The 72,089-nt window shown below is 35.3% G+C and overlaps 1 pseudogene; it reads right to left on the bottom strand.

The window, feature by feature from the left end:
• Positions 1 to 24,530: 24,530 nt before the first annotated feature.
• On the bottom strand, positions 24,531 to 61,948 carry LOC149216272 (rac-like GTP-binding protein RAC2 pseudogene; annotated as a pseudogene).
• Positions 61,949 to 72,089: the final 10,141 nt, after the last annotated feature.

The following is a 72,089-nucleotide window of genomic DNA, read 5'->3' as shown; positions in this document are numbered from 1 at the left end:
TAATGGTAGGGGTCCAAGTGGAATAGGCAGGTGGCCACCAATATCCACCTGGATCATTCCCCCCCCCTTAGGAAGAAATGGTCCCCATTGCATTGAGTGCCTCCATGAGATGGGAAAACTTCTGTTGAACTTATTCCCTGGTGAGCCACTTGCCTTGGTGCAGGAGTTGGCCACCTTTGACAACCCGATACAATTGGATCTTTTGCTGGTGAGTTTTCTTGATCTGTGTGTCCATGATCTGATCAGTTAACACATATGTTAGCTAATTAGTTTGCACATATTAATTACCACTAGTTGAAGAAGTATAGGTGCCTTGAATCAAAGATGATATCTTAACACAAGTTATCGACACTTGAACATAGTTTCCATGGATCTCATGGACAAAATATGGAGAGACTCTTTGAATCTTAGGAAACATTTTCTCATAATCTACTTAATCTATAAGTGGTAGGGCTTCAATTTTTTCCATTTACTGGGAAATCTCACCCAAAAAGTCAACCATTGAAGAATCAATCCTATGCTAAATCACACCTACCTTCTCATTTTTAAGATCTTCGTGAGCTTTCACCTATGAACCTTAAAGTCAGTGCCCTTTAGCACCTCGAATGGTGGAATAAAAGGCATTGCAATAGGAGGTAAACTCCATTCCCCTTCACCTTTGTCAATATCTCTAGAGACACCTACAATCTATACCCCTCCCTTGACTCAACATGATTCCACTTCCTTTACAAACCCTCCCTTCAAGGGCATCCTCATAGGAAGAGCTTGTGGTTGAAATATTACGATAAAAAAATGGGGCACATCATCTCTTTACAGGGTTTCAAGGGAAGGGTATTGGAAAATAACTGTCTTATCCTCTATAGCCCTTAATACCTTCTCAACGCATAAGTGAAACAACATAGTGATAACTGGACCCAAAGATAGATCTCAACATTCAAGGCCAAACTCAAATAGAAAGAATCACACCATGGATTAAGAATTGGCATTTGGTTTTGGTAAAACCAAGGACCTCCTTTCAAGATCATGACCTTGCTTTTAGCATTCTCAAAAGGAAGGTTTAAAACCCACATTAAAAAGGGGAGATTTGCACCTTAGCCTTTGCAACCTTTTCCCAAGACAAATCTATCTAATTGACCATTCTAGATATGTTAGGTCTTGGAATTCTAGAGTACCCAATCAATGCCTTTGAGAGGCCAACTCCCTAGCTCCAACTAAAATTTAGTCCTATTGAAGAGGCAACTTGAATAATCCTGCTAAAAGGAGACATTTTTCCTTTCTTTTGATTAATTTACAACAAACTTCAATGCCTCTTCTTTCTTATCTTCCTCTTCCATTCCCAAACAAAAAAATCATTAATCTTATATCATAAACACTCTATATAGATAAGCATTGGAATCATTTTCCTCAACTCATGGGGTACCTTTACACCTCAACCCATGCAAGTGGACCTAAGTCCATGGTACAACCCATCACACTCTAAGATGGTTCTAATTGTCTCCTCAAAACTAGGGCATAAGACACCTTACAATGCAAAATGGTCAAGCCATCTCAAACTTATGGGCTTTTTGCCTTCATGGAACACATTCTAGCTAGTGCTCATCAAACATAATGCACTAACACCACTAACACACACCAAAAGTCCAAGATACTCGTAAGATGTGACCCACACCCAAGCGCTTAGACTACACCTTCATAAAATGCACCTTCAACTTTGGATGTCCAAAAACAGTAATATCCTAACCCAAAATGGCCTATTTTTTTAGATCACTCCTTATCAAATTCTTGCACCTGCTTAGCACTCCATGAGAAATCTACTTGAATGGTCACCTTCCAAGTTCCAACACCTCCCTTTGCAACATGAAAAAACCACCTATATATGTTGCAACAACCTTGCCAACTTCTTTAGTGGGTTGCACATATATTTCACATTTCTTCTTCACCTTGCAAAGTGGTAGTGCAAGTAGAGGGTATCAAATTCAATCAAGCAATGTTCAGTTAGTACCACTACCAAGTTTCCTTCCCACAACTTGTCAAATGTCTTAAGTTAGCTTCAAAACTGCTCATGGCGTATAACGTGCTTGTCTACACCTCTAAGTGAGACCACAACCCCCCAACCTTTCTAATTATTCCACCTCTTCAACCCCTGTTAGAGTCTTTTTGAACGTGCACCCATGCCTCAAGTAGAACATACCACTAGCATCCCAAACCTGCATGCTTTCTCCATCTTTTAATGCCTCGTTGAAACCACATTATCACACTGCTTAAAATGAAATGTTTACATCTTAAAGCAAAACATCTACTTTTCTTATGAAAACCTAAACTATGCGAGTGACTTGGAGAGGTTCTCAAAATAAAAACATCGGGTCTTACAAACCCATTCACACAACAATTTGAATATATTTAACCTAAACAAGGTTACATACCCTACTCCTTTCAAATTTTTCCTATAACTTTTAAGAAATTAACACATGTTTTTAATTATTAAATCTTTACTATAGACTCTCTTTTGTTTGCACCCACCTAATATGCAAGAACACTTAAATATTTTCAATACAAACAAATTAAGAGCACATGTTTCCTTCTTACACTTCAATGTTTTCAATACAAAGAACTTGTTTTCTTCTAATAACATTCAAATTCCAAAAATACTATATATCTACGTCCATAAATTTTAATATTAAAATAACATTCAAATTTTCTAAAAATACAATACATCTACCTCCATAAACTTTAACAACAAAATCGTTACATAAAAACAATAATCTTAAATTATTATTAAGATAATATTTCACTTTAACAAAGAAATCGTTACATTACATAAAAACGACAATCTTAAAATTAGATTATTGTTAGGATGATCTATCAAACCCAACCAAAAACACGCGTGAGGTGCTAGTTTTTCAAATGAGTTAAAAAACTTAGTATGAAAGTGAAAATGGGCACTAATTTATCAAATAAAACTAAAAATTTAGCGCAAAAGTGAAAATGGGCGCTACTTTCACAAATGAAACTAACTAGCATTTGCACCAAATGTTGCAAAGGAAACGCCGTAAGGCATAAATTGAAGAACGCAAATACAACAAAAAAAATACTTTCATAAAGAATAAAAATACTTATAATGAATTTATTATTAGATATTCCTATATATTGCACTATATATTGGCCCCACTAATTGTTTCCCTTTCTTAATGGAACCTTTCACCACTATGGTCACTAGAATATCAAATACAATATGTGTCTCTTAACTAAAAACCATTATGAAAGTCAAAATACTTATATGTCTCATATCCCATATAAACCATAATATACTTTGATCACTCTTTTAGAATTACAAACCCTTCCAAAATGCAACTTCTAGCCACTATTACCATTAAGAAAAAGTGGCATTTATTACCTTATAATCCTTAAGGGAATAACTCTATTATTAAGTAAACCATAGTGCAATATGATTTTTAACACAATGAATTCTAAAAATTATGACCCCTAGTACACTCTCATCATAAACACATTGTAACTCCTAAAATGTTAGGATACATAAACTTTAATACCTAACACGTTAACTATAACATTAAAACTATAACCTATATGTACTTAAATTGTCTTAACATAGTGAAGGTAAAGAAGAATCAAGTGTGGCTCTTCAAATTCAATCCCACGAAAAACGGATATAAAAAATGTTGACTATTATGTAGATGATATTTTCACTATTGACATTGACCCCAAAACCATTTTATGGGAGAAACCTATGGTAATGATGTTGATGGGTACTCATTATTCTCCCATTAAATGGTATAATGGTGGCCTACATTTTGTAAATAATTTAAGGTCTTAATGTTTGTATCTAGAGCCCTTTTTGACTACTATGATTTCACAACCTTAATTGTATGCATTTAAAATTTTAGAGATTAGTGAGTTCTCTTCTAATTTAACCCTAAATGCAATAACATTAAGGAATATATGCATTTAAAATTTTAGAGATTAGTAAGTTTTTTTCTAATTTAACCCTAGATGCAATAACATTAAGGAACAAATATAAGTATGCCTAGCTGGAGAAAAAGGTAACAACATCTAATAGGGTATGTCACATCTTAATTTTATTCCTTACAAACCACCTAGATTGAGAAAAAGGCTAAGACTAGTTTCCTTTAAAGCACCATAGCTCAGAAAGGTAGGAATTAAAAGCAAAAGCCTACAAAAGAAAGAAATAATTCTTACAAAAGTAGGACGCCAAAGCCTACGAAAGAAAGAAATAAATCTTACAAACATTATGATGAAGAAGGGAATTCAATACCCATTGAGGAGATGAACAGAAGAACATGACATCCATTTTTACTAAAATCACCACAAATATTGATAGTTATCCTGAGTACACAATGTCATTAGGATATTAATCCAATAGTAGGTTGTTCAAAAAGCCCCTTTCTCACTAACTTTCTCCCTCTTTTATAGAAATTTTCAATAGTGACACTTGGCATCTCATGCAAAAATAATTATTTTCTTTATTCCAATAATGCCTGCAATAAAAGGTTTATTTTACACAAATCAAAACGAAATTTATTCTCTGCTGAATGTAACTAAAACCAGAATAACAAAATAACAGGGTTGCTGAGCACAGATAATGTCAGACTTGGGAACTTTACAGCTAATCATAGTATTGTTTTGGCGAGAGAAACACAGAGTCAATTACAACAATGAGAACCAATTCCATCTCACTACAAAGCATGGTGGATATGTGAAGGAGACCCATTAATCGATGCAGTCCTGCATGATCACTCTCAGTGTTATATCCCCATTTCCTTCGATGAAAACAGTGGATTAATAGTCCCATATAAGAGAGACAGGTTAAGCCACAGGGACAACCCTTAACATAAGGCTACATTGAAAAACATTATAAGCAACCATTGCAACCCTCCTAAGGATACTAATAAACATGAGTTGCATTTGAGCCCTGAACTTTTGCAAAATAAAAAATTCCCAGACTTTTATATCAAAGTTAAATCATTTTTTCTCAATAGGTGATTTTCCAAAGATGGGTGTACAATTGGAAGTATCCCAAATGAAGCAAATAACAATAGCCACAGAGGAGAAAGAAGAACAACCCACTGCCATGAACCCTCCACTCTGCCCTGAGGGCTAAGCCGGGCAGCAAACCTAAACACACAACCTCCAGCAATGGATGTCGCAAGAGTTAAAAAGTACAGGTCATCTGTCAAACCAGGCACGTTATTGCATCCGTCTTCCCTAACAATGCATTGCTTGATGGCATCAATTGTATTCAAAAGGGCTGCCTGATAGCCCTCTTTCGATACAAAAAACTAATTCCCATACCTGGATTGCCGCCCACCGAAGAATTGACGAGGTAGCCTAGAAGCCACTGTTAATCCTATGCCAAAATTCAAGATGTTTGGGGAAGAGATGTCCTCTACTATAGTCACAATCCTGTCATCAAGGCACCATAGGTCCCTGAAGGATTTATCTGAAGGAGATGGGGATGGCCCAAACCTTGTAAGGATTCTCGTTTTCCACTCTGACTCGTCTTCCACTCTGACTTGTCTTCCAAAGCCTGCAACTCTTGTGAAATCTTTAGGATTGGGGTAATTGCTAAAGATGGTGTGAACTGCACTTGTTGAATCAGAAAGGTGAACAAGAGCATGGATGCCATTGATAGAGTTTGCTTACCCACATCCTTGAGAATGTTGTTTTTGTGTTGTGCATATATCAACTAAGAAATACCGAGGTTTTTGAAGGTGATCTGAAAGGGGTTGAAGTTGTGGGTTATTGAATCAGGTGTACATTGACTAAGAGAATATGAGTGTTTTATGCGATTGAAGGTGGGCTTGTAATTGAAAATGGAGAGGAAAGAGAATGACTTAAAAGAGATAACGTAGCAGGAACTGAGTGGCATTTTAACTGGGGGTGGAACCAGTAGAGTTTTGTAAGATTACTCAAAGATGGACGAATACCTCCTAATAAATCATTTGAATTCATGTCCCTACCAAAATCAACGAGGATTCAAAGTGTTATGTTCATTGAAAATAATGTATGACATCCAACTGAAGCATTTTAACTGGGGGTGGAACCAGTAGAGTTTTGTAAGATTACTCAAAGATGGACGAATACTTCCTGATAAATCATTTGAATTCATGTCCCTACCAAAATCAATGAGGATTCAAATTGTTATGTTCATTGAAAATAATCTATGACATCCAACTGAATTTTTGATAAACAGGAATATTTTTGGTGGGATTTTATAGAGTGCGATGGTGTTTGAATTTTAATAGAAAAGAGAATTTTTATACACGTTGTTACCCAGGATCAAAACAATTGACATTCTGAAGGGAAAACTATTTTCTTAATGTGATTAGGCTGATAATCAAAATTAAATTCTTCGTCTTTTGTTGGGAGAGAGAGACTCTTTGTAAATAATGTACTAATTCTCTTTAATGTTAACCACCTCCATAATGTGATTAAGGTAAAATAATCAATTATTTACCAAAGTATTAAATTTCTAAACTAATTCTCTTTAATGATAACCCCTCCATAATGTAATTAAGGTAAAATAATCAATTGTACTAATTCTCTTTAATGTTAACCACCTCCATAATGTGATTAAGGTAAAATAATCAATTATTTACCAAAGTATTAAATTTCTAAACTAATTCTCTTTAATGATAACCACCTCCATAATGTAATTAAGGTAAAATAATCAATTATTTACCAGAGCATTACATGTCAATCTTACTCCATTCATCATTTAAACATATATTTTTTAATAAGAATGTATCAACTTATCACAAAAATGTACTCAGGTACCCCCATCTGGAAAAAGCCATTCACTATTTCATGAAAGTTTAAAATTTAAAATGTTCACTATTTCATGAAAGTTTAAAATGTAAAATGTTTAATAGTCCGCACCATATTGAGCTAAATTTCGCAATCATATAAAACTAAACTATAAAAACGATGTAGCGTAAAAATAATAAGAAAGATCGGATTCGAAAGATTTCAAGATTGATTGGTATTCAAACATGATAATTAATTAAACAATTTGAAAGATTTCAAGATTGATTGGTATCCAAAATATAATAACTTAATTAATTAAACAAAACTTGGGTACATAAATCCCAAGCGTTAAAAAATCATTGATTGGTATCCAAACATGATAACTTATTAATTAAACAATTTGAAAGACTTCAATATTGATTGGTATCCAAAACATAATAACTTAAAGAACCTTAAACCCCAACTAAGAGGTGAAGGCATGTATTGTATATCACTGATGCAAAATGAAATTGAAAACCGTGTTTATGTTTGAATTTTTTTCCAGGACATGTTATAAGGTATGTAAATAACTACAAATAAAATAGTTTAAATAAATTCCTTTGTAAAAATTTTGAGGTGGCCAATACCCACACCGAAAAGTGCAGAATGATTTGAAATATAAACTCAAGCATAGATTATATGTGACAAGAACATAAACTAATAGAAGTCGATAGGTATCTGTTTTTGTGAGTTGGGGGAAGGGATTCTGATAACTTGCAGGGATTATCTTTTGAAATCTTATGGATCAGACCTAGAGTACTTTATATATGTTATTAAGTCTTGCATGGTCTTGTCTCTCTTGAAGAGAAGAGCCACCAAGGAGGTCTGCCAGGCTTATCTCAAAAGCGGCAAATGTTAGTTTGAATGTCAACTCCAGGGTTGACACTCTCATCATAAACAAATTGTAACTCCTAAAATGTTAGGATACATAAACTTTAATACCTAACACGTTAACTATAACATTAAAACTATAACCTATATGTACTTAAATTGTCTTAACATAGTGAAGGTAAAGAAGAATCAAGTGTGGCTCTTCAAATTCAATCCCACGAAAAATGGATATAAAAAATGTTGGCTATTATGTAGATGATATTTTCACTATTGACATTGACCCCAAAACCATTTTATGGGAGAAACCTATGGTAATGATGTTGATGGGTACTCATTATTCTCCCATTAAATGGTATAATGGTGGCCTACATTTTGTAAATAATTTAAGGTCTTAATGTTTGTATCTGGAGCCCTTTTTGACTACTATGCTTTCACAACCTTAATTGTATGCATTTAAAATTTTAGAGATTAGTGAGTTCTTTTCTAATTTAACCCTAGATGCAATAACATTAAGGAATATATGCATTTAAAATTTTAGAGATTAGTAAGTTTTTTCCTAATTTAACCCTAGATGCAATAACATTAAGGAACAAATATAAGTATGCCTAGCTGGAGAAAAAGGTAACAACATCTACTAGGGTATGTCACATCTTATTTTTATTCCTTACAAACCACCTAGATCGAGAAAAAGGCTAAGACTAGTTTCCTTTAAAGCACCATAGCTCAGAAAGGTAGGAATTAAAAGCAAAAGCCTACAAAAGAAAGAAATAAATCTTACAAAAGTAGGACGCCAAAGCCTACGAAAGAAAGAAATAAATCTTACAAACATTATGATGAAGAAGGGAATTCAATACCCATTGAGGAGATGAATAGAAGAACATGACATCCATTTTTACTAAAATCACCATAAATATTGATAGTTATCCTAAGTACGCAATGTCATTAGGATATTAATCCAATAGTAGGTTGTTCAAAAAGTCCCTTTCTCACTAAATTTCTCCCTCTTTTATAGAAATTTTCAATAGTGACACTTGGCATCTCATGCAAAAATAATTATTTTCTTTATTCCAATAATGCCTGCAATAAAAGGTTTATTTTACACGAATCAAAACGAAATTTATTCTCTGCTGAATGTAACTAAAACCAGAATAACAAAATAACAGGCTTGCTGAGCACAGATAATGTCAGACTTGGGAACTTTACAACTAATATTAGTATTGTTTTGGCGAGAGAAACACAGAGTCAATTACAACAATGAGAACCAATTCCATCTCACTACAAAGCATGGTGGATATGTGAAGGAGACCCATTAATCGATGCAGTCCTGCATGATCACTCTCAGTGTTATATCCCCATTTCCTTCGATGAAAATAGTGGATTAATAGTCCCATATAAGAGAGACAGGTTAAGCCACAGGGACAACCCTTAACATAAGGCTACATTGAAAAAAATTATAAGAAGCCATTGCAACCCTCCTGAGGATACTAATAAAGATGAGCTGCATTTGAGCCCTGAACTTCTGCAAAATAAAAAATTCCCAGACTTTTATATCAAAGTTAAATCATTTTTTCTCAATAGGTGATTTTCCAAAGATGGGTGTACAATTGGAAGTATCCCAAACGAAGCAAATAACAATAGCCACAGAGGAGAAAGAAGAACAACCCACTGTCGTGAACCCTCCACTCTGCCCTGAGGGCTAAGCCGGGCAACAAACCTAAACACACAACCCCCAGCAATGGATGTCGCAAGAGTTAAAAAGTACAGGTCATCTGTCAAACCAGGCACGTTATTGCATCCGTCTTCCCTAACAATGCATTGCTTGATGGCATCAATTGTATTCAAAAGGGCTGCCCGATAGCCCTCTTTCGATACAAAAAATTGATTCCCATACCTGGACTGCCGCCCACCGAAGAGTTGACGAGGAAGCCTGGAACCCACTGTTAATCCTATGCCAAAATTCAAGATGTTTGGGGAAGAGATGTCCTCTACTATAGTCACAATCCTGTCATCAAGGCACCATAGGTCCCTAAAGGATTTATCTGAACGAGATGGGGATGGCCCAGACCTTGTAAGGATTCTCGTTTTCAACTCTGACTTGTCTTCCACTCTGACTTGTCTTCCAAAGCCTGCAACTCTTGTGAAATCTTTAGGATTGGGGTAATTGCTAAAGATGGTGTGAACTGCACTTGCTGAATCAGAAAGGTGAACAAGAGCATGGATGCCATTGACAGAGTTTGCTTACCCACATCCTTGAGAATGTTGTTTTTGTGTTGTGCATATATCAACTAAGAAATACCGAGGTTTTTGAAGGTGATCTGAAAGGGGTTGAAGTTGTGGGTTATTGAATCAGGTGTACATTGACTAACAGAGTATGAGTGTTTTATGCAATTGAAGGTGGGCTTGTAATTGAAAATGGAGAGGAAAGAGAATGACTTAAAAGAGATAACGCAGCAGGAACTGAGTGGCATTTTAACTGGGGGTGGAACCAGTAGAGTTTTGTAAGATTACTCAAAGATGGACGAATACCTCCTAATAAATCATTTGAATTCATGTCCCTACCAAAATCAACGAGGATTCAAAGTGTTATGTTCATTGAAAATAATGTATGACATCCAACTGAAGCATTTTAACTGGGGGTGGAACCAGTAGAGTTTTGTAAGATTACTCAAAGATGGACGAATACTTCCTGATAAATCATTTGAATTCATGTCCCTACCAAAATCAACGAGGATTCAAAGTGTTATGTTCATTGAAAATAATCTATGACATCCAACTGAATTTTTGATAAACAGGAATACTTTTGGTAAAAACTAAACTATAAAAACGATGTAGCGTAGAAATAATAAGAAAGATCGGATTCGAAAGATTTCAAGATTGATTGGTATTCAAACATGATAATTAATTAAACAATTTGAAAGATTTCAAGATTGATTGGTATCCAAAATATAATAACTTAATTAATGAAACAAAACTTGGGTACATAAATCCCAAGCGTTAAAAAATCATTGATTGGTAACCAAACATGATAACTTATTAATTAAACAATTTGAAACACTTCAATATTGATTGGTATCCAAAACATAATAACTTAAAGAACCTTAAACCCCAACTAAGAGGTGAAGGCATGTATTGTATATCACTGATGCAAAATGAAATTGAAAATCGTGTTTATGTTTGAATTTTTTTCCAGGACATGTTATAAGGTATGTAAATAACTACAAATAAAATAGTTTAAATAAATTCCTTTGTAAAAATTTTGAGGTGGCCAATACCCACACCGAAAAGTGTAGAATGATTTGAAATATAAACTCAAGCATAGATTATATGTGACAAGAACATAAACTAATAGAAGCCGATAGGTATCTGTTTTTGTGAGTTGGGGGAAGGGATTCTGATAACTTGCAGGGATTATCTTTTGAAATCTTATGGATCAGACCTAGAGTACTTTATATATGTTATTAAGTCTTGCATGGTCTTGTCTCTCTTGAAGAGAAGAGCCACCAAGGAGGTCTGTGAGGCTTATCTCAAAAGCAGCAAATGTTAGTTTGAATGTCAACTCCAGGGTTGACATGAAACGTTCTGGAATTCATGATGCTAAGCTGATTTTCCAGGGACCGAACGAATTCATGCCAGGTCTTGAAAATAATCCCAAGATCAAGCATATCAGTCCACGGTTCGAGAAGAAACGTGCAATCAAAAAGGGTGGTAAAGTGAAGAAAGCCAGGGGAAGAACGTGCCAGAATGGTAAGGGCAACATTACAGGTGCAGGTTTTGTGATTAATCTTCTAGAGCCCGTTGCCAGTGGTGGAAGACTTGAGGATGCAAAGGAAAAGGAATGTGTAAAGTTTTTATGTGTTATTGATAAGGAGAAGAGCAAGCAGGGTTCAAAGGCTTCATCTGTTGATGATAAGGAAAAGGATGAGGAAGGTGAAAAAATTTATTTATATCGAACTCAGAAGAATAACATCATTCCAAAGTCCCCACATAAGGCTAAGGTATGGGTATTGTATCATATTTCTATACTTGAGCAAAATGTTTTACCATGAAAAAACAGACAAAAAGTCCAGGCCTATCAATGAGGTTATGGTTCAGTAAAGGCGAAGATGGTGGCATGTCAGGTCACCCATCAAGGTTTCACTTCCCTGGAGGCATGGATAATGGATAAGGGGATAGGGCTATGTGCAATTTTTGGGTGATTTTCCCAGAAGAATACCCCTTGTGGCAGCTGCTTAGATGAACCTTCGTTCAATGGTTCACCCCTTCAGGATTGTGATCGGATTCGAAATATTTCAAGATTGATTGGTATTCAAACATGATAATTAATTAAACAATTTGAAAGATTTCAAGATTGATTGGTATCCAAAATAAAATAACTTAATTAATTAAACAAAACTTGGGTACATAAATCCCAAGCGTTAAAAAATCATTGATTGGTATCCAAACATGATAACTTATTAATTAAACAATTTGAAAGACTTCAATATTGATTGGTATCCAAAACATAATAACTTAAAGAACCTTAAACCCCAACTAAGAGGTGAAGGCATGTATTGTATATCACTGATGCAAAATGAAATTGAAAACCGTGTTTATGTTTGAATTTTTTTCCAGGACATGTTATAAGGTATGTAAATAACTACAAATAAAATAGTTTAAATAAATTCCTTTGTAAAAATTTTGAGGTGGCCAATACCCACACCAAAAAGTGCAGAATGATTTGAAATATAAACTCAAGCATAGATTATATGTGACAAGAACATAAACTAATAGAAGTCGATAGGTATCTGTTTTTGTGAGTTGGGGGAAGGGATTCTGATAACTTGCAGGGATTATCTTTTGAAATCTTATGGATCAGACCTAGAGTACTTTATATATGTTATTAAGTCTTGCATGGTCTTGTCTCTCTTGAAGAGAAGAGCCACCAAGGAGGTCTGCCAGGCTTATCTCAAAAGCGGCAAATGTTAGTTTGAATGTCAACTCCAGGGTTGACACTCTCATCATAAACAAATTGTAACTCCTAAAATGTTAGGATACATAAACTTTAATACCTAACACGTTAACTATAACATTAAAACTATAACCTATATGTACTTAAATTGTCTTAACATAGTGAAGGTAAAGAAGAATCAAGTGTGGCTCTTCAAATTCAATCCCACGAAAAATGGATATAAAAAATGTTGGCTATTATGTAGATGATATTTTCACTATTGACATTGACCCCAAAACCATTTTATGGGAGAAACCTATGGTAATGATGTTGATGGGTACTCATTATTCTCCCATTAAATGGTATAATGGTGGCCTACATTTTGTAAATAATTTAAGGTCTTAATGTTTGTATCTGGAGCCCTTTTTGACTACTATGCTTTCACAACCTTAATTGTATGCATTTAAAATTTTAGAGATTAGTGAGTTCTTTTCTAATTTAACCCTAGATGCAATAACATTAAGGAATATATGCATTTAAAATTTTAGAGATTAGTAAGTTTTTTCCTAATTTAACCCTAGATGCAATAACATTAAGGAACAAATATAAGTATGCCTAGCTGGAGAAAAAGGTAACAACATCTACTAGGGTATGTCACATCTTATTTTTATTCCTTACAAACCACCTAGATCGAGAAAAAGGCTAAGACTAGTTTCCTTTAAAGCACCATAGCTCAGAAAGGTAGGAATTAAAAGCAAAAGCCTACAAAAGAAAGAAATAAATCTTACAAAAGTAGGACGCCAAAGCCTACGAAAGAAAGAAATAAATCTTACAAACATTATGATGAAGAAGGGAATTCAATACCCATTGAGGAGATGAATAGAAGAACATGACGTCCATTTTTACTAAAATCACCATAAATATTGATAGTTATCCTAAGTACACAATGTCATTAGGATATTAATCCAATAGTAGGTTGTTCAAAAAGTCCCTTTCTCACTAACTTTCTCCCTCTTTTATAGAAATTTTCAATAGTGACACTTGGCATCTCATGCAAAAATAATTATTTTCTTTATTCCAATAATGCCTGCAATAAAAGGTTTATTTTACACGAATCAAAACGAAATTTATTCTCTGCTGAATGTAACTAAAACCAGAATAACAAAATAACAGGCTTGCTGAGCACAGATAATGTCAGACTTGGGAACTTTACAGCTAATTATAGTATTGTTTTGGCGAGAGAAACACAGAGTCAATTACAGCAATGAGAACCAATTCCATCTCACTACAAAGCATGGTGGATATGTGAAGGAGACCCATTAATCGATGCAGTCCTGCATGATCACTCTCAGTGTTATATCCCCATTTCCTTCGATGAAAATAGTGGATTAATAGTCCCATATAAGAGAGACAGGTTAAGCCACAGGGACAACCCTTAACATAAGGCTACATTGAAAAAAATTATAAGAAGCCATTGCAACCCTCCTGAGGATACTAATAAAGATGAGCTGCATTTGAGCCCTGAACTTCTACAAAATAAAAAATTCCCAGACTTTTATATCAAAGTTAAATCATTTTTTCTCAATAGGTGATTTTCCAAAGATGGGTGTACAGTTGGAAGTATCCCAAACGAAGCAAATAACAATAGCCACAGAGGAGAAAGAAGAACAACCCATTGTCGTGAACCCTCCACTCTTCCTTGAGGGCTAAGCCGGGAAACAAACCTAAACACACAACCCCCAGCAACGGATGTCGCAAGAGTTAAAAAGTACAGGTCATCTGTCAAACCAGGCACGTTATTGCATCCGTCTTCCCTAACAATGCATTGCTTGATGGCATCAATTGTATTCAAAAGGGCTGCCCGATAGCCCTCTTTCGATACAAAAAATTGTTTCCCATACCTGGATTGCCGCCCACCGAAGAGTTGACGAGGAAGCCTAGAACCCACTGTTAATCCTATGCCAAAATTCAAGATGTTTGGGGAAGAGATGTCCTCTACTATAGTCACAATCCTGTCATCAAGGCACCATAGGTCCCTAAAGGATTTATCTGAACGAGATGGGGATGGCCCAGACCTTGTAAGGATTCTTGTTTTCAACTCTGACTTGTCTTCCACTCTGACTTGTCTTCCAAAGCCTGCAACTCTTGTGAAATCTTTAGGATTGGGGTAATTGCTAAAGATGGTGTGAACTGCACTTGCTGAATCAGAAAGGTGAACAAGAGCATGGATGCCATTGACAGAGTTTGCTTACCCACATCCTTGAGAATGTTGTTTTTGTGTTGTGCATATATCAACTAAGAAATACCGAGGTTTTTGAAGGTGATCTGAAAGGGGTTGAAGTTGTGGGTTATTGAATCAGGTGTACATTGACTAACAGAGTATGAGTGTTTTATGCAATTGAAGGTGGGCTTGTAATTGAAAATGGAGAGGAAAGAGAATGACTTAAAAGAGATAACGCAGCAGGAACTGAGTGGCATTTTAACTGGGGGTGGAACCAGTAGAGTTTTGTAAGATTACTCAAAGATGGACGAATACCTCCTAATAAATCATTTGAATTCATGTCCCTACCAAAATCAACGAGGATTCAAAGTGTTATGTTCATTGAAAATAATGTATGACATCCAACTGAAGCATTTTAACTGGGGGTGGAACCAGTAGAGTTTTGTAAGATTACTCAAAGATGGACGAATACTTCCTGATAAATCATTTGAATTCATGTCCCTACCAAAATCAACGAGGATTCAAAGTGTTATGTTCATTGAAAATAATCTATGACATCCAACTGAATTTTTGATAAACAGGAATACTTTTGGTAAAAACTAAACTATAAAAACGATGTAGCGTAGAAATAATAAGAAAGATCGGATTCGAAAGATTTCAAGATTGATTGGTATTCAAACATGATAATTAATTAAACAATTTGAAAGATTTCAAGATTGATTGGTATCCAAAATATAATAACTTAATTAATTAAACAAAACTTGGGTACATAAATCCCAAGCGTTAAAAAATCATTGATTGGTATCCAAACATGATAACTTATTAATTAAACAATTTGAAAGACTTCAATATTGATTGGTATCCAAAACATAATAACTTAAAGAACCTTAAACCCCAACTAAGAGGTGAAGGCATGTATTGTATATCATTGATGCAAAATGAAATTGAAATTCGTGTTTATGTTTGAATTTTTTTCCAGGACATGTTATAAGGTATGTAAATAACTACAAATAAAATAGTTTAAATAAATTCCTTTGTAAAAATTTTGAGGTGGCCAATACCCACACCGAAAAGTGTAGAATGATTTGAAATATAAACTCAAGCATAGATTATATGTGACAAGAACATAAACTAATAGAAGCCGATAGGTATCTGTTTTTGTGAGTTGGGGGAAGGGATTCTGATAACTTGCAGGGATTATCTTTTGAAATCTTATGGATCAGACCTAGAGTACTTTATATATGTTATTAAGTCTTGCATGGTCTTGTCTCTCTTGAAGAGAAGAGCCACCAAGGAGGTCTGTCAGGCTTATCTCAAAAGCAGCAAATGTTAGTTTGAATGTCAACTCCAGGGTTGACATGAAACGTTCTGGCATTCATGATGCTAAGCTGATTTTCCAGGGACCGGACGAATTCATGCCAGGTCTTGAAAATAATCCCAAGATCAAGCGTATCAGTCCACGGTTCGAGAAGAAACGTGCAATCAAAAAGGGTGGTAAAGTGAAGAAAGCCAGGGGAAAAACGTGCCGGAATGGTAAGGGCAACATTACAGGTGCAGGTTTTGTGATTAATCTTCTAGAGCCCGTTGCCAGTGGTGGAAGACTTGAGGATGCAAAGGACAAGGAATGTGTAAAGTTTTTATGTGTTATTGATAAGGAGAAGAGCAAGCAGGGTTCAAAGGCTTCATCTGCTGATGATAAGGAAAAGGACGAGGAAGGTGAAAAAATTTCTTTATATCGAACTCAGAAGAATAACATCATTCCAAAGTCCCCACATAAGGCTAAGGTATGGGTATTGTATCATATTTCTATACTTGAGCAAAATGTTTTACCATGAAAAAACAGACAAAAAGTCCAGGCCTATCAATGAGGTTATGGTTCAGTAAAGGCGAAGATGGTGGCATGTCAGGTCACCCATCAAGGTTTCACTTCCCTGGAGGCATGGATAATGGATAAGGGGATAGGGCTAGGTGCAATTCTTGGGTGATTTTCCCAGAAGAATACCCCTTGTGGCAGCTGCTTAGATGAACCTCCGTTCAATGGTTCACCCCTTCAGGATTGTGTTGCTACTGTTTGTGGTGCCCAACCTCTTTGGACATATTGTAATGCTTCTCTTGATTAAGAAACACTTTCAAAAACAAAAATCCTAGCTCAGTGAGTAACAGGTTTTTTCAACTTCCTGAAAGCGATGAGGGGCAAACCTCATAGTGACCTGCTTGCATAGACGAACTGGTACCCTGGTGGGTTTCTGGAGAAGCCACTTCCCTGCCCATTGAACCACAATTCCATTGACCTGAGTTTAATTTATCGTTAACCAGGAGAAAAGAAAATCCTTGAAAATATGAGTTTATACAGAATCAAAGAAGGGAAGCTCATTACCATAATGCTTGTCTACCACAAGTTACAACAGTTTATTAAATGCTAATGGGAGAAATTTTGCAAGTCGTTGAGTCAAGCCAATCCCTAGCACCTAGCAAAGTTTATGAGCACAGCCCCTTCCTGTGCAGTTCCCTTTCTCAACCGTGCCAGCATTAACATTTTTTGCCTTAAAAGTGATGCTTTCACAAGATAGATAGGAAAAATTTCATACAACAGGCTGCAAGGGGTGAAATGGGTCTTCTTGAGCAGGAAAATTAGCACAAGAGGGGTCAACCACAAAGTGCCCACCGAGGGCAAAGCCAATGCACATGCAGTCAGTTTACAATGCTAGTAAGGAGAGAGAATATGAAAGTTGTCGAATGAACTTTCCAGCGAAGGGTGGAATTCAAACAATTACCATGCTAAACTAAATTCATAAATAACCATAACTATAGGTTGCGAAGTAATTTAGCCAATTAAAATAGCTATTTTACCAAAATTGTGTAATCTATCCAATCTTAAAAACAGTTAAGGGGAGACAAACAGAAAAGCTTTGACAATAACTATTATTATTCAACAAAACATAGGCCTTCTTTCTCACTACCTTTGTACAGCGAGAGCAGAGAATGTCTTCCCCAGGGTGCCAATAGCTTTTCGAGAGAACTTGGCCCTTGGTCCATAATTCTGATATTCGGCATAGAAAAGAGCCATTCTTGCTGCGATGGGTGACCGTCATATGCACGGAAGGTTGTGGAGGAATTTAGAACCACAGTTGGAAGCAAAGGATCGGTTGCAGGCATCACCCCTGGGGTTCGATGAGTTTGCCAAAATAAGAATTCAATAATATTGTTCTTGATACATTTTCCACAGTCTGCCACACTCTGTGAACATCCAGATTGGAATTGAAATCCCTCGTATATTCTTTGGTTCCATCCACTCTGCAGTGTTGGAAGACCAACCATGCTCAGTGAGCAGGGTCCATCCCATCGCTCGTTGTTATGGGATTCGTCTCACTAGAATATGATTTAAACTAATGGGGGCGCACCAGAATTTGATTTAAGCTAACAGCGGCGCAGCAGAATGGAATAGTTGTCGAAAACTGTGGCCAGCAGTGCAACAGAATGGAATAGTTGTCGAATACTGCGGCCACCTATAACGAAATTTTGTGCATGAAGGCAATTGGATTCATGCCCCACTAACCAAGGTCGATCCGTTGCCACTTAGTTAAAGAGGTTTGCAATTCAAATCAACGGCCTATCAGAATCTAATTGTCTAACATGAAATAATTGTCTAACATGAAATAGAACGGCGCAAACAGAGGACACGAGGGCAGCAAAGGAGTTGTTTTCACATAAGAACGCCTTACAGCGTAAAGATATACTATTCAATAAACGTGTAGAACTGTATTGAGGTGTTTGGTTAAATTTTAGCAATAAGGTTGGTGTATTTTAGTCTTTCTTTTTTTAAATAAAAATTAACCTGTGGCACGTCATAGAATTAGTTAGGAAGTGTGTTGTTTTTTAAAGTTTTATAAATTTTATTTTAGATGAAAGAATAAAGATTCTAATATCTAAAATTCGAGATATTTTGATTTTTCATTGGTTTTTAAATAAATTTATCATAAAATTAAGTTTTATTGAGTTTCAAAAAATAAAATTATCAAAATATTAGAATAATAATTTATATTTTTATATTTAAATGTTTTAAAATCAATTTATAATAAAAAATTGATATTTATTATACACGATTTTAATATATATTATTAATATATAAGTATTTTTGACACGTGGCACACTGCAACTTCATGGAATTTGCTAGAAAGTGCAGTGAAAAAAAGATTCTAATCCTCAATGGAAAAAGAATGATTCTAGCCTTTAAATCTTGAGATAATTTTATTTATCATTGGCTTCTAAATTAATTTATTATAAAAATAAGTTTTATTGAGTTTTAAAAAATAAATCTATAAAAATAGTAGAAAATTATATATATAATATATATTTTTTTTTTATATTTAGATGTTTTAAAGTGAATTTATAATAAAAAAAATTAATATCTATTATGTAAAATTTCAATATATATTATTAATATGTAAGTATTTTTTATTATGATTATACTATATTATAATATTTTAAAAGAGAGAATAGAAACCCAAAGATGTGATGGAGCTTCACCTTGAATATAAGGAAATATTTAATTCTTGTATATTAATCATGGAGTAATATTACTTTTGTGTTGCCTTATTTTAATCAATCTCATGGACTAGATGTGTATATCAAAACATGGGTCAAAATCAATGTCATTAGTGTTGCTTTTACTCCAAAATGGGAAATTATGGGGACTTTCACAGTGATTTGAAACATTCAAGGGTGTTTTGAAACATTCAAGGATTGATAGTTTTATAGGCAAGACCAAGCCTGAAATAGTTTGAAACATTCAAGGAATAATACTTTTATTCGCAAGCCCAAGAATGAAATCACAATGGTGATGAGAATTTGAAAGGCACGAACTAGAAATTGGTTGGTGAATTCAAGATTGTCTACTTTAGAAGATAACTCCTATTCCAAATTTTTTTATGTAATAGCATTCACCACAAGTGAGATGTGCTACGCATTTGTTTTAAATTTCTTATTTTTCTTCTAAAAGGACTTTTATATTATCACTGTTCTGTATTTACAAAACTTAGAACCTAGAAGCTCAAAATTGGCATAGAAATTAACTTAACGAGAAAACGAAATTATATTGCTTTTATATTATCACGGTTCTGTATTTACAAAACTTAGAACCTAGAAGCTCAAAATTGGCATAGAAATTAACTTAACGAGAAAACAAAATTATATTGTTTTTCCTGAAATAGTGTCTCTTTCCACCTCTGGAAGAGCATCACTCTACTCCAGTACCACCTCCTATGTTGTCATTCCCATTCCTCTTGATCCAAGAGTGGACCGTACCGAAGGAACTGACAATGACATCTTTTTGAATACCCAAAATGTCTTGTTCCATCCTAATAGAAGCCTAACCGAAGGAACTCACAATGACATAATACCCAAAATGTCTTCTTCCATCCTAATAGAAGCCTAACCGAAGGAACTCACAATGACATAATACCCAAAATGTCTTCTTCCATCCTAATAGAAGCCTAACCGAAGGAACTCACAATGACATAATACCCAAAATGTCTTCTTCCATCCTAATAGGAGCCTAATTCTTCTCATGAGTCTTCAGAGATTTAAATGCCCATTTTTAAGGTCTTTGGATGGCTTTAGATATGTGTGATCTAGATATACTCATAGAAACATTTAACAATTCTTGCATTGGAGTGAGTGGCAAGATAATTTTCCCAAATCTTTTATTCTTTTAGTGTACCTTTACACTTTTAAAAACAATTACTTAGTTTTAAACTCTTTAATTTAAACTAAATGGAAAAGGCTTATTTTCTAAAATCTAAATTCAATGCATATATAAAATCACATACAAACACATTTTAATTAAATAAAACTCATTTAATAAACATATTGTAAAACTATAGTTATAAAAAGTTCGTTTGATGATATTGTCACAATACGTCTTCAAAATACCGTTGCCCTCTACAAAGCTACCAGCATTGCTAACAAGAAAATAATGGAAGGGAATTCTCTAATATGGTTCAGAAAAGGTGTGAGGATTCATGATAATACATCTTTGGAATATGCATGCCAGAATGCCAAGCATGTGCTTCCTGTGTTTCTTTTGGATCCATGGTTCTTGGAACCTGACGCAAATGCACCTTCTCCTGGTTGTGCCCATGTGGGTATCAATAGAATTCGGTTTTTATTGCAATGCATTGCTGATCTTGATGGTAGTTTGAGACAAAGAGGATCTTGTTTTCTCGTGTTCAAAGGAAATCCCGTCGATGTCATTTCACATCTTCTGAAAGAACTGTACCCACTGCTTGTAACTCTGTATTCTCACCTTTTCTAAGTCAATTTTGATTTTGACATTTGTAATCTATTTCGCAGACCTAAACTTGCATATAGATTAATAGGAAAATCATATATTTTTTTCAAATACAATTATGATTTTAAAATTTGTAATTAGTTCCGCAGAACTTAACTTGCGCATAACTTAATAGGAAATACATTTCCCTTTTCAAGGTCAGTTATGATTTTTAAATTTGTAATCAGTTTGGAAGAACTAAACTTGCATATAACTTAATAGGAAAAAACATACATATTTGTTTTCTCAACTTCAAATACCTCTATAGATTAATAACATATTAATAAATATAAAAAACATGGAAACCTGTTGTTAGATTATGACATGATCTGCGTAGATTTGAGTAGAAAAACTTGGAGTAAGAGAGAATGTAGTGGAGCTGGGCGAGAGAATGTCGTAGAGCTGGGCGTTGGGTTTGAGCAGTAATGAAATTATTTTAATGGAAATTCAACAAACTTGCTTCTGTTGACATCCCAGATCGGAGCATAAGCGAACCCTCGCTGGAACATTGTTAGAATTAACAAAAATGAAGAAACCTCATTAGAACGGTGATACAATTAACAAATGAATGGGATTAATGATACGACAGCTTTATGGTTAGCACATTCAATATTCATTATTCAAAATAGGATTCATTATTCAAAATAGGAATACATGTGAACTTACTGATTAGTCAACGTCTGGATGTTGTTAGGGTTGTGGACACGGATGGCAAGGCCACCGTCCAAGGAACGCTTAAAATAGGTATCCGAGATGCACACCTTGGCTCTGTTTGGGTAAAACTTTCCGATTTCCGTACACAAATTATCGACATTGTAAATTGCCAACCAAACATCAAGACTATTATCATCCTCGAGCAAAGTTATAATACCATTGATATTGAAGGCATCAACGCAATCTGTCCCCTACAACACACTTGGCCGTGGTGAACTGTCCCAACCTGTAACTGGTGATGGAAATGGGGTTCAATATTTCAACAGGAGCAAAGAAAGCTGCAACATTTCTACCAATAGGCTCTGTAAGGGAGAAGAGTTTTCGAATAGAGCCTAGCGGCACTTCTTCCATTATTTGCCAGAGAATATCATGAATTCCAACCAGGGCTTGCCTGTCAAACCTATCACAGGCTTCTATTGTCATTAAATAATTTGGAAATTAATGGGCCCAATACAGAGTGAATCAACAATACAATGTAGCAGGTGAACCAGTGACAACGAGATCTAAACTGCAACAATGACGCATATAACCTAACTGAGTGGAATCAGTTGAGAAATGTTTGCTTGTGTGTACACCAGAACTGATCCAACCCTGAGATTTAAAAAATTTGAGTGTGAAGTCATTCACAATTCGAGAGTTAAATCTATCCCCAACAAACTTTATTATCAATATCCCCCAAACACTAACAAATATGATCAGGCAACTGTAAACGAACCTGTCGATTGAAATAAATTGTAAAAGGAACCTGTCGCTTGAAATAAATCTTCTTTGAATAGTTGTCGAAAACTGTGGCCAGCAGCGCAACAGAATGGAACAGTTGTCGAATACTGCGGCCACCTATAACGAAATTTTGTGCATGAAGGCGGTTGGATTCATGCCCCACTAACCAAGGTCCGATCGGTTGCGGCTTGGTTAAAGCGGTTTGCAATTCAAATCAATGGCCTACCACAATTTAATCGTCTAACATGAAATCTAACGGTGCAAACAGAGGACACGAGGGCAGCCAGGGAGTTGTTTTCACATAGGGACGCCTTACGGCGTAAAAATTTAACGCTAAAGTGAAAATGGGGGCTACTTTGTCAAATGAAACTAAAAACTTAAGGCTAGTTTATCCAATGAAACTAAAAACTTGATATGAAAGTGAAAATAAAATAATGTAAGCACAGAGAACTTGTGACCTAACTATAATGGGCAACATATATCTATATTGTCTCTGCTGTGGAGCTTCTGAGCTTTCCATTGGTTTAACGTATTTTTCCATACGTAACAGTTTGGGCGCTATCTTGATGTTTAATTGCTACTGTTTCCTTTTTCAGTGTCTATGTACCCTTTTACGGCGCGTTTCCCTCATTACTTCGTATAAAGATTAACTTTCTGGATTGAAGCTTTTCATGCCTTTGTCTATTGCGAAGCTACTAGGGAGTCCATGTTATAGGAGGTATACAAAGTGTCTGCCGAAGCAAAGCAAAGGAATTTCCGCAAAGATGTCGGATTCTGTCGGGGTTGTTTTGGGATCGAACTTTGTATATTTACAGTGAGTATATTATTGATCGGGAAACTCTGCTCAGAGCCGAGTTAGTGAATATATAAATATTATTCCTAGGTAGGGTTCCGGATAAAATTGCGGCAAGATGAGGATTATGATAAAGGGAGGTGTTTGGAAAAACACCGAAGATGAAATTCTGAAAGCAGCTGTTATGAAATATGGGAAAAATCAATGGGCACGTATTTCTTCTCTGCTCGTTCGGAAATCAGCGAAACAATGCAAAGCTCGGTGGTATGAATGGCTGGATCCCTCCATCAAAAAGGTATTTTGAATAATTTTTTGTAAGGGTTTTGTGGAAATTTGTATAAGGTTTTTCTATCAGGGCTTTGCTGTATTCGCAGTAAAATTCTTTGTGGCAATTTTTATAGAACAAATTTAAACAAGGGTTTATATTTTTCAATAAGTCTAAACAAGGGTTTTTTTGTTGTACAATGCAGGTCAAATGATAAAGAAATGGGGTCTCAGCACACCTCCCTGACAAGCCTTTCTGCTTTGTTGCTTTGTATTTAAGTGAACATAAAATAATGTATGTAGATCCAGCTAACCGCGTGGAAGCGCATCCTATTGACCAAGTGGAAGCTACAGTTCCGATTGAAGCAGTCAGGATATTTCTTTGAAGCGCATGCTCCAGAGCTCCAATGGTGATGTCACCCTTAGTAAGCTCCTGTTCCATTTAATCGTTGTCTATTTTTGGATCGGTGAAACCCATTAAGTTATGAAAATAAGTAGACTTTACTTAAAAAACCTATGAATTATAAGTAGAAATTACATAAAAGAATTCTGTAGATATTTTGCAAGGAGTCGAATAACCAAATACTCTATGATCTTTTATATACTAAAGTAAATCTTGCACATTGAGACAATATAGCCAAACTCAATAATAAAAAATTACATGTCTTTCTGACAGGGCAAAGCGCAGAGCACCTCCATGCCTTGAACATGATTTCGAGCTCTCTTTTCTTGAACATGATTTCGAGCTCTCTTTTCTTAAGGGCATGGGATACATGGACAAATTATTATAAATGGATGGAAAGCCATTGCCCTCCGGTAAAGTTTCAGGTGTCTTCAATGTTGTTAATGCACCTTGAACATGATTATCTAAACCACCAACCCCTCATCTTCCATTTCTTCTTCTGAACCACTCATAATTACATCAGTTTTTTTTTTTAAGAACAGAACTAACAGAGCTGACAAGTGAATATGATTTCTCATGAAGCATAGTATGTTTGCGCAATCTTCTCCCTCTATGTCACCATTTTCCCAGGCCTTGTGCGTGTCTCCATTTTTTGTTTTATTCATTTTGCACTTTTCAACACCACTAGAATCATCAACACAATCAGTTGCTCATACTTCCGTCTTTGCTAGATCAAAAGTTGCTTCTTCCCTTTGAATTCTACAAGTTTCAAGGTTTCCATCCTCTAGAATTATGGACATCCCTTGCAACAGTTCCTGCTACTTTTGTTGCAATGCAACAATCTCTTCAAGTAGAATGAAATGCTTGTAGTTTGTTTCACAAATAACATAATGCTCCTGAGCACATTGCAACTGTTGCCTCTCAAGTTCTAGATCTCAAATTGCAGTAGCCAATTCCAACTGAAGTGATGAAACCTTGGCCCATGCATCTTCCTTGTGTTTCCTGGAGCTTATTATTTACAACAAGCTGCTCTTTCTATTGTCAAGAAGTTGCCTCAGATTGTTGCTTCAGTGCCTCCGAAGACTCTGCAAGAACCAACTTTCATTTACATTTCAAAATAGTCCTCCATAACCACAACAGGCAATGATATAAAATGAAAAAAATAAGGACCTTTCATATTTCAAAACAGTCCTCCATAACCACACAGACAATGATATAAAATGAAAAAACCAAGACCTTTTGCCAGAGCATCTGGCTTTACAATAAATTCAACATACTGAACATAGAGTAACAAATCATAAATACTCGAGAAATATTATGCCAGCCTTTGATTAAATAATGCACTGTAAAGTTCTGCAGATGCCAAAGATAGATAAAGCCCTTAAAGAATAAATCATGTTCTTTGCTTGTTTCTACATTTCTTTTGCTTTGGTGGTTGAAGAACCACTTTGATTACGACATCAAAAACAACCTTAACATTCTGTTGTGTTTTAGAACTACATTCAATGTATGCTGTAGCCCCGATTTTCCTCTTCAAATCTTCACCTTGCGCTGTCGAGATTGGGGTTGCTCTGGGATGATCAGCAAAAAATTGTTTGTCTTTTCGTAAATCTAATTTTGTCCCCGCCAAAATGATAGGCACAGATGGTGCGTATTGTCTCAATTCTGGAATCCACTTTTTGGAAATGTTTTTATAATTGACCTCGCTGATCAAGGAGAAAGCCAGGAGGAAGACATCTACACCTCTATAACTTAAGGACCTGATCTTGTTGTAATCCTCTTGTCCTGTCGTGTCCCAGAGGCCAAGATTCGTTGTACTTCCATCCACCACTACATTTTCACTGGAGTTATCAAACACTGTTGGTACATAGTCCGTTTGAAATGTGTTTCTTGTGTAGGAAATAAGCATGCAAGTTTTTCTCACAACACCATCCCCCACAGTCACACACTTAATAAATCGGGCAGTACTTATGGTTTCTCTAACTCTTCAGAAAAACTAACTATGTTCGCTGGAACATTTCCTATCTAGTAGCTGAATTCACAAAGGCTGCTTAGCTTAGCTAACAACACATAACATACAGTCAAAAGTTTTAAAGCACCCAAAGCGATTACAAACTAGAAAGAAAATTGTTTCTCAAATTAATATTTAAAAGGTTGTCCTAGAGAGATTAATAGCCATTAGAAAATGGAGCACATTTTGAAAAGAAACAAACAAACATCTCAATTTAGAACATCACAGTTGGGATCTGTACTCACGAAAACCAAATACTCTATGGTCTGCTCACTTTTCTCACACACTACAAGGCCCATTGAGTTCCTACAAAACAAAAAACCAATTTTGATAGTTAAAGCCATTGTAAGAGACTTGGTGGTGATCTTGATCAAGTGCTAAAACCCCTTCCAGATCCCAAAATCACCATGCTGTTCTCACGAACATAAAAGTGTTTTGAATCTAAAAGGAGTTATCATTCTTATTGTTTCTATTTTGTGCCTGTGTGGTTTTATTTTTTTCGCCATTATTATGGCAGGGATGAGGCCATGGACAATTGGAGGGGCACCATGACTGGTGTTGTTGTTGAACCTTCTAAGCCCTAAATTTCAAAACTTCTCTTAGACACACTTGTATTAAAAAGTTCACCTCTGGTTCAAGAGCAACAAGAGAAAAAGGTTTTCATCTCTGCAACTTCTGGAGTAGTTGGACAACTTGTTGGTTAGTTTGCAAAGATGCATGGGTGTTATGTTGTTGGGAGTGCTAGAAGTGTATGATCAAAGGAGGATATTGCCAAATTTTGAAAATTAAAAAAAAAACACATCTAGGACTCAAATTTGTTATCTTCATTGATGGGAATTGGATGTACACTAAGGTCTTTGTTTCTATGAATGGCAGAGATGCTCTTGCACACTCTTGCACACTCTACTACACCATGGCATGTAGATCCAACACTTACAAGTGCTTGGAACATTCTTCTCCAAGGATGAAAATGTGTAGCAATAAAGTCAATGAATCTTCATTTCAGTTATAAAAGTTCCAAAAATATTTTGCATGAGGTATCATTCACAAGTGATCCAGATCTTAGAAAGAAATATCCAAAGAGGAGTTGTTATCCCTTTGCAAATGAGGAATCATTTCCAACAGTTTAGTGATAAGGATGCATAATTTTGAGGATTTATTCGCGTCTTATGAAACCCTTTTTAGGGGGTTTTCACTTGTTATTTTGAAGTGGAATTGGAACTATATTTGCAGTCCTTTCACCTGCTTTTTCTAAGAGCTTCTAATTGAAGCAAAACATGTTGATTTGCAATGCTAAGAGAGCCTACAAGCAACTGTATCATGCAGATTTTGAAGACAGAAATCTGGTACAATCATAAGAGTGTGGAAGCATCACATTTGGCAGTAAAAGCATCCAGAATTATGGAAGGAAAAGAGCCAATAATATGTTCCAAAGAATGTCAACGGTATCAGTGTGCATGACAGTAATGAGAAGAATCCTTGGAGTTTGAAGAATTACCTCCAAATCTAGCTAATGGAGTAAGTAAAAGAATTTTGCTGCCCTAGATGATTACTCTCATGAGGTAAGTCCAAATGAAAAGAGTTATCCTCTTCATAGAGAAATTCACTTAATGTTTTTCATCTAGAGATAAGTCTTTTTCCTGTGAAGGAGATTTGAAAGACATTGGTTCATTAAACACTACTTGTCAGCTTAATATAAACCTGCACTTGGAAAAAGATCTTTTATTCCTTATCAAATGTGTAGTCTGTCCAACTGCAGGATGTCTGATCCATATCAACATTTCTGGTCATTTCAAATTGAAGATGCAACTATAGTTGTAGAATTACTTTGTTGACTGAGATTTCAAACAAAAATCATAACATTATTGATGAACTTCATGTCATGGAATATGAAGCAATTAAAAAAAATGCAGTTATTAAGACAACATATATTTGCCTATTATAAAGGAGCATAAATTCTTCTTTGGAAATTCAACTATCCATCCATTAGGTATACGATTTTTAGTTTTTTGGAGTTTAAAATTGCTTTTATCTCCTCTTTGGACACCTCTGCCTCCAAGTCTATGTTCATTTCATCACTGATAATGCTAGGAAATAGCCTGGTAATTTTCATGATTTCACAAATATTTGCTGCCATTAGACTTTTAAAATGTTGCTTTCTCACTTCATCTAACTCCTTAAAAGACTTATTAACCCTAGAACTATCTATCTTATTGTGTTCCCAAATAATGTTAATGTTTCTTGTATGACTTATGTACTTGTGAGAAAGTTTAGTATTCCTGTCACATTCGGAGAACAAGATGGTTCTCCTTTTGGAGCATAAAAATTTCTGGATAACAGAAATATATATAGAAATATTTTATTAATAAATGAATAGACAGATGATGATTCTTACAATTGCGGATGCCTGGCTTATATACCGCCATGGACACCCTTTGGGGAAAGGGCATGATCTTATGATCGTGCCCTTTCATCTAATTTAACTGAAAATTAAATAATAACCTAATCTAACTAATTTTTTACATAACATTGCCTTCCTCTCGAAAGAATGCTTTGTCCTCAAAGCATAAGTAACGACGGATGTTGTTGAAGAATGATTCATTCTCCCAGAAGGCGTCTTCTTCGGGTAAGTCCTTCCACTTGATCAGATATTCTAAGATGATCAAGGTCGCACACTTTAAAAGGTCTTGGATTAATCTCTCTAATTCCGTTCTTTGGTGATGTGGATATTGGTATGGCTTGATGTTAATAGGGTCTGACCCTGCCTTGACTTCTATTGTATGCTCAATTTCCCTATTAGGTGGCATCTTCATAGGTAGGTCTTGAAATACTTTTTCATGCTTCCGAATCAAATCTTGTATCTCTGGTGACTCTTCTCTGGTCATATTTGCAGATAACATCTCTAACTGGTGACATTGTACTACATAAGCAGGTGCTCCTTTTCGAGTTAGTTTCCTCATCTGAGATGATGATACAACTTGATTTTCTGGTGCTTGGAATCCATGTAGCTTGTACTTCTGACCTCACCATTTGAATTTTATAAATTGTACTTGATGGTTGGCGGCATAAGTACTTAAAGTTCGTAACCATTGGATACCTAAGACTACATCTACTCCTCCTAACGGTACCGTGAAGAATGAAGACTCTAGATTAAAGTCTTGAATCTGCAAATTGACCTTATGGCATTTCCCTACCTTTTCAATCTTCTTACCATTAGCTATCATCACTTTCATGTTTGGTAAGGGAAATGAAAAGATATTGAGTCTCTTTGCCACGGTTACATCTAAAAAATTGTGTGTGCTTCCAGAGTCGATGAGAACCACTACGTTGTTCTTCTTTATGTGTCCTTTTAACTTTAAATTTTGAGGTTGTGATATACCTGTCATAGCTAATAATGACACTTGCGGAATACTTCCGTCATCTAATTCTGGTGAGAATTCTGGGGCGTCTTCTGTGTCTTCTACGTCATAATCTTCACCGTTTGAATCATTGGTTGCTTCACAACTATATAGGTTCTTTGGTTCTTTTCCTTTAGCACATCTATGTTTGGGGTCCCACTTCTCGCCACAGCGTTTACATTTACCCTCTTTTATCCTTTGCATTTCCACATTAGATTTTTCATCTTCACGACGATGTGGTGGAACATATCTTGTATTATTTGAGTCCACATACTGAGGTATCCTTCGTCTTGCATAAGCTTTTTCCGCTGTTGACCAAAATATTGGTTCGGATTTCTTTTCGGCTGTTTTTGCTTTTTGTCTTGCTACTTCTATAGATGTAATGTCATGCATCTCAATTTCTGCTTGTAAATGGGTTTTGAGTCCCGAGATGTATGACTGAATTAGACGAGATTCTGACAACCCAGGTACTCGTGTTACTAAGGTCTCCCATTCTTGAGTGTATTCATCAACACTTCCTTTTTGTCGTAGTTTGATGCGTTTTGAAAAGAACTCTTCTTCCTTTACACCTTGGAATCTTTTGAAGAAGGCATCTTTAAATTTCCTCCAGCTAATGACATGTGTTGTCTTTTTCCACCACATATACCAGTTATATGCTTCTCCCTCCATTTTCATGGATGCATGTCTGAGCTTTTCGTCATCGTCGGTGATGTCATATATCTCAAGGTATTCTTCTACTTTATTTATTCATGCAACATTGTTTTTTTCGTTTCCATCGAATTTAGGCATCTCGACTTTTGCCCGTCGCTGGTATGTTGCTACTGGTTGAGCGAAAAAAGGGTGTTGATTGGTAAAGTTATCCCAGAGTTGCTTGTTTGTAAAGGCTGTGTTACTCGCTTCTTGGTGGGGTGTCGCTGATTTTTTTGGGGATTCAACTTTGTCATGAGAGTCTGTGGACTTAGTTGAATCTGACGAGATGTGTTCTTGATTTTCTTCACCATCTTTTAATAGCTCTTCGGGTGTACAATTCGACTTTTTACACAGACCTTTCAGCATTGTTAAGACTTCTCTGAAGTTTACTCCTGTTTGGACATGTTGACTTTCCATCTTTATCTCTATTCGATTTGTCGTATCTTCAAGATTATTGATTTTGTCCGCTTGCTCCCCAAGCTTGCTCTCGACTTCATTTAATCTTTTACTGACCTCGTCGTGGTTGTTATTTATCTTTTGCTCTGCATCCAACAACCTTTTTTGAAAATCCGCCATTGTCATTGTCGACATTGAGCGGGTTTGCGGGGGCGTGTATTTATTTGCCAGCGAAAATATTTTCCCTCTTTTTTTTTTTTAATTTTAGCTAAAATAAATTTTATACATATAAATTTTAATTAATTAAATTAACTTATATATATATAACTTTTAATTAATTAAAATTAATTTAATTAACTTTTTATATATATAAAACTTTTTAATTAATTAAAATAAATTTAATTAATTAAATTATATATATTATAATATATATATATATATATATATATATATATATATATATATATTATGTATAAATAAACGTTATATATACGTTATATATATTTCACATCATATATATTTCACGCTATATACAAATTTATATATATATATATATATATATATATATATATATATATATATTCGCTGACCGTCACGTCTGCTGGTGGGGTCACCTCCGGCAGCAATAACACTTTCAGCAGACCGTTCAATAGAAAATCTTATGCGGATAACACAGTATGAGCACAACAGCGGACGGGAAGGCGGCAAGGTGACGGATGGATAGCCGATGGATAGCGAACGGGAATGACGGAGGCCACAGTCTTCCGGGCGAATGGAGACAGTGGAGGGCGTAGAAAAAATATGGTGGGCTGTGGACAAAAGCGGAGGCGACGACAGCGGAGGGAATACGCAGCTCGGGGTTTGTTCGTAACGCTGGGTCAACTGCGGTGGCAGCGGAAACAGAGGTGGCGTATTGGGACGGGGTGCTGACAGATGACGCAGCGGGAATGAAGATTGGTGATTGCCAGGCGAGAAGATCGTTCGCTCTGATACCAATGGAGCATAAAAATTTCTGGATAACAGAAATATATATAGAAATATTTTATTAATAATGAATAGACAGATGATGATTCTTACATTTGTAGATGCCTGGCTTATATACCGCCATGGACACCCTTTGGGGAAAGGGCATGATCTTATGATCGTGCCCTTTCATCTAATTTAACTGAAAATTAAATAATAACCTAATCTAACTAATTTTTTACATAACACCTTTTTAGCTTCGTTTTTTTTTCCTCTTTGGCCAGGTGGTTTGTTTTCCCTTCCAACTCTTTGAGAGGATTGATTTCATCTTTCAAAACACCCCTGCTTTATTATTATCAGAGGTTTTTAATTCATTTTTCAACATCCTTTAAATATTTTTGAACAAAGCTTTGAGCTCAATTTGCAACTTCACCTTTTACCCTTTTCAGATTGTCTATGAAATGCTTCATCTCTCTGTCCTCAGTGTTATTATCATAATGTCCTCAATTCTTGATCATCAGAGCCTTGGAATCCTTTTTATTTAGCTAGTAAGTGATTAAACTTAAAGGGGGCTTGAGGCTTCTTACTCTCTGATTCAATTTGCAACAATATAGGGCGAGCTTCCCTAAACAATTTATGATCTCACTCTCTGAATCTAACATCAACTAAGTAGCAACAAAGGATTTATCTAGCCTTTTTGAAATTCCACTTCTTCCTTTTTAGTTATTTCTCCAGGTAGGTGCTGATTTAATTGGTTCTACATTGATCAACTTTTGAACCTCAAAGAAATGACCGAAAAATCATTTAGAAATGGGGTTTTTCTTGTTACAAGGGTCCCATTGATTGTCAACCGTGCCCTTTCCCTCCTCTTTTTTTGAAACCATGACTTTTCTTTAGATTTATTAGGGTCTCTTCCAATGGAGACTTGGTGGTGATCCTGATCAAGTGTTAAACCCCCTTCCAGACCCCAAAATCACCATGCTATTTTCATGAACATAAAAGTGTTTTGAATCTAAAAGGAGTTATCATTCTTATTGTTTCTATTTTGTGCCTGTGCGTGGTTTCAATTTTTTTTTCCATTATTATGGTCGGGATGATGCCATGGACAACTAGAGGGGCACCATCACTGGTGTTGTAGCTGAACCTTCTAAGCCCTAAATTTCAAAACTTCTCTTAGACACACTTGTATAAAAAAATTCACTTCTGGTTCAAGAGCAACAAGAGAAAAAGGTTTTCATCTCTGCAACTTCTGGAGTAGTTGGACAACTTATTGGTCAGTTTGCAAAGATACATGGGTGTTATGTTGTTGGGAGTGCTAGAAGTGTATGATCAAAGGAGGATATTGCCAAATCCTGAAAAAAAATAAAAAAATAAAAATAAAAAATAAAAATAAAAAATAAAAAATAAAAAATAAAAAATAAAAAATCTAGGACTCAAATTTGTTATCTTCATTGATGGGAATTGGATGTACACTAAGGTCTTTGTTTCTATGAATGGCAGAGATGCTCCTGCACACTCTTGCACACTCTAGTACACCATGGCATGTAGATCCAACACTTACAAGTGCTTGGAACATTCTTCTCCAAGGATGAAAATGTGTAGCAATAAAGTCATTGAATCTTCATTTCAGTTATAAAAGTTCCAAAATTATTTTGCATGAGGTATCATTCACAAGTGATCCAGATCTTAGAAAGAAAAATCCAAAGAGGAGTTGTTATCCCTTTGCAAATGAGGAATCATTTCCAGCAATTTAGTGATAAGGATGCATAATTTCGAGGATTTATTCGCGTCTTATGAAACTCTTTTTAGGGGGTTTTCACTTGCTATTTTGAAGTGGAATTGGAACCAGATTTGCAGTCCTTTCACCTTATTTTTCTAAGAGCTTCTAAATGAAGTAGAATATGTTGATTTGCAATGCTAAGAGAGCTTATAGGCAGCTGTATCATGCAGATTCTGAAGACAAAAATCTGGTACAATCATAAGAGTGTGGAAGCATCACATTTGGCAGTGAAAACATCCAGAATTACGAAATGAAAAGATCCAATAATATGTCCCAAAGAATGTCAACGGTATCAGTGTGCATGACAGTAATGAGAAGAATCCTTGGAGTTTGAAGAATTGCCTCCAAATCTAGCTAATGGAGTAAGTAAAAGAATTTTTTTGCCCTGGATGATTACTCTCATGAGGTAAGTCCAAATGAAAAGAGCTATCCTCTTCATAGTGAAATTGACTTAATGTTTTTCATCCAGAGATAAGTCTCTCTCTTGTGAAGGATATTTGAAAGACATTGGTTCATTAAACACTACTTGTTAGCTTATAAAAAACCTGCACATGGAAAAAGATCTTTCATTCCTTACTAAATGTGTAGTCTGTCCAACTGCAGGATGTCTGATCCATATCAATATTTCTGGTCATTTTAAATTGAAGTTTCAACTACAGTTGTAGAACTTCTTTGTTGAATGAGATTTCAAACAAACATCATAACGTTATTGATGAACTTCCTGTCATGGAAAATGAAACAATTAAAAAAAACGCAAAGTTATTTAGACAACAACATATATTTGCCTGTTATAAAGGAGCATAAATTCTTTTTTAGAAATTCAATTGTCCATCCATTGGGTATATGATTTTTAGTTTTTTGGAGTTTAAAACTGCTTTTATCTCCTCTTTGGACACATCTGCCTCCATGTCTATGTTCATTTCATCACTGATAATGTTCGGAAATAGCCTGATAATTTTCATGATTTCACAAATATCTGCTGCGATTAGACTTTTAAAATGTTTCTTTCTCACTTAAGTTATCTCCCTAAAAGACTTATGAACCCTAGAGCTATTTGGGTTATTGTTTTCCCAAACAATGTTAATGTTTCTTGTATGACTTGCGTACTTCTGAAAAAGTTGAGTATCCTTGTCACTTTCTCTCATAAATATTTGTTGCCATTAGACTTTTAAAATGTTGCTTTCTCACTTCAGCTATCTCTTGAAAATACATATTAGCCCTAGAGCTATCTCGCTTATTGTGTTCCCAAACAATGTTAATGTTTCTTGTATGGCTTACGTACTTGTGAAAAAGTTTAGTATTCCTGTCACTTTCATAGAACAAGATGGTTCTTCTTTTTATCTTAGTTTCTTTTTCCTCTTTGGCAAGGTGGTTTGTTTTCCCTTCCAGCTCTTTGAGAGGATTGATTTCATCTTTCAAAAACACCCCTGCTTTATTATTATCAGAGGTTTTTAATTCATTTTTCGACATCCTTTAAATCTTTTTGAACAAAACTTTGAGCTCAATCTGCAGCGTCACCTTTTACCCTTTTAGGATTTTCTATGAAATGCTTCATGTCTCTGTCCTCACTGTTACTATCGTAATGTCTTCAATTCTTGATGACCATAGCCTTGGAATCCTTTTTATTTAGCCAGTAAGTGATTAAACTTAAAGGGGGTTGGAGGCTTCTTACTCTCTAATTCAATTTGCAGCAATATAGGGCGAGCTTCCATAAACAATTTATGATCTCACTCTCTGAATCTAACGTCAACTCAATAGCAACAAAGGATTTATCTAGCCTTTTTTAAATTCCCTTTATGCCTTTTTACTTATTTATCCAGGTAGGTTCTTATTTAATTGGTTCTACACCAATGAACTTCTGAACTTCAAAGAAATGACTGAAAAATCATTTAGAAATGGGGTTTTTCTTGCTGCAAGGGTCCCACTGATTGTCAACCGTGCCCTTTTCCTCTTCTTTTTTTGAAACCATGACTTTGCTTTAGATTTATTAGAGTTTCTTCCAATGGAGACTTGGTGGCGATCTTGATCGAGTGCTAAACCCCCTTCTAGACCCCAAAATTAGCCACAACATTCTTTCTTTGGTCTCAGATGGTAAGATGACTAGAACCACTCAAATAGGACAAAGAACGAATCCCTACATCATCTGATGAAGCTTTTGAATACTCGATTGCATGGTCTAAAGAATGAATAACTGCCAATGAAGAGAATGCCACAATTTCCTAAAGCAAAAGATGGACCCAAATTCCAGTGGGGGGCCTTAAAGTCCCCTAAACCTTCCTTAACGTTACAAACAATTTTGGAACACCCAATAATGGAAAGTGATTCTTTTAGTACTATTTGATAGCATGAGGAATTGACAAAAGGGTACCTACCTTGAAAATTCACAGAAAAATCATGTGTTCCTTCAACCACTTTAGGACCACATGCCTCAGACTAGCGTTTATCACTTTCCAAAGCTGGAATTTGGAACAACATATGAATCAATAGTCTTGAGATTTGCTTGCCCTTTTTCTTCTACCTTGTCTAGACTTCAAACTAGCCTCCAAATTAGAATCTGTAGACATCAACATTCATACTTTTTTCTCTCTCTACAATCTTCCCACAGAATTGTATGAGAGCCAACCCAATGAAATGGGACTTTTCACTGTTCAAAAGTCCTACTTCTAGTTTAAAATCCATTTTCTGTTGGAAATATTGAGGGGGGGGTGAATCAATATTCCTTTTCAATTGTTACTTTTACCAGTTAGATCACCTATATTTAGAACATAGAATGAACAATGATAAGAATAAATTCTTTTAATAATTGAATCAAGTACAAATGAATGAGTACAATAATGGTTGCCAAGCACCTACTTGGACTTTCAAGGCACCAACCTCAAAGAATCCAATCCTATATTTGCTTTAGGCACCGACCTAGTTTCTTGAGGACTCCGATCCTTTAGGGCTCCAACCCTATTATCTAAGGCACCGACCTTGTTGTTCGAGGCTCCAACCTCTGGGAACCAACCCTATGGGCTCCAAACCACTCTTGTACTTTGTCTAGATATGTTTGATTATACTTCACGGCTCCCTATGTCTTCTTCAATGAGCCCTGTCAATCTTCAGCAATGTCTCCTCAAAATTACTTCATCAATGACAACCTTGTCTTCACATGAAGGTGTCTCCACAGCTCTTCATGGTACCCAAACAAGATCTTCAAGTCACCTCATGATGGCTTATGCATCATGGTCTTCAAGGGTGTCTCCAAAACTTCAATCAATGCATGTCTTCAATCAATTGGACAAGTTCTGCACAAGGTCTTTCAAACAATTGTTCAGTTGCTATTCAATTGTTGTTCGATTGTTGTTCGATTGTTGTTTGATTGTTGTTCAATTGCTGTTCAATTGTTGTTCAACTGTTGTGCGATTTTTGTTCAATTGTTGTTCAATTGACCTCCTATGTCATTTGTTGTTCAATTGATGTTCAATTGACCTCCTGCGTCATTTACTATTCAATTGTTGTTCAATTGACCTCATGCGTTATTTGCTGTTCAATTGTTGTTCAATTGACCTCCTACGTCATATACTGTTTAATTAACCTCTTGCGTCATTTGTTGTTAAATTGTTGTTCAATTGACCTCCTGCGTCATTTGCTGTACAATTTTTGTTCAATTGACCTCCTTCATTTGTTGTTCAATTACTTCGATCGAGATGGATCTCTTCAAAATGCTACTACACAGAGACCTCGCTATCTTAAAAGTGCTGCATAGAAGACTTACTACAATAAAGATGAATACGCTGCTTCAGAAATTTAACACGTTGTCTTTGAAATTTAACTCACTGTCACGGAATTAAATATGCTATCTCAAAAATTTAACTTCACATGAATGCTACGGGTCTAATCGTTCCAAGATAAATCAGGTCAAAAGATTGTCCTCTCGCTCTATCTTCTACTTTCTTCTTTGCTCGGACTTCGACTTTTGTTGTACCTTCATCGTCTGCTATACCTTTAGCTTCTCAACCTTTGACTTCTCGATCTTCGGCTTCCTCTATCTCTTCAAGTTCACAAGTTGTGAAATTCTTTATGCTCTATTTTTATGCCCGAGATTGATGCCCATAACTGAAGCATTTTAACTCGTTTTAATATAATGTTCCCCAATACTCAAAAAACACATTTATTGGAGGGAGGCCGACTTGTATATTAAAATATATTGAAGAGTCTTTCATCCATAGAATTAATTATTCACGGAAATCATATAAGAGAGGCTATACCCACAAGGAGGTTCCACATGCCATGTCACTACCTCAATCGCAATGACAACTTTCTGAAATCCCACATTAATAGAGGTTTGGCGGCCCCCACAAGCCACGTCATGGCTTTAATCCTGCTATCACAACTTCATGAGAATCCCACAATTGCAATTCTAGTGTGACATTCCTTTAAGACTTGCGATGTGAAGGTTCTGATACACATGGATGCGATATTACAATAGGGCGGTTACCATAACTTGTTTTTGTGTTCATAATACATATCGCAGTCGGGGATTCAACGTGACACATAATAAAATGATAAAGTCGCTGATAACTCGCTGATATAATTCCTCTGATGCAAAGTTCCTCTTTTTTTCTTCCGATAGCACTTACCCTTGGGCATATGCGAAAACCTACTTCTGTTGCTTCGATAAGCTACTTCTTTGATGGCTTCCGATGAACTCTTCCTCTTACTTTTTGGCTTCACAATGGCTTCTCCTCTTTACTCTTTCTCTTTCTCTTCTGATGGCTTTTGATATCTTTCCTCCTCGGTTCCACTATTTCTATTATGTTTGTATTCATTCCTTGGATCCTCCATGAGTAGTATTATGATCAATGGGCATCAATGGGAAACCACACGTCACAAGAATTTTCCATCACAAACACTGCCATATTGACATCAATGACAACCTAGATTAAAATTTTCCTTAGGAAATCTCAGTATCTGCAGGAAATCTCAATATTTTCATGAAGATCAGTTTTTTCCAGCATGTTCACCACTCTCCTATGTTTGAAACTGAAAATTTTCTCCAAGGAGATAAAATTGACCTATAGCATTACTGACCCTTCCAAAATTTCTTAATTCCTCCACAACTCTAAAGGGAGTTTGAATCTATTGCAAAGATGTTTGTTCCTCTTTCTAGTGAAAAAATTTGAGACTTTTAATGAATTGTGAGACACTTCCAACCCAATAACTATCAGTTTCTTATTTAAAGTTATACCCACTAGATTAGAACCCGCACAAGGAGAATTCCATTCCCATTTCAAAAGATCTTGCAATCGACTTATACCATGCTATTTAATATTTTATGTATTTCTTTGCATCCTTGGCTTGTGACATAAAGATGCAACAGGCTACCTTGCATTTTCTATACTAACACTCTTAAACAATAATAAAGCATGCCTAAATCTATCATTTCAAATGATCTATGCAGCTCACCTCTTGGTTTTTTAATTATCGAATTTGTTACCTATATTGATGAGATCATTAACAATCGAGGCCATAATGACAATATCTGTTAGATTTTTATCTGTGTTGCACTAAAGGTGTTTTTTCTTCAGCGGCACTACAATACGTTGCATTTTCCATTGAGCGAAGAAGTGTACCCAATAGCAACCTTAGTTTGTGTGAAAATGGGTTGAACTCACAGTAGACTTTATCTATTGTTTTGAAGGTGTTTCTCCTTCAATAGTACTTCATCTCAGTAGATCCTTTCAATCTACACCTTCAACATATGCATACAACCTTGGAGTACATGCTACAGATTCCAATTTTTCTATGAGGGTATAACAACGATGAAAGAAGCACATCAATTTTAGGCATTTTATGGTTGTTGTATGCAAGCATGCTTGTCTAGTGTTTCCCAAACTTATATAGAGCCATATTTAGTATACTTTTATAGTTTGACTTAGATGCTCACTTTTCTTAATTTAGGTGTTTTTCTTAGTACTATTTTATGCACAGATTTATCTTTAAGAAAAATGCACAGTGGAGAAGGGTTTTATATTTTGAGCAGGGGACACTCTCCTAGGTAGGAGGTACTCTATTCTAGGGATTTTCTGTCATGCATGTTAGGTGCTTTATCCTAGACAGAGTTACAAGTCCCTGCCTCCTTGACAAAGTCCTTGCCAGACAAGACACTGGTGGACAGAGTTCCAAGTCCCTAAATTTTCCAAAAACCCACTTGAGCCTAGATATCTAGCCTAAAATCCTTTACATTCCAGTCATCTCTTGGTTGTGATTTCATAGAGAGAACCCTCTTTGGTTTAGTAGGGCTATCTACCAAACTAAAATCTTGGTTTGTGGTTACCTTCGTCGATCTCCTCATCAGCCTGGGACATTGTGGAGGATAACAGAGGGCATGACAACTAGGGAGTGCCAAGGTGTTCTAGTGAATGTAAGGTTCCCAAGTCATGGAAAAATGTAATGCTAGTTGTGAGGTCATGACTGCCAAGGTGTGTTAGGGAATGCTAGGGCACGCTAACATGTGCAAGATAGTACGAAGACATGTCAAACAAGCTAAGATTTTCCAAGTGCTAAAGTATGCCAAGATGTACAAGGGTTCCAAGTCCCTGCCTCCTTTTCTTCCATATGTTGTTCACTTATGACATTTCTTTTGCAATATTTGGAGCATTTGCTAGCTATAGGTTATTTATAGGTTATAAATGCCTTTAGAGTTTCACTTCTAATTGAGTATTCAACTGAACATATTGATTCTCTTATACATAACTATTTTTCCCTCTACACAATTTTCATAGTTTCAATAACCATTGGGTAGGGACCTGCAACTTCGATGATGCTTTTCTTGATTGGTAAAATATTGCCGAGATTTTAATTTATTGAAAGTTGTAGAATTTACAATTTATGAAGTTTCAAGATCTAATTTTTAAAAGTATAATTATTTATAGGGTGTTAGCTCAATGGAAGAGCACCTGCTTTACAAGCAGGAGGTTGGTGGTTCGATTCCATCGTGCCCTGACATCCATATCGAATGGGACAATCAATTTTGGTGACGGAGGCTCTTTTAACTATCACCAATGAGCTTTGGTGACATTTTTTGACTCTCACAAAAAATATGAAATGGTGACGGTCAACGAACGCCACCATATATACGCATCAATAGTGACGACCCTTAAAGGTTCGTAACCATAAATTGTTGTTGTTGATATGAAATGGTGATGGTCACTATTCGTCATTATAGTCATTATTTGTGATGGACCTTGAATGTCACAACAACACCTATACTTCTGGCAATGCAGCTTTTGGTGACAATCAATGAACATCACCATATATATGCACCATTAGTGATGACCATTAAAGATCCATCACAATAAATCATTGTTGTTCATACGAAATAGTGACAGTCACTATCCGTCATTATAATCAATATTCGTGATGGACTTTGAATGTCACCATAACACCTATACTTTTGGCGACGCCACTTTTGGTGACGTTCATTTTTTGGTGACCGAGGCTATTGTCTGTCACCATTTCTCATATGCAATGGTGTCAATTACTATCCGTCATTATAAATAATTATTGGTGACGAACTTTGAATGTCACTACAACACCTACACTTTTGGCGACGCCACTTTTAGTGATGTTCAGTTTTTGGTGACAAAGGCTATGGTTTGTCACCATTGCTCATATGAAATGGTGACGGTCGCTATCCTCATTATAAATCATTATTTGTGACAAACTTTGTATGTCACTACAACACCTACACTTTTGGCGACGTTCAGTTTTTGGTGATGAATGCTCTCTTGACCGTCACCAATGAGCTTATAGTGACATTTTTCACCCTTCACTAATGTCCTTTTTTCTTATAGTGTAGGCATGAGTCCATTTACCTTGTCGAGGATCAGCTAAATTGGAATACCCCAAAATTAAACTCATAATGGTAACTGTGTCAATTGTGGAATCTGTGACTTGAATTTCATAAAAGAGATCCCATGCTTCCTCTATGCATCCATTCTATCCATACTCAACAATCATCATACTCCATGTCGCAAGAATTATTTCAAGAATTTCATCAAATTGTTGTAGTGTGATCTCTATATAATCACATTTGGAATACATGTCCATGAGAGCAATAACCGCATAGACATCTGCTTTTCAACTATTTGTATATGTAGGGAATCTCGTACAATTTTTTTCGTCTATAGTTGTAATGTCTGCAAATTTTATATTACTTGGTGAGGTGGTTAAGAGGGTTTTCCATAGCTTGTGTCATCTTGGTCATAGGAGTGGGATTACTCCATTGGTGGGCCCAGAGGGTTTTAGATTTTATGGGTTCGACTAGGATCCCTTACCATATTTCATCATTGGGATCAATTCTGCATGGTTTTCTCTTGGCTCTATTGCATTATGATGATTTTTGTAAAACGTCATTATTAACATGTGCATTTTAATTAATTACGCTTACGGTGTTGTTTCAGGATGATTACTTAGAGAAACACCTTAGTATAATAGCTTGTTGGAATCACAGTGAAAATATCTACATGACAGGAAGATAAAAAGGGGCTTTGCATGGCCAGTGTGACCACAGAGGAAAATTAAGCATTTTCCAACATTAAAAGTGACTTTCATTAGTCTATAAAAGTCACTTATTAAATAAAGAAAAGAAAAGTGCTTTTAAATATTTAAATAGAGGGAAAAAGTAAGTGAGTTATAAAAAGGGAAATGAGGGTTCTCTCCTCATTCTTTGACTTTCATTTTGAGAAAATGAGCCCTTGGAGAGTTTGGAGAAGAAGCTTAGGGCTTGGGAAACCCTGGCCGCCATAACTGGTTTTAGTGTTGAAACTATACATTCTAATTGGTTCAAGGAGTGGAATCACTCATATTTCACTATCGAAATTCAAATGAGATTTTTTTTTGTAGGAGATCTAAGCTAGAAGAGGTGTTATCAATTGATTTCCTGATTTTTTATTCTCATTTATCTTCTTTCAGGTTGAATCCATGGCCAAATATTAAAGCTTTATCTCATTAGAAGAATACCCATCATGGAGGTCGATTTTATTGGTCTAATTGTTGGTTGGTTTGAGTGGTGAAAAGGTCTATCTTCCTGCTCCTAAATTTGGTTAAGTTCCTCAAGCTTGTGGGTCAGGTTTCCTTGTTAACATAGAGTTTGTTGCCATTACACCATTCTAGAAGGGTTCTACTGTTGAAGTCATCAAGTTGCCCTGACTAGGAGGCTGCAACCATTTCTAGATATATTGTTGGGCATGTACACTTGCAATGGTTGAGTTCTAGGCATGAAATACTTAACCAACATGACTATATATAGGCCGTGGGGCATTTTCTGGTTGTTGGGTGTAATATTTGCCTACAAGAATGTCGATATCAGTCATATCTGTGCCACATTTATTATCTTGCTGAACATGGGTACAGTGGGGAATGTCCCTACTTCTGTGGAATAATTCAACACATAAGATATGTGTGAATAATCCCTATGTATTGCTCTAAAATATCATAAGTTTTCCTAGCTATTTTGCATGTATTCAATTCCCATTTAAAGGTTGTAATAACTTGTTAATAAACAAAATGGTTGGGAGCTTGCATGGTTGAAAGGTCACATTGAAATCTTTCCAAAATCACTGACGAATATCTTCCTGCTTGCATACCAAGTTCCTTTATATGTTCATCATTGTTGCCTTCATTTGAATGAATACAATGTTATCTGAGCTATATTTCTTGTTTAATAAACTTGTAGCAACATTATCTTGTTTTTTGCAGAGCTTGTAAATCAATGTTTATCACTTTCAAGAATTTTTATATTAAGAAAAAATTTACTGTGTATATGTACTTGAGATTAATTTAAAAAAACATACCTAAAACATATTTTCTACAAACTATTTGTGAAAATTCCTCATTGAACTAGATCATTCAAACTCAAAAAACATAATGATTATTTAGGATATTCCTAAGAGGGGATTTTACAATAGTTTATCTTAGGTACCCATTCATCTAATCACCTCTAAGAAAATGACAGATATAAAATATTATGAATTCCAATGATATTATAAGTATGCCAAATACTATCAATAAATAGTTTTGTTTTCAGAGTATATCACCATCATTTCTTTCCTTTTATCAATTAAAATTAATGAACGAAATTGATAGATAGCCTATAAATATATGCCCTTGTCATATGACCTCTTAGCTAGTGTGCAACTAATCTAGACAATACTATAAATGAACTTACCTTTTTCCTATCAATCTAATGTTAGTGTGCAACTACTATGGAAGGTACTATAAATGAAATTTCCACTACTACTCAATCTCAGTTAATTTGCTAAGTTTTCATGTATAATACATGTCTGCCAATAAATCATTCCATGATATGTTCTATAAGAATATCATTCGCTCATGATGATAAGATATGTGTCCTTCATAAACCAAAATATGATCATTGGATTTAAATAGATTAAGAAACATGCACCAAATCTTTGCAAGTGTTCTCTTTGAGTGAAGCTGTTGGATATTAACTCACTAGATTGGACCAGAAACCAAGTTTCAAATCCAGTGATGCCTAATAAAGCAACAAAAACATGAAAAACTCTCATGTATTTTACAAACTTGGCCTCATCAATAATCTTGAAAAAAGCATGATCCACCCCTACAATGCATTAACAACTCTTTAGAGGAAACCATTACTAGTCACATGAATTCAACGTAGAACTTACATTTATAGGAGCATGTCACAATCCTCAGTGTTGTGGGACTCTTCATATGGTGCCACTTTGTAGACTAATCTCTCAAGTCTAATAAATTAAAATAAAAAGTACATAAATGATACATTTAGCTGAGACACAACAAAACCATGAATAATCAAATATTTTCAATTTACCTACAAAAATGATTAAGCTAGACCTCTATTTAAAAAAGAAAATTGGTTGTCTCTCAACAACATCCAATTCTCATTAAACCTTGGAATATACAAATATTTGGCAACAATTGGACTATCTAAAGATTTTACACTTGGTACGTGGGAATCAAATTATGTTTAAATTATATATCTTAGTCCTAAGTTGATGAGATCGTTGGATTATCTAAATCAAAATAACATGATTTTGCATCTTAAGTACGCCATGAGAAGTGAGCATATGCAGTAGAAACGAAAGGATTCCAAGGTTCTACATTTATGTAATCTCAATACAATTTCTTTGCAGCAGGAAAGTCACCTTTAGCTAACGAAAGAAATTTCGCAAATTGGACAATAGCCTCTCCATCAATAGAATAAGATTACACAACTAGCTTGATATACTCTTCAACCTCGTTATGATAATGTCTGATGAGATGGAGAAGCCAAGGATAATATGAGAGAAGAAGAGAATTATTACAATCTATGCTTATACTACTATGGTAAAAGAGCTCAATATTTTCATGGAATATATAGTTATCTGGCTCAAGCTGAGTAGTAACTAGTGTAACTAAGTTCTTTGTGGTTCTAGGATTATGAATCTATGATCAATGTCTCCCATTGAGTTGGAATTAAATTGATTTAGGAAATATTTCCATGACAAGATGTCACTTTCAATCTAGTCCAAATTATTCTCATTTTCCTTTTCTACTTCCTCAACATCACTTCTTAAGTTTCTAGCCATACCTTCTTTTATTGCAACTATATTTTACAGAGAAATTATGAATGCCTTTAACAAATTATCTCTCATAATTATGATATGATTTTCATGAGAATTTCCTTCATATTCATTTGAATATAAATCAATTCTAGTTGTTATATTTTTATGTCCACCCCCATGTATTCTATCATTTAATGAGTTTGACATATCAATATTGACAATGATAGGTGGAGGAGAATGATTTGAAGGCTTAATTTATAATGAATTTTCTACTATGAACTTGTGATAATCTAGTGTTTTCTCGTTGGAAGTGATCTATCCAATAGGTGGGGTGGAAAGCATAACATGATGGCTTAGTAAACATTCATTTTCTCTTCATACTATATGGGAGACTGAAAAACCAATATGTTCAACTTCCATCATCCTAAACCCAATATCAAAAAAAGCACACCATGATAATCCATATTCCATTCCTTCCCAAGCACGCTATTAAATTGATTCAAATTTAATGTCTGTTATGAACGATACATGAGCATAATCCATCTTTACCTGGTATCTATTCTCAGGATTAAAAAAATTGATGTTTAAACACCTGCAATCTATATTCATTACACATCCATAGGATTAAAAAAAGGTTTGAGGTTTGGACACTTGGAGTTTTGTTATCTATCTCTAAATGCATGAATATATTCTAGTCAATGAACATTTATCACATAATAATGTTAATTTATTATATTTTATATGGGATTAAGGATGTTGATTCAGTCAATTTTTGCTTTATTGAAACTATTTCAACTCTGTAAGTCGTCTAATAATTTTTTAGCTGCCACATCTAGCTTACAATTGTTTTTGGGGGTAGTCCTTTGGATTTGAAATTCTTGTAACTAGAATTAAGTTTTAGTATGATAGATATCTAATGCAATACATAAATTGAGCAGTTAAAACATGTAGAATGACTCAGTAATACAACATCTTATACCTTGAGGAAAATTTTGTAATTGAAGTTCAATTATATTTCAGTTATTGGTTTTTCTTATTCAATTTCAGTGTACTATAGTGCAACTAAACATCATAAATTTTCATTTCAAATTGGCCAAACTTAGATCTCAAATGTAAATCCATGCTTATTAGGCACCAATAAACGCGGATTCTCGGGGTCATATACTTCTAATCTAACTAACACTTTTGTCATCGTTGGTGCTTTGGACCATTACAAATGTAGCTTGGACATTCAACTTCTAGGTGTTGGAAAAACTATGACCCAGGTTGATGACCTTCTTGCACCATATCAACGTGGAGGAAATATTGGGATTTTTTTTTTGAGTTTTTGTCAAGAAAACTGTTCTTATCATGGAACTTGTTGTAGCATCCATTGTCATTTTAATATTTTCAATTTTATCGCAAAAAAATAAAAAAAATCAAATGGTATGTTCTAACGGAATTAAAAGAAAATGTGGGAGTTCGAAAGAAATGATTTGTTTTATATTATTGATGGCTTTCAAATGTGAGAAACCCAGGAGAATATCTGAGCCATCCGATCAACAGGTATCAGATCTAACGATAATCGCGTGGTTAACAAGGACGAGGTTTAATTCAAAAAATGGATGTGATGGTTTATAAAGTGTGATTTAATCCGTTGAAGTCTAGATCAATCACAACCGCTCATCACGAAGGGATGAGAACCGACAGATATCACGTCAAAAAGTGCATGGGTTTTATTATAAATTTCGGACCCAAGAAGTCTATGAACTGCAGTTTTATTTCCTTTTGGTTCCATGGGGAAGGTAAAGGTTTGTGGAAAAGGCAGACCCGATATGTCATGAACTGGGGTTTATTTCCTCTTGGGTTCTGGCGATGGTGATTGGTCGGGTTTCTTTGTGTTTCCGCCAATTAGAACACTTCTAATACATATGTGGGCCCATAACCCATAGGTCCATGCACAGAATTTTGTAAAGATGCAGCTTTGTTGCATTAAAGCAGTTTAGCTGTCATCAGGACATCTACAGGATTACAGCTTGCAGAATACAGGACCACATACTCAAGCCACAGATCCAAACAGTGAGCAGCCATCACCAGTCATATTCTAATTCTTGTCACTTCTTGTTATTTTGTTTTCTTGAGAAGAATGAGGTGTCTTTTACCCTCCAATGCAATATTCTGTAATGCCTTTTGCTTTAGACAGTTAAGATATAATTAAGCAGTTTGACAGTTTTGGTGATTACCAACTGTCTCATGATGTATAAAAAGAGGGAAAATTGTAGAAAAAGGGTCCGAATTTTGAAGAGCTTGGAGGCTATGCTATTGTATTCTTGATAAAACTGTGGATTAATGAAAAAATAAGGAGTTTTCCACACATTGTTGGGTATGATTTTGTAATTTATATGTTATGTGTTATCATGTGTATTTCTTTCTTTAAGTATGGTAATGAAGCTGCAGGTCTTTGTTTACTTATGTGAATGAAGTTAAAATTCCTTAAAAGAGAGCTCCAGTACTTAAAGTTCCTACTTCTACATTTCTTCTAAGTTACATATAATAGTTTTTGTGAAAAAATGACATATTGTCTCTAACTTCTCAAAGTGTTACAGATAATAGTTTATGTGAAAAACAACATATTGTCTCTAACTTCTCAAAGCATTCTTCACTCAACGTTTATATCCAGCAACCATATGGCATTTTGAGACTTTCATATGAGCTAAGTATTAAGGGTTAAAAGTCAGGTCCTTCAGACCCTTCACTTGAGGATACATCATACAAATAAGTGACAAGAATAATAAACATTAATGTCTTAAGCACAATTTCTACATAGCCAAGAAATTGGTTTCTTAAGGGACAACATTAATTGGCACCACTGTCGAGGAACAAAGTCAAGAACACTTTTCCTTGGTTTTTTTATATTTTCCTCTGGTTGTTCAATGAGGAGGAAATATTTGGCTGTATTGAACAAAAAATAATAACTCTGGCTTCAAAGAGGCCTCATATGAGGTCAGATACCTCACAGCAGAAGGCTCAAGCACTTTCAGATCCTGATAGACTAGTTTCCAAGAGGTTTGGAAGTCCAAAAACGCCATTTACACCAAGTCCTACACTATCTGCACCTGGCAGCAGTTCAACACATCTTTCATCTAAATGTTCACCTTCGTTTGACCAAGAGTTACCTTTTACATCCACTTCATTTCAAGAGACCAACTGTCAAGAACAGTCTTTAGAGTTTGTTTCTTTCTCACCTGCATTCTTGTTGAATAGGTATGAACCTATTCAGTTGCCACAACAGTTGAATCAAATGCCTCAAGAATATTTAAAAATTCTTCCTCATTTCTCAGGGGAGGAAGAACAAAAAATAGAGAAGCATATAGCAATGTTTTGTAATTTGCAGAAAATCTCAATGTTGAACACCTAGATGTTGTTTTAAGACTTTTTGTACAATCCTTGGATGGAGAAGAAAGAAAGTGGTTTAAAGGGCTTCCTAATAACTCTATTCCCACATGGGAAGAGATGGAGTGCCTGTTCATCCAGAGATGGGGAGAGAAACGAGACCATGGGTATTCACTCACAGAGTTTAATGGTATTAAGAAGAAATATGATGAAAGTGTTTTTGAGTTCATCAAAAGGTTCAATAAACTTTACAACAGTCTTCCAGTGGAGATTAAGCCCCCTCTTGCTAGTGCAAAAATAACTTCTGCAGGGGCTTTTGAATCAGATTTTGGGTTCACATTGAGGGAGAAGAGATCCACAACCCTTGATCATATCCAAACTGATACCTTAGAAATAGAAGCAAATCTGGTGGCTGTAGGTAAAGTAAAGCACCAGAGGCACAACCTACTCAAGATAAGGGAAAGGCTAAAGTGGAATCCTCTCAAAGTTAAACATTGGAGGATATTAATAATGTAATTAAAACTTTGTCTGATAAATTAATTAAATTGGAATTGGAGAGTAAGAATTCTCAGAGGCAAGCACAACAGAATAGAAACTTTAATCCTCAATATAGAAGACAACCTCTACAAATTTTCAGAAGGAGAGAAAAGACCAAGATCAGGTTCAAGCGCCACTTTTCTTAGAGGCAGATCCTGATGAAGTACCAGAGCATTCCAGGGACCATGATGATCATATTTCCACATTGTATGCGGTAGATGAAGATGAACTAGGTGCTGAGGGAGAAGAATATACTGAAACAAATGCCATTTATGATGAGAATCAAATTGATGAATATTGGAAGCAATTTACTGTTTTTATGCAGACAAAATTACATAAGAAATATGACTTGAGATCAAGGAACAGATCTAGAATTCAAGAAAATGAAGGGGGGAAACAAGTTCTAACTCCCATACAAAAGGCGACTCCACAAGAACCACAACCTACACAACAATTGAATAAAGGAAGGCAATAGCAAAATACAAATAGCAAGACTCAAATACTTCAACTGAGTCTTCTCAAGATAAAATTGATAAAATTTCTTTAGAAAAAATTCTTTCCATTCCACAAGAGATTTCAGTGATGAAGAAAAGTGAAGATGAAAATGAAAGGAATACTAAATAGGTCCATGTGTTTAGTCTCACTAAAGAGTTAGAAAAAATCAGAATTCAAGTGCCCCTCACAGAGTTGGTCAAAACACCAGTTTATCAAAGAGAAATTGTTGAGTTTATCAACCTGTCTCAGAATGTGAATATAAATGACACTATGAATCTGTAAGAAGATAAACCAATAGTGGTTTTTGGTCCACATGTGGAGGAGGTAGATTCTTCAATACCTCCTTTCTACATTTCTTTATTGATTCATGATTTCCTCTTGCATAATTGTAAGTTTGATTCAGGGGCTTCACATAACCTTATGCCACTATCAGTGATGAAACAACTAAACCTACAAGTTACTAAACCTTACAGAGACTTGTATTCATTTACTCAAATAAAGCCAAGTGTCTGGGGGTCATTAAAGATATGGTGGTGTCACTAGCCCAGATCCTAGCTAGAAGCTTGGTAATGGATGTAGTGGTAGCATATATCCTTGCTAGGTTTGGAATGTTGCTATCTAGGTCATGGGGCGCTAAATTGGATGGTGTTTTGAAGCTGGATTTTACTTATGCTATCATACCAATTTTTGGTGGAGAAGAAAAAATATTGTATAGAGAAACAATATTTGTAAGAACAATCACAAAGAACAGAGCAAGTGATTCACCCGTATATAGCCAAGAAAAAGATGACTTTTCTTGCTTCATGCTACATGACAATGCAAAATTGGCTGAAGACAACTAGAGGCAGCTTACTTCAGCCAGTGTAAATATAGAGCTACAAACATAAGGGGTGTGGAAGTGCTTCTTTGATGGAGCCTATTCTAAAGAAGGAACATGTGTTGGTTTCCTTTTAATTACACCTGGAGGTAATATGATCCCATTTTCTTTTAAATTGGAGTTCGAAGCAACTAATAATGTGGCAGAATATGAATCCTTGATCATTGCTCTGCAAACAACAAAACAAATGGGAGTCCAGTCAATTTCTGTTTTTTGGAGATTTAGAGCTGATTATAAAGCAAATAAAGAACCATTGTCAAACAAAACACCCTAGGCTTAGGGCATACAGAAATGAAGTGTGGGATCTAGTTGAGAACTTCTTTGAGGCTTTCAACATATAGTTCATTCCAAGAGATGGAAATAAATTAGCAGACTCTTTGGTTGTGGCTGCTAGTACTTTTAGGCCTCCTATAAATCCAAAGCTAAGATATGAGGTTGAAATGAGGCACAGGCCTTCTGTTCTAGATAATATAAAACACTGGCAGATTTTTGAGGATGATTAGCAGATTAAGGAATTCTTGACTATGATTGAATATTTTCAGGGCACCGAGATTGATCAAGATGAAGATGAAGCAACAGAAGGTGCAGAAGTAAGTGGTTTTAAAAATTCCATAGTTAATAAAAAAATTATTCAATTGAAAGATAATATTCTGCCAAGGGGGCTTGTCCCTCTTGAAAGACTTTTTAACTCCAATGATGTAGCTGTTAGTTCAGAGAAAATTCCACAAGATGAGCAGATTCAAGATCACAATATTGGAACCCAGAAGGAGCTTAGGTTATCAAATTATTTAATGGAGTTCCACCTAATTATAAGGAGAGATATATTAAGCTTTTCATGGACTATATTGATGTTTTTTCTTGGTCCTATGAGGATCTCAAAACATATGATGTAAGTATTATTCAGCACAAGATTCCCTTGAAAGAAGGGATTAAACCATTTAAGCAGAAACTCAGGTAGATAAACCCTCTACTTTTACCATTGATTGAGAAAGAAGTCAAAAAGCTGCTTGATGCCAAGATAATAGTTCCACTCAGGTACTCTGACTGGGTGGCCAATTTAGTGCTTGTAAGGAAGAAAAATGAAGAAATAACGCTATGTATGGATTTTAGAAATCTGAATAGGGCTTCCTTAAAATATAACTATCCATTACCTAAAATGGATCATGTGTTGTAGAAGGTAACATGATCATTCAGAATGTCAATGTTGGATGGGTTCTCTGGGTATAACTAGGTGGCTATTGATAAAGAAGATCAAAAAAAGTCTGCATTCACAACTCCTTGGGGAACCTTCATGTATGCTCGAATGCCTTTTGGGTTGATGAATGCAGGTGCAACATTTCAAAGGGCTATGGACATTGCATTTGTGGGAGATAAGTTTTTAGTGATATACTTGGATGACATCACTATTTTCTCTAAGTTTGACAAGGAACATCTGGACCATATTAAAAAGACTCTTGAGAAATGTAGAAAATTTGGACTTTCTTTGAATCCTAAGAAGTATATTTTTGCTCAAGAAGAAGGAAAACTGTTGGGGAACATTGTTTCTAGAGATGGAGTGAATATAGATCCAACAAGGGTGCAAGCTATGCAGAAAATAACTCTGCCTAGGAGTAAGAAAAACATTCAAAAAAATTAATTTTTTTAAGGAGGTTTGTGTCCAATTATGTTGGAATTGTAAAAGAAATTACCAATATGTTGAAGAAGGAAAATGAAGTGCATTATACCAAGGAAGCCAGAGATTCATTCTCCAGGATTAAAGAAGCATTAGAAGCAACTCCAATTTTAATTAGGCCTGCTTATCAAAAGCCTTTTCAATTTTTTTCTTTTGCATCACCTAATTCAATAGCTATTGTTTTGTTACAGAAAAATGATGAAGAAAAAGATTAGCCAGTTACTTTCTTTAGCAAGATTCTCAGATATTCTAAACTAAAGTACAATATTATTGAAAAACAGATATATGCTTTGGTAAAATCCCTAAAGGCCTTCAGGACTTACGTGTTGCAGTCACAAATCATTTCTTATGTGCCAAATGTTGCAGTAAAGGATGTCTTAGTCCAAGGTGATGTGGAAGGAAAAAGAGGAAAATGGATAGCCAAGATTCAAGAGTATGACTTGGACATAAAGCCCACAAATCTGGTGAAAGGGCAGGGATTGACAAAGATGTTGACAAAGTCAAATTTTCAGGCATTGGGAATCAACTTGCTAACACCTGCAAATGAGGAAATAATTGAAGAAGGTGAAGAAAATCAAACCCAAGTATGAAGATCCGATATAAATTTTTATGTTCAGAATGGTACAATAACATAGTCCATTATTTATATTTTCTCTCTTGTCCTCAATCTTTGGATAGAACAAAATATAGAGCATTAAAAATCAAAGCACAATCATATGTGATTGTTGAGGGTAGATTGTATTGGAAGGATCCTGTGGAAATTTTATTGTTATGTTTAACAGAGGATGAATTTACAAAGACCATTAAAGATTATCATGAGAAGTTATGTGGTGGGCATTATAGTTGGAAATCTATTGCAAATAAAATCCTCCAGGCAAGGTTTTATTGGCCCACCCTATTTGGTGATAAATATAAGTTTGTCAGAAGCTGTCAGAAATGTCAAATTTTTGCTGAGAAGAAGAGGTTAGCTCCCTTGCCTTTGATCCCAGTCTTCATAGAAGGACCATTCAGACAATGGGGACTAGATTTTGTTGGAGAAATTAACCCACCTTCAAGTGGACAACACAATTGGGTTCTTACAACTACTAATTATTTCACCAAGTGGGTAGAAGCTATGCCTACTAAAAGGGAAAATGACTAGGTGGTGATGAAGTTTTTAGAGGAAACTATTTTCAACAGATTTGGATGCCCTGTCAAAATCATAACATACAATTCTCAAGTGTTTAGTTCAAGTAATTTTGTTTCTTTTTGTCAGAAGTATAATGTCATTTTATCTCATTCAACAACTTATCATCCACAGGGAAATGGATTGGCTGAATCCATTAACAAAACCTTGATGAAAATTCTTAAGAAAACTATTGTAGAGAATCAAAAAGACTGGGATTTGAAATTAAATTTTTCTCTATGGGGTGTTCGAGTGACTATAAGAAGGTCTACAAGGAAATCACCTTTTGAGTTACTGTATGGAACTCAAGCTTTGTTCCCTAGTCAGCTTGTGAAGCCTGTGACTGCAATGATTCAGGGGGCAAAATAAGAGCCCAATGCTCTGATAAGAAGGATGCATAAGGTAGTGGAGTTGAGTGAAATCAAGGACAAGGTAAGAGATAATTTGGTTATGTATCAATCAAAGATGAAGGGCATTTTTTACAGTAAGGCCAAAGAAATTGGTTTTAAAGTTGGAGACTTGGTATTAAGGTGGGATACTAGAAGATAAGATCAGGGAAAACATGGGAAGTTTGATCCTCTCTGGTATGACCCATTCAGAATTATAGAAGCAAGGGAAAATAATACATTCTTCTTGGAGAATATTGATGGTGAAACTTTACATCTGCTTGTCAATGGGCAATACCTCAAATAGTATTTCCAATTCTGAAGCACAAGCATCATGGCAATGTAGATACCGAATTGAATTCAATGTACAAATTCCATAGAATTTAAATTGGCTAAGAAATATATGACTCCATACCCGAGGTGAAGGCACTGATCTGCGGTTCTTAGTGATTCTATGGAAAAAGAACTATCCCCAGGTGGAGCTAGATGTTGTAGCATCCATTGTCATTTTAATTTTATTTTCAATTTTATCGCAAAAATGAAAAAAATCAAATATTATGTTCTAAAGGAATTAAAAGAGAATGCGGCAGTCTGAAAGAAATGACTTGTTTTATATTATTGATTGCTTTTGAATGTGAGAAACCTAAGAGAAGTTCTGAGTTGTCCGATCAATAGGAAATAGATTTAATGTTAATCACGTGGTTAACAAGGACAAGGTTTAATTCAGAAAACAGACGTGATGGTTTATGATATGTGATTTAATCCGTTGAAGTCTGGATCGATCACATCTGCTCATCACGAAGGGACGAGATCTGACAGATATCGCATCAAAAAGTGCATGTGTTTTATTATAAATTTTAGACCCGAGAAGTCTATGAACTGTAGTTTTATTTCCTTTTGGTTCTGTGGGGAAGGTAAAGGTTTGTGGAAAAGGCAGACCCGATATGTCATTAACGGGGGTTTATTTCCTCTTGGGTTCCAACGACGGTGATTGGTCGGGTTTATTTGTGTTTTCTCCAATTAGAACACTTCTGATATATACGTGGGTCCATAAACCACAGGTCCACGCACAGAATTTTGTAAAGATGCAACTTTGCTGCGTTAAAGCAGTTTAGCTGTCATCAAGTAATCTACAGGATTACAACTTGCAGAATACAAGACCACATACTCAAGCCACAAATTCGAACAACAAGCAACCATCACCAATCATATTCTAATTCCTATTACTTCTTGTTATTTTTTTTTCTTGAGAAGAATGAGGTGTCTTTTACCCTCCAATGTAATATTATGTAATGACTTTTACTTTAGACAGTTAGGAGATAGTTAAGAAGTTTAAAATTTTTGGTGATTACTAACTGTCTCATGATGTATAAAAAGAGGCAAAATTGTAGAAAAAGGGTTTGAATTTCGAAGAGCCTAGAGGCTATGTTATTGTATTCTTGATAAAACTGGGGATTAATGAAAGAATCAGGATTTTTCCACACATTTTTGGGTATGATTTTGTAATTTCTCTGTTATGTGTCATCATGTGTCCTCCTTTCTTTAAGTATGTTAATGAAGCTGCAGGTCTTTGTTTACTTATGTGAATGAAGGTAAAATTACCTTAAAAGAGCGCTCCTGTACTTAAAGTTCCTACTTCTACATTTCTTATAAGTTACAGATAATAGTTTATGTGAAAAAACGACATATTATCTCTAACTTCTCAAAGCGTTACAAATAATAGTTTCTGTGAAAAAAAACATATTGTCTCTAACTTCTCAAAGCATTATTCACTCAACATTTATATCCAGCAACCATATGGCATTCTGAGACTTTCATATCACCTAAGTATTAAGGGTTAAAAGTCAGGTCCTTCAGACCCTTCACTTGAGGATACATCATAAAAATAAGTGACAAGAATAATAAACATTAATCTCTTAAGCACAATTTCTACACAGCCAAGAAATTGGTTTCTTAAGGAACAACAAAACTAATCAATAATGTTGTCAAGGCTCATGGTATGCTTTTTCTAGCTGGACTGGTCAAATTTCTGGAGAAGGATTGAATGTTTGTTGTTGATATAATTGGTATTTCTTCAAATTTAGCAACTAATATGATCATTTTGAGTAGGTGGTTTCTCTGTATTTGATATAATAAATCAAAGAGATTAGAGAAAATATAGCCATATGGTAGATCTCTATCAGTGTTTAATACTTTTATTGTGGATTTTTGGGCATGGTTATGTAATTTGTGAGTATGTTGTTGTTTGAAATAGTTAAGCCAAAATATTTTGAACCTGTACTTTTATTATGCGTTTGTGGGCATGGTTGCATAATTTTTGCATATGTTTTTGTTTTAAATATTCAAGCCAAAATATTTTGAACCTCTAATTAAAATAAAAGGGTTGTAGCAATTAAAAATTCCTTAGCCCTTGAATCTATGGTGGTATTCAGTTGTACAAGTTGACCTTTTATATAATTGGTTTCATTTGTGATCCTAGAAAGTTGATCATGATATATTAGGACATTTCACAGAGACTATTTGAAACTTTTCCCTTTTTTTTCTTTGTTTTTTTGTTTTTTTTTTTCGAATGCACGTCGAATGTTTGTTGAAGGCTACCCGAGTTTCTTCTCCGGAACATCCTATCCACATTGATCTATCTATCAAGAATTTACTTACAGAACAACCTCTGGAATTGGAAGGGACCAGAGGGAATGTGTACTTCATTCACTTACATTTTAAATTGGAGGGGACTAAAGAGAAAATGTACTATATTTACTCACATTTTAAATCATTCAAGTGGAAATTATCTCCTTATGAAAATGTATTTGTCTTCCATTTTATATTACTATAAATTATTCTCAAGTGATATTAAAAAAATATCATGTTGTGAACATGATGCAATCTGTGTGGTGACCAAGTATGCAATGTGAATTCAATTAAAACTTTTCTCTGTATAGTAGATTTCTAGTTTTAGGTAAAAAAACATTGTTACTTCAATTGAGAATTCCTACTATTCTGAAGTTAATTCATTAAGAATTAGTATCTTGAATAACATGCCCCTACTTTTGGAGAGTATGTGAGAAGGCTAATTTCCTGCGCAATTTTTCTTATATAATTTTTTGTTTCTTATGTTTTTTTATGTTCCATTCTTTTGTAACAACGAACCCATAACATATATGCACTTCTTTCAAGTGTACTTGGTCAACATAATTTCCATGTTATTTCCTCCTAAATATGAGGACATAATTGCATTGAAAGTTTGAAAAATTGTTTCAATCTAGCTAAGCTTTATGAAATTTTAAATATGTTTTAGTGAAGTGAAACAAGCTTACCAATAGGGTGTTGGTTCAATAATGAGGATGATGGCTTCTTACACCATTGACCATGGTTCAAATCTAGGAGAGGTCATCCACTCTAGGTGGTGTTATTGAGGTCATTTGCAAGTCCTAGGTGACTTTGGTGAAATAATTACCACCATATGGCATCTTAGCCAAAATAAAGTTTGACCTTTATGAATGGGTGACCCTTTTTGGGTAGTTGAATCCACAAAAACAAATTGTACCATAATTTTATCTATGTAAAGTGAAGCAAAGTTTACAAATGAGTGAAACTATATTGTAGAAACCTACTATCAGTTCACCCATCAGTCCTCACGTACTATCAATTCATCCATAGATGGGAAATATGATGCCCATAAATGAGGTTGTCCATTAAATGGAGGTATAATGTATCACTATAGGAGTTATTCTCATCCCTTTCTTTTAAATTACATTCCCATCAAGTGGCACAATTGACTATAAAAAGTTCCTTAAACCACAATGTATACAAACCAAGCCTTCCATTAAATGCATAGATTGCCACATCAATTTTTTTTATTACAAGAAATTACACTTTTGCAAAAGTCATTGTCCAAAAAGATGTAGTGTTTACAAATGTTGTATGGTCTTTGAGGTACTATTCTACCACGATATCATCCCAGGGATCATGAGGTTCCGGTGCTAAAGGCAAGGCTTGCAAACAAAGTAAGGTTGTCTCCAATGTGAGTGTTGTGCTCCATTCATCTCCTACAATACCCACACATGTTGCACAAGTATCACTAATATTTGGATATCATAATTTTGATATAAATTTCATTTTTGAGGCTTAAATGGTTATTCCTTAGGTAACTGAAGGTCAAGGCCCTATTCAATAGGGCTATGTAGTAGACCTTCAATAACCGCAAGCATGACAGATCATCATCCCTCTAGAGCTTAATGTTTATATTCTTTTCCATTTCTATCTTAGTTACCTCCTTCTAAATTCGTTTAATGTACATGAACATTTTTGCAGCCTCTAAAAAAAAACAAACTTTCTTGAACGCACAAGCCTCTCAAGCCCAAATTTTGGCTACGTCCCTACTAAATTCCAGGGCTTCTCCCTGCTAAAATCCAGTTCAAAACAAGTTTGATTATAATAATATCTAGTTATTTGGTTAATTTCATCAAAGTGAAATATGGGTTTGACATTCTGCTTGGGATAACTCAATTGACAATGGACGTGGAAATGAAGCCTCACCGAATCGAAAGTCTTGGATTCAAATCTTGTGCTATCCCCTCCGATTGGGGTGAGAATTTGGACATGATGAAGATGTAGCCCTACCAAGCTTACAAAAAAAAATATATGTGATTGACAATTTTGGAAGAGATGTGAGTGAGAATATTCTATATTAAAGAGCAGTTTCCTAGTCCTTTATTCGACGAAGATTTCAAAAGTAGGAGTATTTTGGTTCTCATAGAATATCATCAATAGACTGGATTTTGGAAGAATAAGATTATCTGCTATGAGAGAATATGTGATTCTTTTGTAGTTTTTGAACTTTAGTTGAAGCTTAATGACTAGGGCTATAAAAATGTAAATTGTTTTAGGATTTATGCTCACTATCATAAATATGTAGAAGTATTACCTAGAAAAAGAAATACTAAGTCCCACATTCTCACTTTTCACAAAGATCTTGCCTTGTAGTGATTAGGAGTTCTAACTTCATGAGAAATGAGGATTTAATATGTGAAGATACAAGTGGATACACCTTGTAAGTAAATCATTGTATATTTTATTTCGTAGGTTAATTCCAATTTAATTTTTAATATTGATATTTTTTTCATAATTTATTTATATGGATGACATTAAGAAAATCATTTTTCTTTGACAATGGTTATTTCATTTTTATCATGGATCATTTTGGTTTTTGTTTTTTATTATTGAGCTAAGCCATATATATATATATTTATTTATGTATTTTCAAATTTAATTCTTGTTTTCTTCTTCTAATCCAGTGCATATTATTTTGGCATGCTTATTTCTAAATATTTTATTGATATGTATAATTTTGGTTAAAGCATAACATAATAATATTGTACACTGCCTTTTGTTCGGTGTTCCATTCTATTGCTTCAAAGGCGTGCTAATTTATTATATGTTGTCTTTTTCTTTCCATTTGTTTTGACAAGTTATATACAACCTAATCTTGTTAGCATGTAACTTAGTTGGCATGATTGTGCGTAAGCTTTTCCTGAAGGTCGAATACTAAGTACCTAGGGTGTTCTTTTCAATGGTGACGTTTTATTTTCTTTCTTTATACAGGTCCAAATAGTGGCCACTATCACCCAACTGAAGAAAACTTGTTTCAGTTTCTTGTTTTATTGGGAAAAAATGCCATTTACATTGTTGATGTTGAAGTATATGTCATATACATCCTTTATAGTCTACTTTAATTTATATTCCATTGTTCATATTCTTTCATGTCTTATACTATGCATCATATCTTCTTTCATTTTCATAATAGGAAGTCAGTATTGATCATGGTAAGAAGAAGGAATTGAAGAAAGAGAAGAACAATAGCACTAGAGGGACAAATGCAGAAAGAGAGAGAGAAGAGAACTGGAATATCCCCTTAAAGCCAATATCCCACATGAGGCACGCACATATACACTGATGGCCAAGTATTTAGATTTGGTGTTCATTCACCTACAATGCCTTTGGCAACACAATGATAATGTTTTGAAGTAATGAAACAATATTTCATATGTAAATTGTAGTCCATCCAATATTACGTTGGAAACTCATATTGTAATCCTTGAATTTCATATAATATAATTTATGTGCTTGAAATTATTCATAGTTGTACTCGATATTATATAGTATTGTAATTAACATATGTAACTTTGCATTTTCATATTAGATGAACATGCACATTGTATGACATTTTTTTTTTTAGCCGCAATATCATACTAATTAATTTATGTTAATTACTAATGAACACATAAAATCAATTTAAAAATATTGAATTAGTAATTTATATTGATTAATGATGAACACAAATAAAATGAATATACAACAACTAAATTAGTCATTTATAATGATTATTAATGAAAGTAAATGAAATGAATATAAACTACTAAATAAATCATTTATATAATGAATATAAAACTAGCAAAAAAGGATAAATGACTACTGTAAATGATAAATTTGGATTATAAATGGTGACTAAATTTTGTGTATATATGACTATTTGTAGCTAATTTGCAGTATCTTATAACATGACAGAAATTTAGTTATATTTATTTGGTCATTAATTGATTTCAAACAATGACTAAAATTTTCATATATATGATTATTAGTAGATAATTTATAATATATTATAACATGACTTACATTTTGGTGATAGTTCTTTGTTCATTAATTGGTTTTCTGAGGTAACCACGTAGTGGTATATTTTGTTGTGTATTTGGTCATTAATTGTGGCAATTAATGACTAAATGTATGAGTAAATATGCTACTAGATGATAAGATTGAGACAACCAATTAATGATTAAGATAAATATGACTAAAAGTTGGTTACGTTATACAATACTGTAAATAAGCCACTATTGGCTATCGACTGAAAAATGATTATTTATATGCAATTTTTTGTGCTTTTGTTAGTAACTAATTAGCCATTTTGTACTAGTGTGGTGGTCCAATTCATGAAAATATCATGAATACACAAAGTAATCCATATTAAATAACAATTAATTTATTATAAGAATGTGTGTGTGTGTGTGATGATTCAGTGAGCACAATAGGCATATATGAATACATGTGATGGGTGATAAATCTTATCGTTGGGAAATGAACAGACTTACATAATTACATATTAAGGATTACATAATCACAATTTCATTACTATTATTACATGATTATTATTTAATATATAATCATCACTATATTATAACCCTAATCATCACCATATTATAACCCTAGTTTTAATAAACCTAAGTATTCCTCCCTTAAAAATATTTTGTTGCCAAAGGATGGCAAAGGGAAACAACTTCCGAAAAAATGACCCATCTTCTTGTAGCTTTCACCTACTTGATATTGTTACATTGAAAAGGGGCAATCCATTCAAGGTGGATCCTTTTTGGCACTTTTTAATGATGAGATTTTGAATCTTCCTTGTTGAATTTGAGGTGCATATACCTTTAGATGTTTCGATATCTTTGATATCTAAGAATGCCATTAGCTCTGGTCAAGTACCTTGGAATATTGATATGTTGATTCTTGCATACCACAAATTCTATTATTAGGGTTTCTATACAATACCTTAATAAGATGATCCTTCTTAGTCCATATTTTAATCTTGTCATGATTTACTTGATTTTCCATTATAATATCTGACATTTTCATATTTACATGCATTGAAACATCCTTCTACTTATATGTGACTTCATTAGTGGCAATTAATGTATGCCAACCTTCACTGGATCTATGGATGTTGATTTTCCATTTAATTGTTTGTTGAGATTAACTTATGGGAGCTCTTTAACTAATAAGAGTTTATTAAAAATGACATTTATCTTTCATTTTGATTCCTTCTAATGTTGCTTTATCTTTAGTTTCAACTTTTGGAAGCTCTTCCACTATTACAACCTCATTAATAACAATAGTAGGTTTTTTGACATTGATTGCACCAGTGTGAATAACCTTATCCATGGTTTGGGATTTTGTTATGCCTTCCCCTCATTCTTCAACTTCTATATTTTTGCAAGTAGAGTTTTATTATGATTTCTCAAATGAGAAATTTCATCACCTATGGATGATAATTTCTCAATGATATTTTCATTCTAACTTTTGTGAGTGTTTTTAATATTGGTATTTTTGTTGTTGTAATTCTTTTATTTATTGTTGAAATTTACAAATTTCCATATCTTGCTTCTCCAATTCCCTTTGAGTGTGCACAACTTCTTCATATTTGCTAGTTCATTTTCCATTTTTTTTCCCATAGTTTTTGTTGTTGTTGTTTTTTAATCTTGGACTTCTTATTTTTTTTTTCTCAGTAAGGTCTACTTCTATATTAAGGAAAGAAACATATTTACATGGTTTACATCATCCGAGGAGGCCAAGGTCAGTCCTCTAATAGTAGCAACTGGTATAGACTATCAATCTGCTGAGAAAGATTTACAAAACCTTGTCCATTTGGGATTTCCTTGGACAGCAGACAATTTGAGTGTGGACATATAAAAATACAGACACTGTTGACATAATTGACTTTAACATTTGACAAGCTTGCTGAACTGACCTGAAACATGCAGCCATGGTAAGGCTGAGTACTAGGACTGAAAGAAAAAACTGAAATAGATACTATCAGAGACATAAAAAACTTTGCAAAACTAGAGAAGAGCACCCGAGGAGGCTTAAACTGGATTTCTGGGCGACGCTGGTGGCTGCCCATTCTCCGGACTGGGTGAGTCGAGCCAGATAACGAGCTCCTCGCCATTCTGAAGCTGTCCATCCGTGTCATGGCCTTCTTCTTTGCCCAAAGCATAATTGATAGGCGGCATAATTTCTTGCACAGACGCGTCTTGATGAGGCTGGGTTTGCTGAGGCTGGACACTCTGCGCTGTTGCTTCCTGAGGACGGGGGGCACGATAAACCAGGCCATTCATGTCCCCTAGAAGAATGTCGCTGCCTTGGATACTTGCAGAGGCAGGGGAGGTCGAGGAGGGGTCTTCAGGTGCCTCCTCTGAAAGATAGACCGAGAAATTAACAATCACATCTGACCCAATGAGTCTTCTTGGAATTCTGAGTCAGAATGTCTGGTATGTATCCCTCAAAACCAGAAACTCCTGCTCAGAACTGGAGGCCGCGGGACGCACAACAGCCATAGGAGTAATTGGATGCGGCTCTTCCACAACATTTGCAATCCAAATTCCTGATCTTCCACCTCGTCGCGGCACCCCTCTACCGCGCGGCATGGCTACTAACCCAAGGTCTTTGAAACTCTGATCTACCACCCTACTTCGGCCCGACAAAACCTCCTCTTGCCAATTGCCAGCACTGAAAGGCTTGCTCTGTTCATGAGCGGCCTGGGCTTTCCCATTTAATAGCGAATTCTCCTTGATCACCATGGGTAGAGGGAGATGAGCCATCCTCCTTGAGCGCATCGGGTCCTGAGCTGCCTCGCTTGGCTTGAATGCGCCGTTCCTCATGAGCAGAATTAACATGCCCTCACCTGCCAGGAGCATTGTCATAAAACCTTCCTTCATCGCCTGAGCGTGCCGAACTGTCCTCGCGGCCTCGTCCCAGGTGTCGATGCAAGAGCCTGACTTAAATGCGCTTAATGACACCCGCATCCGGGGTTGGACTTCTTATTGATTGTATTGTTTATAATCTTTTAATTCCTTGATTAACTCTTATGCGTGCGCACGCGCACACACACATATAGTTTGTTAGTTAATGTGAATCATAAGATGACTCACATACGTAACTTGTGGCTTAGGAACCACAACCCAGGGGTATCTAATTGCAGTTAAAATCACATGGGAATCGCACACGGCCTAGGCCATACCAACACTTAACATGACTAGAGTTTTTCTCATGGAGTTTTGAATCGGTGACCTTTCACCACAAAGTGTCTTAGCATAGCACCTTCTCACCATCTATTCTATGCCTTGCGGGCAAATCTTGAATATAATTTTTAGATAAGAATTGTCTTTTTCCTTTTAAATCATTATAATATTTCTTAATATCAACTATATGTTGTAATTTTATATTGCTATCTTCTATTTGTGAATACAATTTCTCTGAATTAATTTCACACAACATTATTTTAATATCATGTTAAATGAATAATATGTACTTGTTTTTATCAATATTCATAATAAAAATACCAATAGATTTCAACCAAAAAATTTTAAAACTTTTTTAGTTTATAAAACCAAAAAAATTCATTTTAAAAAGTACTCATCAAAATTCAATTCTAAATTATTACTAAATCACTATGTCATCATTATCAAATTTCAATTCTAAATTCTTATCTCATCATTATACTCCTATATAAGAATTCTCTTAACTTCCTCTTCCTTAAATTATAATCTAATTTTATTAAATTATTAATAAATTATTATGTCATCATTATCAAAATTCAATTCTAAATTCTTATCTCATCATTATACTCCTATATAAGAACTCTCTTAACTTCCTCTTCCTTAAATTATAATCTAATTTTATTAATTTAGTATTAATATAATTCCAATTGATAGAAAAAGTTAATAACAATACTTACAATATCATTATGGATCTTCCGTGACGTACATATGAGATCCTCATCTGTTGCTTAATGCCTTGAGGAGTAGGCAGAGTTGAAAACATGAAGATGGGAATGGCCTGCAAAACCGCATGTGCGCCCTGCCAAATTTAGTGACTTGCATGTCCATTTTTTGACCTTGTCCTGAAGTTTATTTAATATTGGCTCCCACACTTTCTTGCTAAGAGGTTTGTTAGTAAGAGGTATGCCAAGATATTTGAAAGGAAGTTGTTCCCTTTGAAACCCAAGAATTCTGGTAATGCTTCTCTGAATAGCAATATTAGTGTTAAAGAAAAAGACTTTGGACTTGTTGAGGCTTACCTCTATGCTCGCTGCCATAGCAAAGTCATTTAAGATGTTTTTGATTGTTGTGGCTTCCCTGATTGTGGGTATGCCCTGCAACATTGTATCATCCACAAATTGTTGATGTGTGTTTGCTGCTCCATCCAAGGTGAGTTTGATGCCCCGAATTCATCCTTCAGCATTTGCCATTTTGATCGCTCTACCTAGCCCTTCCATCATCAGAACGGAGAGGAACAGTGAGAGCAGATCTCCTTGTCTAAGGCCTCTGGAAGGTGTGAAGGTTCTTGATGGAGCTCCATTAAGCAGTATGGAAAAACTGGTCGTGGTGACTAGTGCCATAACCCATCTTATCCAATTTTGGTCAAAGCCATAGGCTCTTAGAATTTCTCTTATGTAAGACCAACTTAGCTTGTCATAGGCTTTAGTAAGGTCCAAATGAATGATCATACTGGTCTGTTTGTTTCTTTTGAGAGAGTGTACCACCTCATGAGCTTGGATGATATTGTTGAGGATTTGTCTTCCTTCCACATAGCCTGTTTGCTCCTCCGAGATTAGAGATGGTAGAAGGGGCTTAAGTCTATTTGATATCACTTTGGAAATAATTTTATACACCACATTACATAAGACTATAGGACGAAAACCATCAGGATTCATGGCATTTTCCTGTTTTGGGATCAAAGCTATGAAGGAAGCATTAAGAGCCTTCAACATGTTTTTGAATTTTCTTGAGTCTTCCACAACCTCGAGGATATCCTGTTTGACTATTTCCCAGTAAGATTTGAAGAAGTCTACATTGAATCCATCCGGGCTTGGTGCTTTTCCATTTTGCATTCCATTAATCACTTCACTGACCTCCTCTTTCGACACTGGCCTATTAAGACTGTGGTTGTCCTCTCTGGTGACCAGTTGAGGGATATACTGAGTGAAATGGTCAATGAACCTGGATATATCCTCCAATGGCTCCTTTTCAATATTGAGGAAGTGTTGTACAAGGACTGATTATATATCATTGTGAGAGACAAGCTCAATCCCTTAAGAATCTTTGATCTTTGTGATTTTATTGTGTGCCCTGTGAGCCATAGTGGATTTATGAAAGAACTTTGTATTTCTTTCTCCCTCTCTAATCCATTGTATCCTTGATTTCTGCCTCTAGAAAATTTCCTCTTGCAAGCATCGATCTTCCCATTCTTCCTGCAAAGAGTCAGTTAGCTTTTGCCTCTCTTCGGTGAAGCCATCTATGATGTTGATCTGATTGATCTCCTAGAGCTTCTGCTCAGCTTCTCTTTTGGCTTTGAAGATATCACCAAATTCCTTTTTGTTCCAAACTTTAAGTCTGGATTTGATATGTTTAAGTTTTTGTTGGAGCATGAACATTTTAGTGCCCTGAATGTTCAAAATCCTCTCTCCACCATTTATTAATGTTGCCGGTGAATATAGGGTGAGAGAGCCAGGCATTTTCGAACCTGAAAGGTCTATTTCTTGGTGTGCCCATAAAGGTGTCTTCCAGCTGTATAGGCCAGTGATCCGAACCCCCAAAGGGCAGAATGGAAGCTATCATGGCAGGGCCTGTGAGAAGGAGGTCTTTTGAAATAATAAATCTATCAAGTTTGGAAGCAACCTGAGAAGCCCCTCCCCTCTTGTTGTTCCATGTGAAGGTCCCATTTATTATTTCAGTGTCCACTAGCCCCATGTTCATAAGGAAGCTCTGGAAGGCCATGGAGTCTCTGCCTGGCTGTCTATTACCTCCTTTTTTCTCTGAAAGAGATCTTATCATGTTGAAATCTCCTGTAATGATCCAGGGCTTATTGGGATGCCTTGCTCTTAGATCTTCCAGTTAGATGAGAAGCTTGAGTTTTTCTACTTGCTTTTGAGGTCCATAAACGTTTGTAATCATGTATACCTCCTTATCACCTATAGGTTGACATACCACCGAAAGATAGTTCCTGGATGCTTCAGCATTGAGGATTCCAAATTTCTGTGGATCCCATAGCGTGAGAACCCCCCCCCGCCGAGTTATTTACCTTAACCTCTAGATACTCATACTTGATTAACCACTTAGTATGAATTTCTCTTATCTTATCCATCGAACATTTTGTCTCCTGAATAAAAATCATATCTAGTTTTTCTTTTTTCATTCTGTTACTGAGATTTCTTTGTTTCCTTCTATTTCCTATGCCCCTAATATTCCAGGTTGTGAGATTCATTAAGAAAGATTAGTAAAGGAGTAGCTGGTGAGATCTTTCATCTTACCTGAGTTGATCAATAGTTTTCCACATTCGTTCAGTATCTCATTCTGTCTCTTTCTTCCTCTTTTCCTACTTGAGTTCTCTGGAGATTATGCCTGTATGTTCTCCATCATTTTGACCCCATTGTGCTCCTGGCTTTCATGATTTCTTTTGACTCCAGCTCCCTTCGATTGTGATCTCCATAGAAAGAGCTGTTGTACTTTGTCATAATCCTCTTTTGGCAGGGAGTCCACTCCTATTTTCTTCCCTTGTTCTAGAAATTTCTCTAGATCTAGATTTTCCCTATTTAGAATCTCCTGTAGTTCATGGTCCTCCATTCCCGCTCACTTGGAGTCATCTCATAGGCCCTACTGATCTCCATACAGCTTGGTAGATCATCCTTTTGCTGGTTGTTTACTATGATATCCTCCATGTAAGCTACCTTTTCCTGTTCCTCAGTTATGTTCTCCATGTCCTGGACTGTTTCCTTGTTCCTCTCTTCTTCCTCTAGGATCTTGAAACTATTGTGTCTTATATGTATGTTCTCATTTAACTTCTTTTGTGGACGTTTACCCCCTTTCCGTTTGCCCCCATCCTTGGTGAAACCCTCTTGATCTCTATCCACAATAGTTTTCCCATTACCTTCCATATTGATTATTGGGTAATCTCTGAATGTCCATGTTCATGGAATTTGTGGCACCTAAATGGGATATGCTCATAGTCCACAGTCTGCACCCATTCTTCATCATACACTTCTAAAATTATTGCTTCCGGAAGGGCCCCAGATAAGTCCATTTCCACACATATTCGGGCGAAGGATGTGTATTTTCCTTTCAGAGTTTCCTCTGAGATCTTTAGAAAATGCCCCAGCTTGTTGCCTATTGTTTTCAGAGATTCTGGTAGCCAATAATATAGAGGAAGGGAGTATAGTCTGATCCATACCGGTATCAATGTGAAAGTCTCCCATTCCGAAACAAAGCTCATCATCCATGGCCGCATGTAGAGTCCTCTCGCAACATAGGAATAAGGCCCCCCTTCGAACACTCTATCTTTGTCCTCTAGGCTTGTGAACACCATAGTGAAGAAGCCCTTTGAATCCAGATGTAGTTGTATTCCCCCCTTTGGCTTCCAATGGCTCCTAATCCAGACGTGTATTGCCCTCTCCGTCGGCCATAACCCCATGAATTTACATATGATATCATGTTCCTTCATATGATCCCTATGTGCTTGTATCGCTGGATCACTCAATATGACCCGGAAAATAATGCTCGACTTGGGTTTACAGACCCCATTAGGCTTTGTGGAAGCAGGTTTTTCACTGTTGCCTCCATTCTCCTTTTCCTTACTTTTTCCCTGTTGATCCCCTTCCTGATCCTGAAGTCCGTTTCTTCCCAATGTTCCCTTGCTTCTTGCCTCTGATACCTTCTCCAAAGGTTTTTTGAAATGCTTCTTTCCTGTGTCCTTGCTTCCCTCTATAACTACCTAACTGTAGGAGGGAGCAACACTCCCCCCTGCGCGTCCCGCCATGGTACCCTAAGTCAAAACCCTAGCTCCAAATCCAACCCTAACTCAAGTTATAGTCTACGCCGCTTTTTTAATATTTATTATGAAAATAAAATATTATTTTAATTTTTTTAATATTACTTAAATATATATATATATATATATATATATATATATAAACCACTAACTAATGAAAATTGTTATACTACTCTAATTGAAGTGAGAAAAAAATAAACATACAAAGCAATTTATATTAAACCATAAGTATTTATTATAAAAACATATATCAATAATAGGCATGTAAATATAGGCGATGAGTGATACGTTATGTCCAACTCATCATTACACATTATGAATTACAACAAATATTTTTATAACTATTATTAGATGATTATTATTCATTATATAATTAATACTATATTATAGTTCTAGTATAATATAATTTACATTATTTAGAAATTATTTGAATTAAAAAAATATTTGATTAACAATATATAATATAAGTGAAAACTCATATTTCAACGTTCATAATATTATTTATTTATTTATGGTAAAGATATATATAACGAATGGAACAAATGATATCTATAACATGTGTTTGACTTCATTGTTATAACACGTATTAATGTATAACGACTATGAGCATGATTATAATTTTTATTATTTGAAAATTGTGAATATTGATTATTAATTAAAAATGTCTATTTTCACCAATATATTTTGATCATTTATAGTAAAACTTTAAATTCACTCAATAATTTACTTAATAATTCATGAACTATAATAATAATATTGGATTTAAAATTAAAAAAAAATAAATATTTTATAAAAGATTGATTTTCTTGAATACAAAAACACTGAAAATAAAATTGTTAAAAATACTAATTTGAAGAACACGGGTGTGACTTGAATTTCAGTATTGATTTATTCTTTAAAACAACGTAAGGAAAGGATATAAATTCAGAGTTATGAGTAGTTTGACAAAACTAATATTAATCTTAAATGTGTCAAATAATCACATATTAAGTTATGCTTTCTTTTTATTTATTTTTAAAATAAATTTAATCAACACAGACGTGACTTGAATTTCAATATTGATTTGTTTTTTTTATAACAACGTAAGGAAAGGATATAAATTCAGAGTTATCGGTAGTTTGAAAAAACTAATTGTTAAACATAGCCATGGAAAAGACAAGAGTGTGAATTATAAGCTTTAGATTGCATATATTATTCACAATGACACATATATATAATACATTGGAGTGACCCTTGGTTTCATATTCCAAGTAGTCCCTTAGACTCCCTTTGATTGTTCAACTTCCACCCTAACTCTTAGAGGATTAGGTGTTCAACATTCCCCCTCTTAATCCGAAGGGGTATGTGTGAGTCCAAGAAGAGAGTTGTAATACAAATTGTGAAGCAATGCATGGCAACACTAGATTGAATGTTCTCTCTGAAATGTCGGCATAACGGGGTGGTTTAAGGATGACCACCAATCCTGGAACGCTTAGTGCAGTTCCCAGAACTCTTCCAAGTCTAGCAAGAAGTTGAAATCCTTTGCAAGAGGAAGTGTCCCTAATGCTTTGGAGAGGGAGATCTTCAACCTGGAAAAGAGAGGTCTACAATGTACGGTGGTTTAAGGACGACCACCAATGCTGGAACTCTTAATGCAATTCCTATAACTCTTCCAAAAATGGCAAGACGTTGAAGTCTTATGCTAGAGGAAGTGCCCCCAATTCTTTGAAGGGAGGTCTCAACCCCGCATATATGGATTAAGGATGACCACCAACCAAAGGCATACTCAGGGGCATCTTGGTCTCCGGCTATAACTATGAATCTGGTATAATAGGTTGTGGCTCAGACTCGCTTGATGTGGCTTTGAAACTTTTAGATGATCATCATTTCCCCCCCCGTCAGATACAAGGTGAGATGATGGAGAAAAATAAGATGCAAGGCTTTTCAATATTCGAGAACGAATCCTGTTGTATGAGCGAAATATCTTCTTGGTCGTTGAAGCCCATTGCCAAGAAGTGATCCATCCAAGACGAATCTTTGTTCTTGCAGGAGGTTTGTTTTTAAAGCATTTGTTTGAAGAATGATTGGTTTTATGACAATTCTTACATAAATGAAGATCAAAACAATGATCTTTCATATGACCAACTCGGTCACAATGTTGGCATTTAACAATTTGTTGTGGCTATTGTGGAAGAGGACCAAAATCTGAATCAACTGAAGGTGAACTGTCATGAAGAAACCCAACACTATGGAAGTGGATGGGATTTGAGTAACCTGCAATATGAAAGGAAACATCCTTGTCATATCCAAGACTAGTTTTGTGCTTGTTATGGACAAACTCTTCCCAAGGTCTGATAATCGACTTGGGAAGTGCAGGCTAAATTTTCGCTTTTCCATGCAAATCTGCTCTTGCATTAGGCACTGAATTTGAATCAACCTCAACTTGATATTCTTGTTGCTGATGGGAGTCTATCTCAATCTAGAACAACAGATTGTTCTGAACATAATTATGCTTACGCTACTGTAGCTCTTTTTTTTGTAGCTTTGTCTCAAGTTGTAAAAACTCAATATTCTCATGTCCATTTTGCAGACAAGTTCTAATATCAAATAGAGTATCTTTGTTGATTTTAACTGTATCATGAACTATGGAGTGTATTAAATTATTTAGAAACTCTAATACTTCACTAATTTTATCCATTTTCCAAACTAGTGGAGTGTGTTGAATTGTGTTGTTGAAGTTTATTCCCTTCTTCAATTAACTATAAGAATTAGAAACATGGACGACTGGTGTCCAAAATTTGTTGCATTCACCTATCTTTAAGAGAACTAATAGACTTCACACACTGAATAAAATGGATCGGTTATTGCCATAAAATTCTCTTGAAATGGAGCCAACAACAAGACTTACGAGTTGCACATTATAGGAGTTTTCAATGTCGCATATATAAATAAATTTCAACAAAATATATTATATGCCACAATTCACATTTTTCAATTTCAATGACTGTATATACACTAGTAATCATACTCAACTCAAGGTATATGAATGCCCACAAAATATTGCATGATATTTTGATGGGGATTTCTATAAACCATTTCAGCTTTACCTCTCTTGAATTTCAACTTCCATTGAGACATGTCTTCAGTACTAATACCAAATAACAATTATTCTATATGACATTCTCCGATGATACAAACTATTGTTTTTTTTTTTTTTTTGCTAATGCAAGAGTCGGTCCTTCCAATTCATTAATCAAAAAAATAAATTACATATAATACATCTAAACTCTCATGGTCAATAACTGGGGGGAAGCCCCCACAAAACTATTCCTACATCCTATCTTCAAGCATTACATTTCTCAAAAGAAAAAACACATGGACTTGGCTCCGAAAAGAACCAAAGGATGACTGCATAAAAAGGCCAAAATACTGCCCGGTTACTTAAACATTGGTTTGGTGGCCCGCACTGAAAGAACTTTAAAATATCCCCCGGGAAACGCTTTTCCCGCCAAACCTAGCCCTCCTCTAAAATCTTGACCGTTGAACCATTCCGATTGATCAAATGGCTGAAGCCCAAAACACCAAGAAAAACTGCTCACCCTTTACCGCCAGGGTCCGCAACTTGCACGCGCGATTAGGACCGTTGATTCGCCTTAAGAGATCCAACGGTGGAGATAGATCTCGCACCCACCAACATTTAGGGGAATTAACGTGCGATAAGGGTGGTTTTCCTCCCTACCCCACCGCCACGTGGAGTTCATCGAGTGGGATCGCTCCCGAAAGGGAAAAACCGCTTCCCGCTTGTGATGGCCGCGATCACCGGAAAACCACTCAGTTTGCGGAGAATAGGGAAAAAAAGGAAAACCTCTAGTTATGCTGTCTTCAAGTGTCATCTGCTCCCGCTTGCTCGCACCTTCTGCCCTCCTTGACCCAAATCTTGGAACAATCGTCGCCTGCTTTCCTCCAACCCCTGAACCTTTCTTCCTCTTCCGTACAACTGGAAACTTCATTGAACCAATTAATTTGGGAATCACTGGTTAACCTCTCCAGACCACTTTCAAAAGACCCCATTGTGAACCTGCCTCTGATCAAACACCTGCTGGTT

The sequence above is a fragment of the Pinus tabuliformis genome, chromosome 1_1 (assembly GCF_031772625.1).
Source record: "Pinus tabuliformis cultivar Carrire ecotype Pingquan chromosome 1_1, CPIR1, whole genome shotgun sequence".
Lineage (NCBI taxonomy): Eukaryota > Viridiplantae > Streptophyta > Pinopsida > Pinales > Pinaceae > Pinus > Pinus tabuliformis.
The sequence above is the reverse complement of the archived record's forward strand: the minus strand, read 5'-3'. Positions and strand labels throughout refer to the sequence as shown.